General features: G+C 44.6%; 1 long non-coding RNA gene and 1 other non-coding gene across 2 annotated transcripts; one reads left to right on the forward strand and one right to left on the reverse strand.

Annotated features, from left to right (window-relative positions):
- Positions 1-4,009: 4,009 nt before the first annotated feature.
- LOC105484802 (uncharacterized) lies at positions 4,010-13,770 on the reverse strand. Its single transcript, XR_011613036.1, has 3 exons — positions 13,596-13,770; positions 9,377-9,446; positions 4,010-5,854 (listed from the first exon to the last, which is right to left on the reverse strand). It is a non-coding gene; the product is annotated as an uncharacterized lncRNA (long non-coding RNA).
- A 2,725-nt stretch (positions 13,771-16,495) lies between these two features.
- Positions 16,496-16,629, forward strand: LOC112427288 (small Cajal body-specific RNA 20). The gene has a single exon (XR_003018794.1). It is a non-coding gene; the product is annotated as a small Cajal body-specific RNA 20 (non-coding RNA).
- The last annotated feature ends 55,460 nt before the right edge of the window (positions 16,630-72,089 follow it).

The raw sequence follows: 72,089 nt of genomic DNA on the forward strand, positions 1-72,089 counted from the left end.
TGCGGAAGCACTCAACACATCTGCTACAGGCTTGATAAATGTTAGCTGAATTTTAAATTATTCTCTTGTCCTTCCAATTCTGCGGAAATTCTCCTTTTCCTTCTATCCACCCCTACTCTGCTTACAGCAGGCCTTGGGGACCCTCTCCTCTCCAGGATCACCTGCTCCCCACAGAATTAGCATCCTTATACCCCACAAATATTATGGGGAGAATAGTCCCCCATATACTCCCTCAAGAATCTGGGGATGGAGGGGAGGACTGGAGTCCTCCTGGTTCTGCCACTAGTTTGCTGTGTGACCTTGGACAATTTGCTTAACCTCTCTGTGCTTCCGTTTCCATCTCTGTAAAATGATGGCTCTTCATAGCACCCACATCAGAGGGTCTTTGTAGGGATGAAATGAGTTAATGTGATGGGATTACATGTGATGGGATTCGAGCAGTGCCTGGCGTGTAGTTGTCTAGGTTAAACAGCACCTAAGTCTGCGGTGCCCAATAGGTGGAAGGCCTCGGACACAGTGCTAGGGCTGGCCCACCGGCCTCCATCCCTCTACTCAACTGCTTCCTGCTAAATCTCACTCCCTCTCCTGCTCCAGGCCTCAACCTGCTGCTCTGAGGATCAGCTTGGAACGTCTGCTCCGGAAGGAGGACCCTCGGGTTTCTTCACTGCCTGTCAGCAGCCCCTCTGCCTCCTCCCTGCCCCCGCCCCTCTCTGCCAGGGCGCCTCTGCCAACGGCTGGTTATTTATATCCCTGAGCAGCTGCTGACAGACAGCTGGGAGCTGGGAGGCGGCTGACAGGGACGAGCGAGGCAGAGATGACAGGGTTGTGGGCGGCGCTGTCACTCTTAGCAGGACTGCTGGGCAGAGCCCCTTCCCCTTCACCCAGGGAAGTCAGACTCAGACAGGCAGACGGGCCATCTGGGAAGGGGCACCTCAAAGAGCAGGAAGCCAGGGCTGTGAACCCCGGGGACGGGGAGGCAGCTGGGGTTGGAGGCAAGGACTTTGCCCTCGTTGACTTTTTCCAGAAGGGGTAGAAGCAGCTCTGGCTTAATTATCTGGGCACTTGCCCAGGGCATCTGCTGCTCACAAGCTGTATGACCTTGGGTAAGTCACAAACTCTGGGATTTGGGTTCCTCTGAGGAAAGTGAGATGGTTGAATGAGATGCTTGCTGAGTTCTCTTTCAACCACGTTGATGTAGAGGTTACAAACACAAACCCTGGAGTCTTTGCAACCCTGGCTCTGCCACTAGCTTGCTGTGTGACTTTGGACAATTTACTTAACTTCTCTGTGCTTCCATTTCCATCTCTGTAAAATGGTGGTTCTTCATAGCACCCACATCTAAAGGTTTTTGTAGAGATGAAATCAGTTAATGAATACATGTGATGGGCTTCAAGCAGTGTCTGGCCTGTAGTTGTCTAGGTTAAATGGAGCCTAAGTCTATGATTCTTTGCATGTGTCCTCTTGCTCTAAGAAGGTAACCGATTGTAGTAGAAATATTAAGAGTGAAGGATGGGGACCTTTATATGTATATTGCCACAGAAAGGTGGTTTTATGGGCTTATATACCTTGTGTCATCAAATGGGTGAGCTGCAAACTGGGAAATGTTTAGGCTATGCCTATATTTATTCTGAGCCTGAGTCCTGGTCTTCTGACTTCTGCTTCTACCTGTAATCTCTGGGGACTGTTGTTTGCTCAAAACAGCAAAAGGTCAAAAGGTTGTTGTGCTCCTTTTCTGACTCCGTCTGTCTCTATCATTCTCCTTCTCTTTGCCTCTCCTGTCTTCTTGCTAACCCTTTGCTGTCCTTCTATTTTAAAAACTAATACCTGGTCTTGGAAAGAACAGAATCCCATGCATATAATTAAGTCCCTGGGCACAGCTGTGCTTACAGCACCAGCCTGGCCATCAGGGTGGGGTGGGGACTGAACAGAAATCTGGGTGGGAGCGACCTTGAAGCAGGGAGCATGTGATCCACCAGCTCTGAGCCCCACCACACGCTGACAGACGCACTGGGTTTGCAGCCACACCTCAGCTGTGCTGTCTGGGAGCAGTTGAGCTTGGTGTGGATGATGTCCGTTTCTCTCTTTTACTAATCTTGGCCTTTAGGAAAGGAATATCCCCGTAACAGAGGAGCAGAGAGAGGAAGGCAATGGAAGCTAACAGGTTACCATGGAAACCGGCTGAACACAAACTCTTAGTTTCAGCTAATACTTGACTTGCGAGAATACCTCCATAGCCACAACTTAAATGAAACACGCACACACCCCCTTTAAAAGAAGGATAAATGTTGACTCATTCCTCTCTAATCACAGCAATTAGGTTCTAACGTTGGAGTCCAGATGAGAGGTGAGGATGACATGAATCTGCTCTGTTTTGAAGAAGCCTCTTGCAATTCACTGTTTTCTTAGGAACCCAGAGCATTGGTTCCAACATCCTGACCTTGCCCAGAAGTCAAGTAGGGAGGATTATGAGTCCCCACAAGTCCCTTAATTCTTTGCTGTCATGAAGGCCATATAGACCTAAGTTAAGATGTCCGGTTTGAAAGAGTCATTGGCCAATCCCACAACACTGGAGAGAAAAGGAAATGTCGAAAATGGTTGGACATTTATTAAACATTTCCTGATCACTCACTATGTGCCAAGTGCTAGAAATTTAAAATGGTAATAAAAATAAAAAATCTTGTCCCTGTCATCCAGAAGCTCATAGCCCAGGCAGCAGGAGGTATGATACGAATTATCTGTTACTAATAATAAGGGATCTACATTTGCAAATGCTTTTCATATATGCATGAATATTGCATTCAAGGTGACCCCATGATGTCATGCTTTCTTGAGCGGAGAAAGTGAGAATTGGGGCGAGAGAGACAGAGAGAGAGAGAGAGAGAGAGAGAGAGAGAGAGAGAGAACTGATCTAAGACCATGTTTCCTAACACTCCTAGGCCTCCATATTTACACATGCCCCAGCCACAAGGCTGGCAGCTTCTCTCCTACCCTGGGGTTACTGCCTTCCTAACTCACAGGCTACCTCCTTATGAAGGGGGTCAACCTTGCACTGTGAAGCACTACCAGAAGCAACACAGTTGTTGTAAGATGCCCATTGGGAAGGCAGTTGGGGAAGGTGTCTTTCAAATGAGCCCACTGACTGTGCTTATCCTCCACACCCTCTTCCAGCAGTATCTCATTTAAGCAACAAGCAGCCCTCTAAACCCTATTTGGCATGCGAGTTATCTGGCTTCAGAGAGATTACAGGTGTACAAGGTCACACAGCTGGTCTGGGAAAGAGCCTGGATGCCCCCCACATAGGGCTGTGGGTCTTCAGTGCTTTCCCTCACTAGTCCAGACACGCAGATGTGGAATGGAAACATTGGCTTGCCAGGAGGTGTCGGCCTTGAGCCAATTAGCTCTCAGTCTGTAAACCTTCTTTCCCGCCTCCCGACAGCGAGCCCCAATTCCTACATTCTTTTCCCACTTCAAGGTTGGATTTCCGTCTCCTCTCCCCACGTTTGGAAAGTGTCCCTAATCACCAGAGAATCTAATTACCACTCCTTCTAAGTGAGTTCTCGGTCTCTGTTATGCAAATCTGGCTATAATTGTGTCAGGCAGGTTTTGTTGTCAGTTCCTCTTTCCTTTTCCCGCCTCTCCCCCCATCTCCTTTCAAATGGGAGTTGCAGGCTCCCCTCTTTTTATTGTAAAGGCCTCTAAGGTCCCCGGCTCCCTGAACCACAAATCGCCTGAATTACCCACTCGGGATCCCAGGAGCCACAACAGGCCCGCCTCAGGGCAAACAGAAGGAAAAACAAACAGCATTTAGTGGAATTTATTTTATTTCTTTGGAGATGCAAATCAGAAGGTTCCCAGTGAGCTCTGGGAACTTCTGTGTGGGGCGGGAGGAAGTTGGCTCTGTGAACAGCAGCAGAGTGAGGCCGCGGTGCAGCAGGAAGGGCTGAGAGCATTCAATGTGGGCCTAGGGGTGGGAGGAGTGGGAAGCCCCACCAAACCCTAAACCACTGCATTTGTTATTTTGTCTCGTTGAAAGTTTCCAGGCCCCTTCTGAGTGGAGGCTGTTAGGATACTCTGGCCTGTTTTCCTTGCAGCCTTGGCGGCAGAGTGAGTGCTTCCAGGGTTTCTCAGGGAGCCCTACACTTACTCCCTAGCCCTTGGGAAAATTCAGGACTGCCTTCCTTAGCTGCTGTCTCCTCCTGATCCTTAGCAGGCAGAGCAGGAGGTAGGGAGGCTCTGGTTTGAAAAGCAAACCCTTCTGTGCGTTCATTCATTCTGTCTCTCAACAAAACCTTAAATGCCTACTACGATACAGGCAATATTCTAGGTACACGGAATTAGACCTGAGCTTCCGATCTAGTGGATACATAAATAGATATAGCAGAGGAGATGGCAAAGAATGTTAAGAAGACAAACCAGGGCTGGGTGCAGTGGCTCATGCCTGTAATTCCAGCACTTTGGGAGGTCAAGGCGGGCGGATCACCTAAGGTAAGGAGTTCGAGACCAGCATGGCCAACATGGTGAAATCCTGTTTCTACTAAAAATACAAAAATTAGGGCTGAGCGTGGTGGCTCATGCCTGTAATGTCAGCACTTTGGGAGGCCGAGGCGGGCGGATCACCAGGTCAGGAGATTGAGACCATCCTGGCTAACACGTGGAAACCCCGTCTCTACTAAAAATACAAAAAATTAGCCGGGCAAGGTGGCGGGCTCCTGTAGTCGCAGCTACTCCGGAGTCTGAGACAGGAGAATGGCGTGAACCTGGGAGGCGGAGCTTGCAGTGAGCCGAGATTGTGCCACTGCACTCCAGCCTGGGCAACACAGCGAGACTCTGTCTTAAAAAAAAAAAAAGAAAAAAAAAGAAAGAAAAGAAAAAGACAAACCAGGATGAAGGGGATGTCAAGTGATGGAGATGGTGCAGTTTGGCAGAGCTCTCTGATAAAGGGACATTGGAGCAGAGCTCAGTAAAATGTAAGGCTGGAGGTCTAGGCCTGACTCCACCTGGCAAGCTAAGGTTTCTAACCCGGATGTCCTCCTGCTTGTCTGGGACCAGGGGGAAAGTTGAAGAGCTACAAACCTGCTCTCTGGGAAAAGAACTTCCCAGACAGAGGGACCCCAAGAGCACAGGCCCAGCTGAAACTGCCCGAGTGTTCAGGAACAGCCAAGATCTGCATGGCTGGAGTGAGGTGAATCGGGGTGAAGTGGGAGGAGAGATCAGAGCTCATGTAGGCCTTGGGAGTCATCTGCGGGCCTTGGATTTTGCTCTGAGGTCATTGGAGGGTTTTGAACAGAGGAGTGACTTGACCTGACATTTTATAAGGACAATTCTAATTGCTATTTGGCAGACTGTGTGGGGCAAAGCTGGAAACAGGGGACAAAGTTCAGGAGATTTGCAAACACAGTAGTCAGAGGGCCTAGGTGGTAGCAATGAAGGTGGTAAGAAGTCCTCCAAGCCAACAGGTTGCCTGCTGAATTGTATGCATGATATGAGAGAAAGAAAGGATTCAAGAATGATGCTCCAGGTTTAGCCTTAGCAATTCCTGCTGCCATTTACTAAGATAGGAAAGAATGGGGACGGGAGCAGCAGGTTGAGGGAGGGCATCAAACTTCTGCTTTGGAGATGTTAGGTTTGAGGTGCCTGTTAGGTATCCACACGGTGACACCAAGAAGGCGGTTGGAAACTGGAGTCTGGGGTCTGGAAGAAGAGGTCTGGGCTGGAGATGTAAATTTGCATACAGATGGTACTTAAAGTCGGGAGGTTGAGGCAGGAGAATCACTTGAAACCAGAAGGTGGAGGTTGCCGTGAGCCGAGATCACGCCCCTGCACTCCAGCCTGGGCAACAGGAGCAAAACTCCATCTCAAAAAACAAACAAACAAACAAACAAACAAAAGATGATACTTAAAGTAATGAGAATGGATAAGATTACCTGGAGAGTGAGTACTGGTAGAAACAGAGATGGTCTAAGACTGAGCCTTGGCACTTCACTCGCTATCTAGAAGTTCTTTCCGGCAGATCTTGGTATAGGAAAGAAATTCATTTGGGTAAACTGAGGCCTGGGTTTTAAATATGCTAACTCCTCCCTACAAAATTCCCAGCCTTCAGGACCTCAGATCCTTGAGAGGTGAACTGAGGCACCACAAGGCCATTACAGGAAAGGAAGACAGAGTACTATTTCATGTGTGACCTGGACAAGTCACGTATTCCTCCCTAGGCCTCAGTGGTCTTTGTAAAAGGAGTGGTGAACACTTGGTGTCTAACGGACCTTCCAGCTTGCTTGCATGCAATGAGTTTTAACTCCAGAAAGTCTGGTGCACTCAGCAATTGTGACTGGCCTTGACAGATGGTTGGGTTGCTGCCTCATTCCCCTCATCTGGCTCTCGTTGTCTACCATACAAAGTTGATCCTCGCTATTCATGGATTCTGTATTTGCAAATTCTCCTACTACCTATAATTTATAACTCCAAAACCAGTACTTGTGGTCTTTTGCCAGTCATTCGTTGACACGCCCAGAGCTTCAAAAACTTTAGCCCAATGTGCTTGTTCTTAGCTGATGTCAAAACCAGGCTCCATTCTGCCTTCTTGCTCCAGCTCTCACACTGTAAACAAGTGTCCTTTTCATAGTCTATTTAGTGTCATGTTTTTCCCATTTTTCTGCTTTTTATTGGTGATTTTGCTGTTTAAAATGGCCCCCAAGCATAGTGCTGAAGCGCTGTCTAACGTTCCTGAGCAGGAAAAGGCTGGTATAGCCTCACAAAGAAAATACCTGTGTTAGACAAGCTTCATTCAGGCATGAGTTACAGCACGTCTGGTTGGCCATGAGTTCGATGTTAATGAATGAACAATATATAGTAAATAAAGTGTCTTTAAACAGAAACACACACAAAACAAGGCAGTGTATTGATTGGTTGATGAAAATCGTATGACCAGAGGCTCATAGGACCCTAACTCTGTATTTCCCCTTGGAATAATGCTTCAGTATTTGTTAATTCAGTATTTACAGTGATTTATAGAATGTAGCCACTGCAATGTGTGAGAATTGACTGTATTAACTTGTTTTTTCAACCCCAGTATGCACACACGTAAAGTAGTTTCAGAACCGCTAACCCATACCTCTGTGAGGAACAAATTTACTTACTACAGTACAGTACTTGTGTAGAGTTCTTTCTGTTTTTGTTGTGTAACAAAAACCACGTTCAGTACAGTTCTTGTCTTTAGTCTTATAGCATCCATTCAAAACTGTTTTCTGAAGTTACTTCTGTTAGTTATTTTCTTTTCCATCTCTTTCAATGTTAAGTATATGATTTATTTGTATTACGGTTTTATTTCTTAGTTTGTATTCCATTTTGGGTTCCCCTAACATTCGGGTGAATTTTTAAAAATTTCCAAACAGTAAAATTCACTTTTTATGTTATATGGTACAATAGGTCTTGACAAGCATAGAGTTATGAATTTACTACCACAATCATGATAGAGAACAATTCAATTACTCCAAAAATTCCCTTGTCCTGCCTCTCTATAGTCAGCTTCTCTCCCCACCACTAACCCCTGGCAACCACTGATCTACTTTTTGTCCCTATAGTTACGCCTTTTCCAGAATGTCATATAGAAGAAATCATGCAATATTCAACTTTTTGGGTCTGACTTCTGTCACTTAGCAAAACGCATTTAAGATTCCTCCACGTTGTTGTGTCAAGCAGTAGTTGTCCGTTTTCATGACTGAGTAGTATTCCACTCTAGCACTGTTGGAGGCACCACAGTTTGTTTATCTATTTGCCAGTTAAAGAATATTTGGCTTATACCAGTTTTTGGTAATTATGAATAAAACTGCTATAACCATTTAGGTAGTGGGTTTTATGTGAACATGAGTTTCCCTTTTTCTTGAGCAGGTGGGATTGTAGTCATATGGTAGGTGTTTATAAGAAATTGCCAACTTGTTTTCCAAAGGGAGCTGTATCATTGCATTCCCACAAGTAATGAATGAGAGTTCCAGATGCTCCACAACCTCACCAGCACTTGGTATTGTCAGCTGTTTTTATTTATTTGCTATTCTAATAGATTTGTAGTGGTATCTCAATGTAGTTTTAATTGAACATTTCTCTAATGACTATGATGTTAAACATATTTCCACATGCTTATTTTTCATTTCTATATCTCTTTGGAGAAGTGCTTATTCTAATCTTTTGTCCATTTTTTTTTCTAGTGGTGTTTGTTTTCTTATTGTTGAGTTTTGAAGATTCCTTCCCCTCCCTTCCTTCCTTCCTTCCTTCCTTCCTTCCTTCCTTCCTTCCTTCCTTCCTTCCTTCCTTCCTTCTTTCCTTCCTTCCTTCCTTCTTTCCTTCCTTCCTTTCTTCTTTCCTTCCTTCCTTCCTTCTCTCCCTCTTTCTCTCTCTCTTTCTCTCTTCAGAAAGAGTCTCACTCTGTTGTCTAGGCTGGCATGCAGTGGTGATCACGTCTTGTTGCAGCCTTGAATTCTTGGGCTCAAGGGATCCTTCCGCCTTAGCCTCCCAAGTAGCTGAAGCTACAGGTGTGTGCCACTATGCCTGGCTAATTTTTATTTTTGTAGAGATGCGAGGTCTCACTATGTTGTCCAGGCTGGTTTCGAACTCCTGGAGTCAAGGGATTCTCCTGCCTCAGCCTCCCAAAATGCTGGGATTACAGGTGTGGGCCACCACACCTGGCTGAGGTGTCTTTAGATATTTGTAATTATTTAGTGATTTGTAAATATTTTCTCCCCATCTGTGGCATATTTTTTTATTCTCTTAACAGCATCATTTGCAGAACAAATTTTAAATTTTGATAATATCTAATTTATCTTTTTTCTTTTATGAATCATGCTTTTGGTATTTTATCTAAAAACTCCAACTAACTAAGGTCTCAAAGATTTTCTCTTATGCTTTCTTCTAGAAGTTTTTAGTTTTACATTTTACATATGATTCACATGTAAACTGATGCATTTATTTATTTATTTATTTAGAGACAGAGTCTCACTCTGTTGCACATGCTGGAGTGCAGTGGTATGATCTCGGCTCACTGGAACCTCCGCCTCCTGGGTTCAAAAGATTCTTCTGCCTCAGTCTCCCGAGTAGCTAGGATTACAGGTGCACACCACCACCCCACTGGCTAGTTTTCTTGTATTTTTAGTAGAGACGAGGTTTCGCCATGTTGGCCAGGCTGGTCTCAAACTCCTGGGCTCAAATAATCTGCTCACCTCAGCCTCTCAAAGTGCTGGGATTACAGGTGTGAGCCACCACACCTGTATAAACTCATGCATTTAAAATTAACTTTGAATTAATTTTATAATAACTTTGAGAGGTTTGAGAGTCATTTTTTTGCCTATATTTGTCCAACTGTTCCAGCACCATTGTTGAAAAGACTTACCTTTAAGTGGTCTTTTTGCATCAGTTAAGAAAACAGATTGAGTTCCACAAGGAATTGAAATGGTAGAACCCTAAAAAAAGCATATGGAAGGTGAGGGGATCAGAGAGATGGTCCATGTACCAAATAATTCACCAGCTGTGATAATTTATGAAATGAGAGGTGGTCAAGAGGACCTAAATCACCTAGGACATTACAGAAATCAAGGTGAGGCTTTGTACGTACTGCTCACAAGTCATTAAATGAAGAGAGGGTTGTTGAGCCAACCTTAGGCAGATCTTCAGGGGAAGAATGAGCCTCCCTGACATTCCCATGCCCGCGGCAGTGAGGTTCATGACGTCCCAGGGCTCTGGCTCCTTGGAGTGGTGGGGTGAGGTGGATGCTGCAGCCTGGGCTGGAAGCCAGACTGACTCATCAGCCCAGGGTGAGCATCTCGGGGGGATGTTGTTTTGTTTGCTCTCGCAATGAACCCCATTACAATAATAGCACCAAGGTGTCCTGGTGCTTTGACTGTTCTCTCCCTGGGCTCCTAATGGAGATTGACAGGATCTAGAGTCCAGGGTAATTCTATTGTCAGTTTCAGCAGCCTCCTGCACCTCATTAGACAAAAGCAGAGAGAAATGAGAAAAGAAGGAATGTCAGCCTCAGAACAGAGGGGGGCCTGCTAGAGTAAGCAGCTTTCAGGAGATGACAAGGTAGTGAGGAAATTATCTGGGCTTTCCAACTGGCCCCTGTAGGCTCTAGGTGGGAAATTGGGACGTCTGTGTCACAGCTCTGCAGAGCAGAGCCAGCATGAATGGTTCAGTTTCAACAGCAGTCCCTTTTCTTTAAGGGACAGAATGAGGGGAGTGTAAGATGACATCTTTTGTGTTGTCAGCCTTTGTGTTAGAGACTCCTCCTGGTGGTGGGGCCTAGCAGGGCAGGTGTTTCTGGGTGGCTTGGGTTTGAGTGGCAAGTGGATGGTGTCAGGGGTCAAAGCCTTATTACATTTATCTAGACCTTTAGGATTTCACTCAGGATACTGTATCCAATGTATAGGGAGAGAGAATCCTAGGCCTACAGGAAAGCCAGAATCCTTCATTGTCCCACACTATATCTTGTTTCCCAGCCTTGGCCAGAAGCACACAAAGATTTACATAGATAAACACGTAGCATACTTACCTTAGTGTGTTCAGGCTGCTATAGCAAAAATACCTTAGACTGGGTAATTTATAAACAACAGACATGTCTTTCTTATGGTTCCAGAGGCTGGAAAGTCTAAGACGAAGGCACAGGCAGGTTTGATATCAGGTGAGGACCACCCTCTGCTTCCAAGATGACAGCTTCTTGCTCATGTGTTGGAAGCGGCAAGGTTGCTCCTTTCAATCGTTTTTATAAGGGCATCAATCTCATTCAGGAGGGCACAGCCCTCATGACTTAATTACTTCCCCAAAAGCCCCACCCCTTAATACATGACATTGGGTGGTAGGTTCCAACATGGATTTTGGAGGGAAACCAACATTCAGACCATAGCAACACCCAACGCTTATACATACAAGCTCATGTACAAATACACACAACACTAATGCTTCTGTTCATACTTTTTTTGTTGTTTTTTTGTTTTTTGAGACAAGGTCTCACTCTTTCACTTAGGCTGGACTGTGGTGGCTTGATCATGGCTCACTGCAGCCTCAAACCTTGGGCTCAAGCAATCCTCCCACCTCAGCCTCCCAAGTAGCTGGGGGCTATAGGCATATGCCACCACATAGCTAATTTTTAAAAATTTATTTAGAGACAGGGTCTTGCTATGTTGCCCATGGTGGACCCAAACTCTTGGTCTCAAGCGATCCTCCCATCTCAGCCTCCCAAAGTGCTGGGATTATGGGCATGAGCCACTGAACCTGGTCCTCATAGGTAATTTTAAATACACAGATCACTAGACCAGATGTGTGCCAGTTACACATACAAACAACACACACAGGTCCATGCTGAAGGCATTTGGCTACAGAGTTTTTGTGGCTTATGACATCAGCCCCTTTGCTTTCTATTTACATCTTGGATATACACCGCTCACACACACATTCACACCCACCCACCATTCTCACAACGCACAGCACGTACTCAAACACCCAAGCCACAAACCTGTTCACATATACACAGTCTGCAGTCACATTTGCCAAACATACATGCTTCTTCTATTTCCACCACTTGTGAAAGTTCTTGACCAGTTGTGGTCATTCGGATGCCTGCCCATCCTGTGTGCATACACCTATGTATGCCTCTCCCACACACTTGCAACAGGCCAAGCCAGCGTCTGTACAGACTAGCAGAGCAGAGAGTGTTTTCCATCTTTTTCCTGTCATTGACATGCAACACCTGTCCTGTCTTTAGTTTTTTGCACTCTGGCTTCGACTGAATTGAATGCCAGTCTGCCTGGCACAGAGCCCAGTGCAGCAGCCTAGAAGCAATTGTCCTGTGGGCATAAGCCTCCAAGAGCCCAGAATGGGTGCATGCCAACTCTGGAAGCACCATCAAGGAAAGAGGCCTCTGTAGGCGACCTCCCACCCCTCATCAGTGCTCTGGAGGGCCATGGGATGAGTCAGCACATGGCAACCTCTTTTCATCCCTGCCTTTCTTCTCCTCAAAATTCTGGTCATTTGGGTGTTCAAGGCCTTTGCCAAACAGAACGAGTGAGGCTTGAAAGAGATACTAGCTTAGAAAATCCACCATCAGAGTCTGGGCCATTGAATTTTCCATTAGCCTTTGCTTGTGCATTGCTGTAGCCTCATATCTAGAACAAGTCTGAAACAGTAAACCTTAACTGAATAAATACAAGTGTATGTTAGCCTATGAAATAGGACTAAATCTGTTTTGTCTTTCAGGACTATTTATAAATCATAAGGAGCAATGCAAATACCTTATGAGGAATTTTTGCTGTTATTGTGATCAACACCAGGTAGGTAAATCATTTCCTTCCCTACTTCCCACGTTTCTGTCCTTACCTACTCCCAGCACCTTGAACTAGCTGTCACTGAGATAATGATACTAGTTACCATTATCAAGCACCTGTTCTGCTCCAGGTACTATACTAAACACTTTACAAATATCTCATTCTATCCTCACAACATCCTTGTTAAGTAAATATTATTGTCTGTATTTTATAGTCTGGGAATTTGAGGTTTTCAGGGGCTGAGCAGCTTGCCCAAAGTCACACAGCTAATAGACAGCAGAGATAGGATTTGAACTCAGGTCTTTGCTTCTCAAACTCATGTAATCCTCACTCCACCAAGCTTACATTCAGCCATAGAATGCAAATTCTATCCATATATCTTTTGTTTAAGCCTAAACCCCCTTTTCCATCTATGTCCATCTCAATTTTAAACTGTAAACCAGGCTATAAATCACAGGAATCATGTTTATTGAATTCATTTCATAGTGTTCAGCATACTTCCAGGAAGTAAGCTATATGTAGGTTTCCTTTTTTTTTTTTTTTTTTTTTTTAATAATGGTTCCATAAATTTCACATTGTGTCTGAAGCTAAGACACTTAAGTTCTAGCTTTTTTTCTTAGAAAAGAACAAACTAGGCTGGGCGCGGTGGCTCAAGCCTGTAATCCCAGCACTTTGGGAGGCCAAGACAGGCTGATCACGAGGTCAGGAGATCAAGACCATCCTGGCTAACACGGTGAAACCCCATCTCTACTAAAAAATACAAAAAACTAGCCAGGCGAGGTGGTGGGCGCCTGTAGTCCCAGTTACTCGGGAGGCTGAGGCAGGAGAATGGCGTAAACCTGGGAGGCGGAGCTTGCAGTGAGCTGAGATCTGGCCACTGCACTCCAGCCTGGGCAACAGAGCGAGACTCCATCACAAAAATAAAGAAAAGAAAAGAAAAGAAGATAACAAACTATAAAGAGACGCAGTCTGAAGGGAAAACAAACTGTTTTTCACTACAGCATACTTCTGTGACCAGATGCATGAAGGCTTTTCCCCACACACCAAGAAATTCTCCAGCAGACACCAACTGGGTGTCCTATAATTCAGTTCCGTTCTCACACCATCTACTTGCAGTGAGAGTCGGATCCCACAGCTGATGGCTCAGTCCTACAAGACTGCCCCCAGTTCAGGTGCCAGTTGCAAAACTAAGGTTGTGACCTGTGCTTTTGACCAACCAACTATAAGTTGGGGTTTCCATGACTCCCTCCTTGATTTCAATGAATTTGCTAGAGCAGCTCACAGAATACTTACTTTACATTTACCAGTTTCTTTTAAAGGATATGATAAAGGATACAGATGAGCAGCCAGATGGAAGAGATGCATAGGGCAAGGCATGTGGGAAGGGACGCAGAGCTGCCATGTGCCTTCCGGAAGATCCACCCTCCAGGCACCTCCACAGGTTCAGCTGTCTGGAGCCTCCTGAACCAAGTTTTCTTTGTTTTTTATGAAAGCTTTATGACATAGGCCTGACTGATTACATCATCGGCCATAAAGGATCAACGCAACCTTCAGCCCCTCTCTCCTCTCCAGAGGTTCTAATCATACTGTGGTCTTTCTCGTGACCAGCCCCCATTCTGAAGCCATCTTGGGGCTCCCAGCCACCAGTTTCCTCTTAGCATCCAAAAGACACTCTTTTGTCAGAGATTACAAGGGTTTTAGGAGCTGTATGCCAGGACCAGGGACAGAGACCAAATCTGTATTTCTTATTGCATCAGGATAAAACACCTGGGTTTGAATCCAACACCATCACCTATTAGCAATGTAAATTTGCTCTTGTCATATTCTCTTTCTGGACTCAGTTTAAACGTTTGTAAAATGAAGTTCTGGATATGATGACCTCTTGGGTTCCTTCCAAACATGACTTTTCAACAGTCTGCTGTTTTACGTGCTACCAAATGGGAGTGGAGCTCTAAAATCATTTCATGCGCTCACAGAGTGGGCCACTCTCACAATGCCATCTCCTGTCCCCTTGCGTGCACTGTCTCTGGTGGTCTGCTCCTGAGAAAGTACACAAAGTCAGGATGCAAAGTCCTCTCATTGGAGAATGAAGACACCCTTCATTCTGGTGTTGGTTGTGCGGAGCTTCCCAGAGCTGTTGTCAGTCACCTCACCCCAGTGCCAAACACTTGATGTGCTGAATACTCCCACACTCTTAATAAGCTTGTGTTAGGAATAAAACATAGTCCAGGGAGATGATTGAAGGGCTGGGAGAAGAGGGCTGTGGAGGGACGGGACCAGCTGAGGATGTGGGTGGTCAGACTCTCCTAGATTAACAAAGCCTCCAGATGCCTGTTGACAGAAGGGAGGGAGACAGGTTCTCACTGATAGGAAGACAGCAGCAATGCAGGTCCGACTCATGCGTCCATTTCCTGTCATCAGCAGGTGCTTGGTAAGACAGTGTCACTGTTCTGGAAAGAGCTAGCCTGGGAGAAGGAGTCAGGATACTAGACCTGGCTGTGAGGCACTGGATGACTCCGGGCGAATCATTCACCGCCCCCCAACCACCGACCCTCCGGAACCTTGGTGTTCCTGTCTTTATGCAATTAAGTTCTTTGACACCTCATTAATCTGGAGGCGGAACCAAAGAACGCACACCATAGAAATGGCTACATCAAAGCCTTAGTCTCCAAATACATCTCTTCTTGTTCAAAAGCTTCTTGGAACAGAAGCAGACCTGACCCTCCTCCTCTTCTGCACCCCATGATGTCCACCCCCTGCTCTCTGTCATTCTCCACTCTCTACTTGCCTTCTGTCTCCCTTGTGAATCTCTTGTAAATGGAAGTCCTGGTCCCAGCAGCATGCTGGTAAATGTTTAACAAACAGCTTTGAGACTGGGGGGAATGCCTGGTTTGTGGAGCTTGCCTACTGCCAATTGTAAATACTCCTGCCATGACTAATTTCAAGATACCAAATATGACATCACTGAATGCAGAGCCAGGAAAACAGTCACAGTAGCACACTAATGTGTAGCATTTTTACCATACACATGGAACAGGTGTAAATGACCTCAAGAACACTGATAATAAAAGATAGTCAAAGAATTAGGAATTGATAACATTAGAGTATTTATTGTCTTTCCTTTTAATATCATTTATTAAATTATTATAACTTTATGTAATTTACTTTTCAATAATGGTGTGTTTAACAACTGGCTTATTAAATTCCTGAAAAATGCTTGGTCCTCCCCTTTAGCTCTTTCCAGATGAGTCTGTACATCCCCAAATTTGCGGGAGTACATGGCTGAGGCCCTTGCTGTGGGAAGCCTCTCGGGGAAAACAGGAGCATTTATTTCTGCTACCATTTGTCTCCCTTTGTTAACTTTAGTTTCTCTTTCTGTTATATAAGATCTTCCTTCTAGATTCTCCTGCCTTTGTAAGGATGGTATTGAGAGAAATGAAATCAGGGCAGTAGTAACACCTTGCGTCTTATGGAATCTTCCAGTTTACTAAACCCAAATCTCATTACTTCTCACAGCAATTCTGTGAAGTGAGGTATGTGGAGCAGTGAGTTGCAGATGAACTATTTTACACCAGGTTGGCAAACTGTTTCTGTAAACGGGTAGAGGCTGGGTGCCGTAGCTCACACCTGTAATCCCAGCACTTTGGGAGGCTGAAGCAGGAGGATCGCTTGAGCACAGGAGTTTGAGACCAGCCTGGACAACGTGGCGAAACTCCAACTCTACAAAAGATACAAAAATTAGTCAGGCATGGTGGTGCACTTCTGTAGTCCTAGCTACTTGGGAGGCTGAGGTGGGAGGATGGCTTGAGCCCAGGAGGTCGAGGCTGCAGTGAGCCAAGATTGCATCACTGTACCCCGGCTTGGGCAACAGAGTGAGATCCCGTCTCAAAAAAAAGTTAAAATAAAATAAATAAACAAATAAAGGCATACAGACTAAATACTTTAGGCTTTGCAGACCATAAGGTCTCTGTTGCAACTACCTGGTTATTACTGAGTGAGAGCTGCCACAGATAATACGAAAACAAAGGAGTTTGGCCATTTTCCAATAAACTTTATTTATGGACTCTGAAATTTGAATTACATATAATTTTACATCTCACAAAGTGTTATTCTTCTCTTGATTTTTTCCAACCATTGAAAAATATTTTTAAAAAACCCATTAACTCACAGGCCATATAAAAACAAGCCCTAGGCGCCTTTCTCCCTTGGGCTGTGGGTGGGAGGTTGGCGGGGGGCGGTCCCTGTTCTTCTCAGCTAAGGCTGGAGGCCAAGATCAGCCCTTGAGGACTGTCATCAGAACTGCCTTGTTTTCCTGCCTCAGACATGAAAAACAAAAACAAGCCGTAGGCAGAATTTGGCCTATAGGCAACAAAAGAGGAAATTAAGCTTCAAAGAGAACAATGACTTGTTCAAGTTCATCTAGATCGGCAGAGTTGGTCCTGGCATGGTTCCAGGTCCCAACTTTCCACTAAACCCACCTGCCACAAAAGGTGCCCTTCCTGCTCCTCAACACACCTTCTGGGCCCTGCAGGTGAATTCTCCACTGGGGGCCTTCTATAGCCCGCTAAGTGCTTTTGGACCACTTTCTCTTACTGCTCATTTCTGTCTCTTTAAGTGTGGTGAGCCTTCCCATGCATCAAAGTAAAAAGCAAAAGACATTTGGACATGTATAGTCAGGCAATTTGCTCCCCCTCCATTAAAGCAGAAAATAAAGAGCTCACTGTCTTTACGACTGTTGATTTTATGATTCTGTCCTATTTTCTCACAGGTATCCTAAATTTCCACCAAGCAGGGACTGCCTGTTTGTTATTCTGTTTCTTCAAATGTCTAGTCCAGCAATCTTCCTGCAGGACACTTGGGAAAGAATTCAGTGACTAATGATTAAGCTCCCCTCCAGCCTGGCATTGTATAACAAGAAATGGGTGTGACCCACCTGTGTGATTTATTTCCCCTCAATATGTTATTACGAAAAATGCAAAAATTCAGAAGAGTTTAAAGAATTGCACAGTGAACACCCATATGCCCACAATCTAGATTCTATAACTAACATTTTGCTATATTTGCTTTACCCCAAATCTGTTCATCTATCCATCCACGTGTTTTCTTCTGTTGTTGACACATTTCGAAGTTGCAGACATTGGTACGCTTTAACCTCTAAATACTTCAGTATCATATTGTTAATTGGAGTTCAATATTTGTTTATGCTTCTTCTTATTTATTTTTTGACCTGGTGGAAACGTGAAAGACTCTGGAGGCTGCCTCCAGAATATAGATCCCCACCCACTCCACTGACCCCTGAAGACTTTACTTGGGCATTTCTTTCCTTACAGCCTTTCCAAGGCTTTGGCAATCAATGCAAATACCCTTGGTAGAGATCACTCATTAAGTCCACTCAGTGGATGCTGGAATAGCAGCAACAGCCTTCAGTCAGGCCTGGGTTTGAATCCCTTTCCACTCTGTCACTCACAGTTGTGTGCCCTTAGGCAAGTTTTGTTTTTTTTTAAATTTCTCCAAGCCTCTTCGCATGTAAAATGTGGCTAATAATAACTACCTTGTGATAGTAATAGTGAGGACTGCAAATTCAGAACTACCTGTAAATGGTAGCGCGGTAGGATAATAAGCTAGAGATAGTGACCATGTCCATTTTCCTGACTGTGGGCTTGACACAAAAGAATGAGAGCTACTTCCAACTTCACCCCAACTCCATTCAGGGAAGACCGTCCTAGCTGCGTGCTGGACTTAGGCTCTTCTCATGCAGGTGGAGTTAAAGGCTTCTCTGTGCTTCCACTGTAATTTAAAAAGACAAAACAAAACAAAGCCCTCCTTACCGTGCTGAGGAGGATTTGGCTCCACAAGAGAGGGGAGGTAGGTTGCTGCTTGACAGGAACTGGGGAGTGGGTTGAACTGTGGGGCAGAATGTAGGGGAGTGAGTGAAGAGGCGGGATGTGTGGGGGTGAAGACCTGCACTCGATGCCCACACAGCCACCCAGGACACAACAGAGCCTCTTCTGGGGTCTGGGGGATGATGGCCAAGTTAGCATGGAGGGGAATAGATTGTGAACAGCCTGATCTCCTTGAAGGGACCCAATAGGTTCAGACAATGAGCAGAAGCCTTTCTCCAAGCTCTGCAAATTGAGTGACCACCCTGTTAAAGAAAAAAATTGGCCAGGCGCAGTGGCTCACGCCAGCACTTTGGGAGGCCGGGGTGGGTTGATCAGGAGGTCAGGAGATTGAGTCCATCTTGGCTAACACGGTGAAACCCCGTCTCTACTAAAAATACAAAAAATTAGCCGGGTGTGGTGGCTGGCGCCTGTATTCCCAGCTACTCAGGAGGCTGAGGTAGGAGAATGGTTGAACCCGGGAGGTGGAGCTTGCAGTGAACCGAGATTGAGCCACTTCACTCCAGCCTGAGCAACAGAGCGAGACTCCAGCTAAAAAGAAAAGAAAAGAAAAGAAAAGAATTATCCAAACACGTGTTAAAGATGGCAAGGCAGACTTTATTCAAGGGAGGCCATGGCAGTAGGTATAGGGGCCACTGCGAAGGCGTCTTGTGGTAGGGGAGAGAGATTAGGCTCAGTTTCAACTCCAACAAGGGCAAGTGGAGATTTGTAATCAACCAATAGTCAGGGCTGGGGACAGAGGATGGAAAATTACTACGAAGAAACATCAAGGGTAAGAGGTTTCTGGCTAAACTGACTTGACAGGATCATTGCCGAATGAAGGCAGAGGTGATAAAATATTGAGGGTAGTCAGATAACAAGAGTGGGGAAATTTCACTAACCTGACTCAGCAGGATTCTTGCTCAAACTGGATTCTGAAAGGACATGGGGAAGCCCAAGGTCAGACCTCATCAAGCAGAAGACTCAGAGGCACCTGACTAAGGTTTCAGTGCGAAGAGAGAGTCTGTCATTCCAAACACTCAAACCACCTTAGGGAGCATGTTGGAACATCCTACCAGCTGGGTAGGTGGGATCTCAGAGTCATATCTCATTTGGAAAATTAACAATCCATCTCTGCAGCATTCAGTCTTTCTTTTTTCTTCCAAAAACTCTGTGTCTTGACAGGTGTGCCAATGGGCAATTGTCACACAGTGGGAAGGAGGCAAGGACTCTAGACGTTCTTCTACCAGCAGGTTTCAGAGACAGACCTGAGTTCCCAGAGAGGAGACGTGTGGCTCATAGTGCCCACCACCCCTCTGTGGGGAGGAAGAGAGCCCCAGGATGAAGCCAAATGGAGAGGGGAGAGCAAGCCAGGAAACTAGCATCTGGAATCCCTTCACCTTCCAGCCAAGCCAAAGACAGCTTCTCCTGTTCCCACTCCTCTCCCAATCTGCTATTTCCTGTAGCCTGTCTGCTGGAAAGTAAAAAGACAAATGGAGCGTGAAAAAAAATTCTGCAAAAATAATTACAGGTTACAACAAATCAATTGGAAGTGTGTAAATAGCCTCAGGCAGGTAGCCGAGTCAGGGTTCTGCAGCTTAACACCAGCCCTCCCATAGCAGCTCCAGAGTGAGTCCCAGTGACCTGAGACTGCAAAGGAGCCCTGGATGTGATGTCGGAGGATCTGGATGTGAGTCCCAACCCTGTCCTAACCGACTGTGTGAATCTGGGCAAACGCCTCCACTCTTCCTAGCTTCGTTTCATCACCTATAAAGCCAAGATTTTGATTGGTACCTACTCAGTATATCTCATGGGCGGTTGAAAGTCAAAGGAGGTAACAGATGCAAAAGCGCTTTGGAAACTGTATAGTGCCAGACAAATGGAGCATCTTTTTACCTTCTGAGTATCTTTGGAATCCATCCTCCTCTCTCCATCTTTCTCACCAGCTCCAGCCCTGTCTCACCTGGGTGGGCGCAATGGCCCCCTGCTGGCTGGCCTGTATTCACTCTAATTTCTCCAGTCGGCTTGCAGCCAGCACGATCTTCTAAAAGCAGAACAAAGTCTGATCACGTACCTTGGGTTGTCTAATCCCTGAGAACTGGAGGGAAAAGTGGAATTGAGGGCTGAGGGTTAAAGGTAATTTGGATTAAGAGAAAGGGATAGAGCTGCAAAGAGGGGTGGGAACAAGGTTACACCAATTCACCAAGTATTCATGGGGGATGCTGTGCTTGGTATTGTGAGGGGATGTGAGTCTATTATAGTCTCCTGTCCTTGTGTTGCTCAACAATTCTTGGGAAGACAGAGTTTGCAAAGAGAAAACTGTCGTCCCAAAGACCACCAGGCTGGCTAGATGTAGAAGGGAGAGCTTTATTGGCATTACCAGTTTGCAAGCCGGAAAGAGAAAGTCTCCAGTGTGGACTGAAGGTGCTGTCTCTTCAAAGAGGAGGAAGACAAGTTGGGTTTTATGCCTAACAGTGCTGGTATCATACATATTCAGCAGGTTTGGGGGGGAAGCTATACGTATTCATGAAGGGAGATGACACATGCGCAATGGGTAAACAGATATGTTACAGACATCCCGTGTTCACTTTGGGGCAGGGTGTTAGCATTAAAATTTGGCTCTTTACATCAAAAGGTGAACTATAAGACACAAAGACAGTCTGTGCTCAGCTTTTATAAGCTGCCAAAGCTGGCTTAAAGTCTGTAATTGCTTATCAGAAAAGAAGGCCAGCCCTCTGTCCAACCAGAGTTATAGTGGTCTGAGTTTTAAATCAGCCTGCTAGCTCCTGTTGTTAGGGAATTTAGCAATGGCATGGTTTTTCTTATAGTTGTAGGAATTTAGAAATTTGCCATGCCAGCCAGGCCTTGAACCCTCCACCTGTAGGTAACTTTGTTTCCTTAAACTTAGGGTCTGTCTTAGGTGATATAGTGGTGTATATTTTGGCCTCTTGGATCACAAAACAAATAGAGTGAAAGTAAATGCAAAACTGTGTGCTTCTAATTGTAAAATTGTCTGTTGCAGAAGCTCAAGGAAGTTCATGGTGAAGCCCCGATTTGAAACAGGACCTTGAAGAGCAAGGTGACCACAACACGGAGGGAAGGATGGACTTTGGAACAGGGGACCGGCTTGGGCTAAGATGTAGGGGCAGGGGGCACGAGTGTGGGGAATATGTGGTGGAGAGAAGGTGCCAGCATGAGAGGGAGCTGGCTGGACTCTGCTGGATTGCTGGCTGGGTGGTGGAGTCAGGTGAGGCAGGACTTCAAAGTTTAGCCTGAGGCAATGAGATCTAATTTCGGCTAAATGTAGATCATCTGATGAATTATTGATTTGCTTCAATGGACAATTTCATAGCTCAGAAGTGGAAGAAGCAAGGAAGAAATGCACCACCCTGAACTTAACTCTGACCAGCCCCAGGGAATGCTTGTTGGCAATAGAGTGACCAGGGAGGGTCCATAGAGGAAGTGACTGTGTCAGCCTGGAGTGGGTCACAGCAGGTGATGGCACCTTGGATATGGCAGGTGCTAGTGCTAAGCTTGAGGAAAAGGCATTGGAAAAGGCCTGCCTGGGAAAACTGAGAGATCAGTCCCCTGGCCAGAGACTTAGGAATGCCACAGGGTAGTTCCCAGAAAGAAGAAGGAGGCTCTGAAAATGGAAATCTGCCATGCAGTCACAAATCATTTCAAAGAAAGAAAGGCACTCCCTCTTCCTTACTTCCTCTCTCTCTCTCTCTCTCTCTCTCTCTCTCTCTCTCTCTCACACACACACACACACACACACGTTCTCTGCTCCTCATGTCTATCATTAGGCATTCAGGCAGTTAATTCTCCCAGACACATCACTGAGAGTGCCAGGAGTCTTGTAGAGTTGAAAATGGGTGTTGCAAGGCTCATTACAGAATCCCAGAGAAAGAGGATAAGGGATTTCCCCTCCCTCAGCCTCTGAAGGAGTCCCTGCACTTCCATTTCTACCCACCCTGAAGGCCCCGTCCCTCACCCAGCCCACAGCCCCTGGCTCCCCGCCCTCCTCTGACTCTGCTCCAGGTCCATGGTCATGCCCACCCCAACTGGGTCCCATTTCATGTTCCTAATATGAGAAAGATCCTGAACCCCATACCCTTTGGAGTAAAGAGGGTAGAGGGGCAAAGTGGCAGGGAAACAGCCTAGAGAGAATCCCAAACTGACCACACCACCTCCCTTTCCCATCAGCTCTAGGCCAGTGTGGCTCACAAGGAAGCTGGGTGGTGTTTCTCCTCCCCTCCCACCATTGTGAAGTATCTTCTTGCTGCTAGAGTGCAGCACCTGGTACAGAGCGTACATTTCAGTGCTAAGTGAATGAGTGAATGTTCGAAGTGCTTATTGAACACCCATCCTGTGCCAGGCATTATCCAGCACCTGAAACGTCTTAGTAAACCAAAGTCATAAGAATTCCTGCACGAGTCACATCCACATTCTACTGAGGGTGAAGGCCAATGAGCCATGCACACGATAAACCAGTGCGTTAGATTCTATGCTGGGAAGTGTTAAGTGCTTGGGGAAAAAATAGAGCAGACTAAGGGGGATGGGGGAAAGAGGGTGTTGCAACTTTAAATAGGGTGGTCAGAGCAGGTGTCATTGAGGAGGTGACATTTAAGCAAAACCTTGAAGAGATGAAGAAGCGCTGCAGGGAGTGTGAAGAATAGGAGTGAGGACCCTAAGGCGGGAGGAAGCGTGGCAGGTTGGAGACACAGCGTGGAAATGGTGTGACTGGAGCAGGGACATCGAGGGAGCTGGCATCAGAGAGGAGCAGGAGTGAGTGGGCAGGTCAAGCTGACTTCCTCAGAGGTCTTCCTTGACCACACTTGATAAGGCGGCCCCCTCGCCCAGCATTCTCCATCCCGTTACCCGCTTTGTTTTCCTTATTACACCCGCACTGCCATCCGGTGTGTTCTGTTCTGTTCACACTGCCTGCCTCCCTAAGGAACGATGTAAGGTTCGTGAAGGCAGGGACTTTACCCATTTGTTACCTGCTCTATCTAATGTCAGAATGGCTGGTGAGGGTGAAGAGGACAGGATACCTTCCACACCAGAGGCTGATGAGGAGCTGCAGCTCCTCATTCCTTGACTGGAGGAAACCCTTCCTGACACAGGCTGATTATTGTCATCATGAAGGGAAATCTATAGTGGTAAGCCACAGGGCTCTTTCATTGGCCTTGGCTGGTTGAGAGCAGGGGTGAGCTGTACAGGCAGAGTCTTCTGTGAGGGTGGTCCCTGGATCTTCCTCACAGGCAGGCAGATGTTTTGCTTTCATTTGTTCAACAAACATTTGTTGGGCACCTACTATCTGCCATGCACTCAGCTTACCAACTTAGGTTAGGTGGAGAAGGGAGGGACAGTTGGGATAATGCCACCCTAGCCCTATCCAGGTCCCAAGCTTCATTGGGCACATGAGTAGCGTATGCCAGGTGCATGCCAGGCCTTGGGAATGCAAAGATGAACAGCACAGTGCCTGCACTCAATCAAGTTGCTGTCATTATAGTAGTAGATGTGAGAGACATGTAAACAAATGTCTGCAAATCCACTGTGATAGGTATAGTGGCAGTGTATCCAGGTGACAAGGGGAAGGGGCAGAAAATGTCTCAGAGGAGTGATGCTTGAGTTGAACTCAAAGTGGAGTGATATGTCACCTTGTGATCTGGTTTGAAGTACCCCAAACCCTGTTCTTGTTGAGCCTGAAATGAGAAGTTCAATTGTATGGATTAGGTATCAGCCTCTTCCTTTGTGCTGAAAATAATTGGTGTTCCTAAGAAAGTAACTAACGCAGCACACAGTTCTGAGATCGCCTTCTTACATGTGAAGAAACCAGGTGCCATGTGAAGGGGGTTGATAGAGAGAAAGGAGTAAGTGGGGTTCCCTCCTCTCCTAGTTCTCTGTCCCCTCTCCACTTTTAGTGGTCTCTATTTTTAGGTGCCAAGGCTGTCTAGGATTCTCTCTAATCCTAGAGGCAGGAATTGATAAACACATTAGTAAACACATTTACCCTAACAGGCTAATGATCTGGGCTCTTCTCACTGCTATGCTTTCTTCTCTCCTGCATCTCCCGGGGGCAATTAAAAGTTCCATCTCTACAAGCCTGATGAGTCTTCTTGAACCCTCTCCTCACTTCCTGCCTCTGAGCCCAGCCCCTACCTGCCATGTCCTGGCCTTGTAGATAGGACCTGATGAACACAAGATTTCTTGATTTTAGCAGGAATTGGACAAAGGCTCCCATGGCTATGCTGTGGACAAAGTAGAAGAATAAGGCAGAGGATAGTATATCAGATGGAGAACTGATTGGTTTAATAGACAGAAAGAGCATTGGTAATTGTCATCCTGAAGTATCAACAGTATTTTAATCAGTGGCTTGAATAAAGACTAAATGACACAAAGCTTAGAGGAAAAGATAATACAAAGATCAACAAAATCAGATATCTAAAGACTGGATGAGGAGAGACAAATCAGATTATCGGCTGGATGACTCTGGAGACTCTCCCTAGCTAACCCAGCAAAATATTGGCCCTATAGGATGGCTTCAAGAACTCAGGTTGGAGCCAATGCCAATATGCAAACTCCTCACTCGATTTTACTGGGGGACAAGCTATTTCTCATGCTGGCAAGGTTGTAACCAATTGCAAAGCTAAAGATCTATCACTTCCCACATCCATCATTAATATGCAAGCCAATGGAGCACAGTGATCCCTCTCCTGGATCACACAGCACACACATGGCACTCTAAGCCACGTTCATCCCAAGCATGCCTCTTCATGGGATGGCAAGGGTCTGAAAGGACCATATTCATGCTGCCAGCCTGTGCCTGAGTACTCACACTTTGAGTCTGCATTTATCCTTGCCCCCTGCTTTACACATTGGTATAAACAACATTTTAAAAAGCCAAAAGATAAAATGTTATATAGACAAATATGCTGCATTTGTGCTCAAAATATCAGTTATGTAACTATAGGAATGGGAAGACTTGGCTCCATACCTTGAAAAGGAACCATGAGTTTAGTGGATTCAGAATGAGTCAGGAAGTGACCTGGTGGCTTATAAGTGGTCTGTGGCTTCATTAACAGATGCAGCATCCAGATGTCAGGAGAGGACATTGTACTCATCTTGCCAGCCCACCCAACTGGAATCCATGCTTAGTGCAGCCTACTCTAGGCACAGGAAGAGGCAGGGCTGACAGCTGCCACTGATGTATATGCAGAATACGTACAAGACGAGTGGAGCAGCCAAGAGAACCAGACTGTAGCAGGTTAATTGGCTGGGGCTGACAGATTCCAAGTCAAACTGGTCCAAGCTCATGTCTGGGATTCTAAAGCAGAAGGAAGAGTCAAGAGAGAGGGAATGGACCTGGATGACTGCAAGAGGACCAGGTGCAGAAACCGAAACATACCATACTGAGGCAGACAGGAGCAGGTGGTTAGGGGACTAAGGCAATTACTGAGGAGAGAGGCTGATGAAAACTGAAGTAAAGGAAAAACAGGTTGGAGTGCTGCAGCTGAGGAGCCCCTGTGGAAAGCTGGCTGCAGTACCACTGTCTACCTTATTTTAAAAACTATCTCTTCTTTTTTATAAAAAAACCAAGCTAATGCATGAGTATTATTTTTAGTTTTGTTTTTAAAATTAAATCATATTGCCACATCCATAATTTAAAAATTGCAATCCTCTGCCCCAATTTTTTGAATTCTTGCTTTCTAGAACCAACTGCTTTCAACTCTCTTCTGTTTCTTCTGTTTATCCCTCTTTATTTGTAAACAGCAGATTATGCTACTATATTTCTTGTGTTTTTTTTGTTTTTGTTTGTTGTTGTTGTTGTTGTTTGTTTTAGGTTTACTTTTTTGGCTCCCGTATGAAAGATGAGGATTGTGTTCCCTCACACCATGCTTTCCCACTCTCCTGCCACCTATTATATTCACACTATTCCTTCTCCCCATCCTCTCAATATACTATTGTTACCTTATGGGTAAAATCAATGCTCTTTGATTTTGAGCATTGATTTTATGATGTTTATGATGTTATGATCATGGAAATGCAATTCACTGCTGATCTAGGGAATACAATAAAACTACTTTATATTTTACCTGGATTTAATAGTTGCCTCATTGTTTGTTTGCTTGTTTGTTTCTTAGTTTTCCAGGTATCTATCACAAATTCATTCTCAGAATTTCTGAAAGGACAATAAAAGTCATTGCAATATGTGCAAATATTAGGTAGTCTGTTTGTTTCTTTTTTCTTTTTCTACTCGGGGATTTCCTCCTAGTGCATTTTGTCCTTCTGTTACTTGTAACTCTCTAGCTTGCTACACAACTGTCTTTGGGAGCTTCTCTTCACCATTAATCTGGGAATTCCCTTTGCCTCTTTTCTGTGTTAAAACTCCTGTTTTCTGGATTCTGTGTTCACCCCCTGCTTGGTTTATTCACTTCTTTTGGCAGAATACACCTGCAAGTAGCTTATTGTGAAAAAATAAGTGGGAGGTTAATTTTTTGAAATCTTGCATATCTGAAAATGTTTTTATGTATTTTAATAGCTTTTTTGAAATATATTTTGCATACCATAAAATCCGCCCATTTATAGTGTATAATTCAATGGCTTTTAGTATATTCACACAGTTATGCAACCATCACAATTTAATTTTAGAACATTTTTGACATCCCCAAAAGAAATTCTGTACATATTAGCAGTCCTCCATCATTTCTGCTCACTTATTTTCCCTCAACCTACTGCTCCAACCTCAGGTAGTCACTAATCTACCTTCTGACTCTGTGGGTTTGCTGATTCTGAACCTTTCTCATAAGTGGAATCACACAATACATGATCTTTTGTGACTGACTTATTTCAGTTAGCATATTTTTTTCAAGGTTTATCTAAGTTGGAGCATGTACCAGTATTCATTCTTTTTTATTGCTGCATAATATTCTAGTGTATGGACATACCACATTTTGTTTGTCCAGTCATTAGTTGATGAATATTTAGTTTGCTTCCACCTTTTGGCTATTTTGAATAATTCTGCTATGAACATTCATGTACAAGTTTTTGTGTAGACATATATTTTCACTTATCTTGGGTATATATCCAGGAGTAGAATTGCTAGGTTATATTCTAACTCTATGTTTAGCATTTTGAAGAACCGCCAAACTATTTTCCAAAGTGGTTGCACCATTTTACATTCCCAACAGCAATGTATGAGGGTTTCAATTTCTTTACCTCTTTACCAAAACATTTCATTCTCTATCTTTTCTTTTTTTTTTTTTTTTTTTTTGAGACGGAGTCTCGCTTTGCCGCCCAGGCTGGAGTGCAGTGGCCGGATCTCAGCTCACTGCAGGCTCCGCCTCCCGGGTTCACGCAATTCTCCTGCCTCAGCCTCCCCAGTAGCTGGGACTACAGGCGCCCGCCACCTCGCCCGGCTAGTTTTTTTTTGTATTTTTTAGTAGAGACGGGGTTTCACCGTGTCAGCCAGGATGGTCTCGATCTCCTGACCTCGTGATCCGCCCCCCTTGGCCTCCCAAAGTGCTGGGATTACAGGCTTGAGCCACCGCGCCCGGCCTTCTCTATCTTTTCTACTTTAGTGATCCTAGTGAGTATAGAATGATATCTCACTATGGTTTTGATTTGCATTTTCCTAATGCCTAATGAAGCTGAATATCTTTTCATGTATTTACTGGCCATTTGTATATTCTCTTTGGAGAAATGTCCATTCAACTTTTTTGCCAATCTTTAAATTTAGTTACTTGTGTTTTATCATTTAATTGTAAGAGTTCCTTATATATTCTGGATACATATGATTCACAATACTTTCTCATTCTATAAAGTGTCTTTTCACTTTCTTGATAGTCTCCTTTGATGCACAAAAGTTTTAAATTGGATTCCATCCAAATTTTCTATTTTTCTTCTGTTGCTCATGTTAGATGCTATATCTAAGAAACCATTTCATAACCAAAGATCACAAAGATATATTCCTATTTTTTTCTAGAAGATTTATAGTTTTATTTATTTATTTAGAGACAGAGTCTTGCTCTGTTGCCTAGGCTGGAGTGCAATGGCGTGATCTTGGCTCACTGCAACCTCTGCCTCCTGGGTTCAAGTGATTCTCATACCTCAGCCTCCAAAGTAGGGATTACAGGTGTGTGCCACCATGCCTGGCTAATTTTTTTATTTTTAGTAGAGATGGGGTTTCACCATGTTGGCCAGGCTGATCTCGAACTCCTGATCTCAGATGATCTGGCCACCTTGGCTTCTGAAGGTGCTGGGATTACAGGCTGAGCCACTGCGCCTGGCCTGATTTATAGTTTTAGCTCTTATACTTGGGTATGTGATTCATGTTGAGTTATTTTTGTATATGATATGAGATAGAGGTTTAACTTTATTATTTTGCATATGGATATCTAGTTTTCTCTATTTGGTAAAAACAAAAACAACAAAAAAACACTGTTTCCCCCACTGAATTGTCTTAACACTTTTTTGAAAATAAATTAAACATAAATTTAAAGATTTATCTCTGAACTCTCAATTTTATTCATTTGATCTATATGTCAATCCTTATGCCAGTACCACATTGTCTTGATTATTGTAGCTTTATAATAGGTTTTGAATAAGGAGGTATGAGTCCTCCAACTTTGTTGTTCTTTTTTTTTTTTTTTTTTTTTTTTTTTTTTTTTTTTTTTTGAGACGGAGTCTCGCGCTGTTGCCCAGTCTGGAGTGCAGTGGCCGGATCTCAGCTCACTGCAAGCTCCGCCTCCCGGGTTTACGCCATTCTCCTGCCTCAGCCTCCCGAGTAACTGGGATTACAGGCGCCCGCCAACTCACCCGGCTAGTTTTTTGTATTTTTTTAGTAGAGACGGGGTTTCACCGTGTTTGCCAGGATGGTCTCGATCTCCTGACCTCGTGATCCACCCGCCTTGGCCTCCCAAAGTGCTGGGATTACAGGCTTGAGCCACCACGCCCGGCCTTTGTTGTTCTTTTTAAATATTGTTTGAGGTATTCTAGGTCCCTTTTATTTCCATATGAATTTTGGAATCAGCTTGTGAATTTACGAAAAAGGAATCTGGGATTTTGATAGTGATTGCACTGGATCTGTAGATCAGTATGGGGCATATTATCACCTTGACAATGTTAAGTCTTCCAATCCATGAACATGGGATGTCTTTTCATTTATTTAGATATTTAATTTCTTTCAAAAATGTTTTGTTGTTTTCAGTGTACATCTTGCATGTATTTTGTTAAATTTATTTCTAGGCATCTTCTTCCTTTTGCTGTGATAATAAAGGTGATTATTTTGTTGATGTCTTGTGTTTTAGATTTTTATTATCAGGATTTCAAAATATAGTTGATTTTTTGTATATTGATCTTGCATCCTGATGCATTGCTGAACTCATTTATTAGTTCCAATATTTTTTAGTGTATTTTTTAAGATTTTCTATATACAAGATGATGGCATCTGCAAATATAATTTTATCTCTTTTTTTCCAAGATAGATTACTTCAATTTCTTTTTCTTAACCTGTTGACCTGGAAGAACCTCCAGTATAATGTTGAAAAGAAGTGATGAGAGCAGATATCCTTGTTTTGTTCTTGATCTTAGGGAGAAAACATCCAGTTTTGTGACATTAAGTGTGACATTAGCTGTGGTTTTTTTTTCAGAGATGTCCCTTATCATGTTAAAGAACTTCCCTTCTTTTCCTAGATTGTTGAATATTCTAATTATAAAAGGCTGTTGGATTTGTCAAATGCCTTTTCTTTGTCTATTGAGATGATCATACGGTTTTTATCTTTGATTCTATTATTATGATATATTACATTGATCGATTTTAGTATGCTAAATCAACCTTGCATTCCTGATATAAACCTCATTTGGTCACAGTGTATAATCCTTTCATACACTGCTAAAAATTGGCTTACTAGTACTTTGTTAAGTATGTTTGCATTAATAATCATAAGGGATATTGGTTTGTAGTTTTCTTTTTTTTGTGATGTCTTTGGTTTTGGTATCAGGGCAACACTCGTCTCATAGAATGAGTTTGGTAGTGTGATTTACATATTATTACATTTGTTTAATAGTTTAATTTGAAAAGAATTTTCCTTTAGAATACAGGCTGGTGAAGTTTTTCTGTTAAAAAAACAGGTAACATATATTTTAGATTTTGGGGACCACGCATGATCTCTGTAACATATTCTTCTTTGGTTTTGTTTATGTTTTTCTTTCTATAACTCTTAAAAATTGAAAAACCATTCTTAGCTCAGGGGCCATAGAAAATCAATCTGTGGTCTGGATTTGGCTCTCAGGCCACAACTGGCCAACCCCTGCTTTAGAATTATGAAGGCATCGCTCCATTGTCTTCTACTATTTTTCCTCATCCTTTCTATGTAAACTTTGTTGTGGTTTTGTTTTGTTTTCTCTCTGGAACCATTTAGAGTCTTCCATTTTTCTCTGGTTTCTGGAAGTTTCTCAAAGATGTTCTCTGTTGTTTTGTCTTTTTTATTCATGCACTAGAAAATCTGTCAATATGACAACTGTCAACATGGCTATTCATATCCCTTTAGTTCTGGAAAAAAAATTAATTATTATTTCTTTGCTAATGTCTTCCCCCATTTTGCTATTCTCTCCTTCCTGAACTCTTATTACTCAAAATTAATCCTCTAATTTTCTTAACTCTTCTCTGTCTCCTGTCCCCACTCATCCCTGCATCTGTTGTCTTTTTATTCTGAGTCTTGGGAGACTTCCTCAGCTTTATTTTTCAACTCATTTTTAAATTTTGAAATTTCTGCCATATATATATTTAATTCCAAGAACTCCTTCTTATTCTCTGAATGTTTTCTTTTATAGAATCCTATTTTTGTTTCATAGATGCTGCATATTTTCCTACATTCTAAAGATATTAAAAATTGTTAAAATTTCCTTTTGCTTTTTTCATTGCATGTTTTTTTCTTTTTCCTTGTTGCTTTTACTATGGGGAGAGGGGTGATTTGTCCAAATGTTTTCTTACTATTTGCTGATGAAGTGCATGAGGCAAAAAGAAAATCTGAGGACCTCACCATTGTGTCATTCCTCAGGTCCCAAAGTCCCTTGCCAGTTTTCCTGTTACCCTCCACCTTTCAGAGTCTCCTTAGGTTAGTGTCATGTGTAATGTCCAGGATGTTTAGATGTACTGAGCAGAAGGTATAGGGAAAAGCATGTCTATTCCATTGCTCCAGAAGCAGAAGTCGCCAATCCATTGTTTTTCCTATTTCACGAATGAAGTAAAAGACTCATCTATGTGTGCCCCAGATCACAGGATTTGGAGCAGGATGTGGAGTGATTACCATGGAGCTTTTCCTCCTGCCAGAAACCAGGGGGCCCAGAACATGTAAGAACCAGCAGTAGGCGCTCCAGTCATTCATAGGATGTCATGTGCCCCAAATCACACAGCAGGTAAATAGCAGAACTGAATTGTCATCTCACCAGGTATGGCTCATAGACCACCTGCATAAAAATGTTAAGTATGTCTGTTAGAAATGCAGATACCTTGGGCCCTAGCCTAGACCTTCTGCAGAAGGTGATTTTGTGTGTGTGCCCTTTAAGGTTATTAATCACCGCTATAAGGAGAAAGAATTCCATGATCTCTTGGAGCTCCTCAAACTGAGACTCCATGATTCTCTTGAAGCAATCATCCCAATCGCCCTGCATGGGTGACAGCCCGTGCTACTTGTTTAATTTCTGGTAAAACTAGCCTGGCGAGCAAGGCCAGCTCTGGCTTACGGGAACACGCCATGAGCCATGGGGGTCAGAGAGCTTTCTCCATGGGAAGGAAGACTGGGAGGGGGTGCAGCGGGAAACCTAGTCAGAAGCAGCAGACAGTGAAAGACTAATGGGATTAATACTTGGGATTCATTAGCCAAGGATTCTGGAACTTTTCCAGTCCTCTCCAGCAAATGGCCCAAAGTGCCCCCTTAATAGCATTAAGTGAAATTACAAATCAGAGACGGTGGCTGATCAATCTCCTTGGGGCTTCTCTGCAGCTTTTGTGCAGTGGGGGTGGGGACAGTCCTTCAGTGGGGCCACTGCTCCTCTGCCAGCAGCTGCAGCACTTGCTCCACTTGGTCAGTTTCCCTCTTCCCTGGCCTGGAAGAAAGGAGTCAGACACACAGATCTGGATCACCATCAAAGCTTCTTCCTCACCCATCTCACTCCCTCCCATCCCACAGCACAAAAGCCACCTGTCAAAGGGAAGCCAGACAGAAGGAAAATGCTGTGTCCCAGAAATTTCCACGGTCATAAAATTTAGATTGGGTTGGTGTCTTGGACAGAGAAACCATAGTAGAATGGTGGCAGGAAAGACTTTCTTTTTCAAACATAGCCGAGCCTACATGCCTTGCAAATCCTAGAGGCTCAAAGAGAGAAGAGGAGCCTTCATCCACTGGGTACCACTTCTCCTTCCAAGTCCAGGCTCTGGGGCAGGGAACGCCCCACCAATGGAAAGGTTCTGATGGAAAGATTCGGATGGAATCTCCCTACAGAGGTATTGCTGCCTCATCTGATCACCTGCTCACGTTCTCCACCTCCTTAGCCTAATGGATGGGGTTTAGTGATCATCCATCATCCTCTCTCTCCTTCCCAAGACAAGCCTTGATCACTTCGTCACCCACGTCCTTCCTTTCTTCTAGGAAGAAGGATGGAAAATAAATTAGTCAAAGTTCTCCAGAGAAGTAGAACCAATCGGATATGTAGATATATCAGAGGAGATTTATTAAGGGAATTGGCTCACTCGAGAAGTCTCGAGATATGCTATCTGTAAGCTTGGAGAACCAGGAAAGCAGTGATGTAATTCAGTCTGAGTCTGAAAGCCTGAGAACTGGAGCTCCAGTGTCTGAGGGAAAAAGAGGATGGATGATCCAGCTCAAGAAGAGAGTGTAAACTTGCTCTTCCTCTACCTTTTTGTTCCATCTGGGCTCTCAGTGGATCGGATGGTGCCTGCCTACATTGGTGAGGATGATGGTTTTTACTCAGTCCACTGATTCAAATGCTAATCTCTTCTGGAAACACCCTCAGAGACACACCCAGAAATAATGTTTTACCAACTATCTGGGTATCCCTAAGTCTAGTTGACACATAAAATTAGCCATCACAGGAAGACAACCAAGCCAGGTCCTGAAGTGAGAGCAGACGGGTAAGCAGTTTGTATTGTTCTGCAGTGGCTGAGCCCCTGAGGGGACCAGGGCTGCTGTGCCAGATGGGGAGTGCCCAGCTCCAGGATGCTTCTATGTTGGCAGCAATCATTAAATCTGCCTGCCTGAATCTCATTGGCCAGGACTCATTTCCTGCCAGGTACAACGTCATTGCCCCTCACTGAGATCAATCAGCAGCACAGTCAGCAGTAGAGTGGGCCAAAAGCAATTTCTTCATGACATTTACAAAGGGAGGGTGGGATTTAGCATATTGTGCATTTCTCTGGGCTCCCTGAGGGTCCGATGGCATCCAAATCCCAAAGGTGGTGACCACACATGTGAGCATATGCGGGGCCTGCTGAAGCTGCCCACAAACAGATGTGCATGTATGAGGAAGCACGGGTGTTTCCAGGTACCCAACAAATAATCTTATCTCTAATACATCAAAACGGGAAATCAATTCTGGTAATTACCCTATTTTCTTCATTCTAATATACCATTGATTATAAGATGCATCATTGATTTAACAGCTGCCTCAAAAAGAAACTTTACAATAAGCATGAAGGTCTATTTTAAGACACATCCCCATTTCAGAAATGTTAAAACATGTGCAAGGAAGAGAGGAGACGCATATTATAATTAAGAGAAAATGGTAATGGGGAGTCAAACCAATTGCCTGATTGAATTAACCAGTAAATGCAGTTAGTGTGATTCATTGAAGGGTTTTCAGTGTGTTGGTGGGCACCCTGACTCAGTCACCCTGAGATAAATTATTGTGCTCCCCTCTTAGCCAGCTCTCAAGGGTCTCTTCCCAGAGTAACTCCTCGTATTCATTGTCACATCAGGCATCTGATTCTAACTAGGTGACTCTCAGAAGAATTATAGGCAAGAAGATGCCATCCTCTCCTTTCATCTGGCATTGGCTTTTGAACTCAGTTCCTCCCCTCTACTCCCCAAGGATACAGATCTCCTGGGGTATCACCATCATGAGAGGTCCATACCTCTAAGCTCTACTAAAAAGCACTGGGCATTCTCCTCCTACCCATTGTCCAGGTCAGGAGTGAAACCATTATCATTTGCCTCCAGCCTGACTCTCTCACATCTGCCCCAGTGCACTCCAGTATGGAGTCTGTAGCCACACTGTCTGTCCCTATCTCTCCAGTGCTCCGGGATTCCTCTTGTCCCCAGTCTCCTCCAGTGCTGTTCTCCTAACCCTGAGGGCCTTTATGACCTTGATCATCACCCCAAATATTGCTCTGAAGGTGGGCTCTGGACACATATTGGATCCTGTGATGGACCAACAGCTGATAATAGGCCAGCAGGACACCAGAAAGGTCTAAGGCAGGGGTGTCCAATCTTTTGACTTCCCTGGGCCACATTGGAAGAAGAAGAACTGTCTTGGGCTACACAAAAAATACACCAACATTAACAATAGCTGATGAGCTAAAAAAATTGCAAAAAAGCCCCCACAAAACTCATTATGTTTTAGGAAAGTTTACAAATTTGACCTGGGCTGCATTCAAAGCCATCTGGGGTCACATGTGGCCTACAGGCCGTGGGTTTGACAAGCTTAGATTAAGGCTGGGGAAAAAGCACATTTTCAAGAAAATAAAAATCAGAATTTTTTGTTTTTGAGACAGGGTTTCACTGTGTCACCCAGGCTGGAGTGCAGTGACACAATCGTGGCTCACTACAGACTCGACCTCCCTGGACTCAGGTGATCCTCCCACCTCAGCCTCCTGAGCAGTAGGGACCACAGGCGTGCACCATCAGGCCTGGTTAATTTTTGTATTTTTTGTAGAGATGAAGTCTCATTATGTTGCCCAGGCTGGTCTCAAACTCCTGAGCTCAAGCCATGTGCCCACTTCAGCCTCTCAAAATGCTGGGATTACAGGCATGAGCCACTGAGCCTGGCTGAAAATCACAAAATTTTGATCCACACTGTGGATAGGGAGTAACTGGTTAGAAACTGAGTGAACAACAAGGAGGATGGAATGGTCTAGAGATAAATTTAAGAAAGAGAGAGAGAGGCCATATGCAATGGCTCATGACCATAATCCCAGCACTTTGGGATGCTGAAGTGGACAAATCACCTGAGCCCAGGAGTTCGAGACTAGCCTGAGCAACATAAGGAGACCCTGTCTCTACAAAAGCAAAAACAAACAAACAAACAAAAAATTAAAAATAGCCAGGCATGGCGGGGCACGCTTGTGGTCCCAGCTACTCAGGAGGCTGAGGTGGAAGGATTACTTGAGCCTAGGGGGTCGTAGTTACAGTGAGCTGTGATCATGCCACTGCACTCTAGCCTGGGTGACAGATCAAGACCCTGTTTCAAAACAAAAGACAAAAACAAAACAAAACCCAACCAACAAAACAAAAACAAACGAAAAGAGGAGAGAGTCTTTATGATGGTGCTACAGAAGAGCCCTGCTATGAGGAAGATAGGCCACATTTCAGGAGTCCCTTATGGTCTTCTTTAGATTTCTGAATTTTCTATTTTTATCTGGTCTTCCCATCTTCCATTCACTGGTTCTCAGCATGGGTTTAGGGTACTGGCCCTATCTAGGAGTGTTTGGAAATGACTAGGAGAGTTGTGGTTGTCACAAGTGGGGCTCTACTGCCATGTAGAGGGCAGGGCTAGGGATGCTAAGAAGCAGCCTGAAGCTCTTGCAGGTGAAAAAATTGCCTGATCCAAAAAACAAGATACCAGGTTGAGAAACACCAGTCCCTGCACTACCTCACCTAGCCTCTAGGGGTGCTCTTCTGCCCCTGCAGAGCTGGCCTGAGTTTGCCACGACAATGCCATCCCCCGACTCAGCTTGATTTGGAATTTTCAAATGGAAATTTCTGAAGAAACTAAGAGAAGACAGATGGGAAATTATCAAAGAAAGCAACAGAGCATAAAAACAGAGGAGCATCAACAGATTTCTGAGTCTAAGGAAGCTCAAGTCTGTTTAGTCTAGTCATTTTTTTTTTTTTTAACTCACAATTTTCCTGATTGAAACAATTTACTAGGTGCAGAGGCCTCATTTCTTTCCTTACAGCCAGTCATAGCTCAGGCTGGCCATGATGCTGGCCTGGTAGAATGTTGAAGCTTTCTAGAGGCCAGTCTCTGGATCTTTTTCTGAGTGTGACCCAGAAAGACCATGAGCTCAAATCACTCCAGTCTCAAGCTGCTTTGGCCTTCTGGCCTCTCCTCGGTCTTTGACCCCTCACACTAGCCCCACACATCAGGTCTTTCTGAGCAAGGTGTGGCCTTCTCTTTTGCCTTTAGAGTAAGGGTCAAGTAATGCTAGCAGCTGTGATGGAGTTCTCATCAACGCTCATGGTTCCAGACAAGAACAGTTGCTTTTTCACTCACTTACAGCCTAAAACCAATGGTACCAATTGGTGGCAGGTCTCCTCCAAGTGGTAATTCTGGACCCTAGGCTCCTTTCATCTTGTGGCTTCTCCATCTTCATCCTGTGGCTTCTCTGCATGGAGCCTGCAGAAGAGGACAGGGCATGGAGGATTGCCTGCACGTGGTTTTCATGGGCCAAGCCTAGAATTGCCATACATGACTTGTGCTGATATTCTACTGGCAGAAATGGAGACACATGCCCCCAACCCCCAGCAGCAGGAGATGCTGGGAAATGTAACCTAGCTGTGTGTTCAGGGAGATGAAGAATTGGGTTTGACGACCAGTCAGAAGGACATACCTCCACCTCCCCAGGAATGGGCTTGTAGAAGTCCTATTTTCCTTTTTCTCTACAATTTTTTGGCAGGTCTAAAGCAATATCCTGTTTATGAATAAGTGGCTGGTTCCTCAAAAAGTTAAACATAGGATTATCATATAATACTACAATCCTACTCCTAGGCATAATCACAAAAGAATTTAAAACAGGTACTCAAACAAATACATGAACACACATGTTCATAGTAGCACTATTCACCCTAGCCAAATCCTTATCAATGGGATGAATGGATAAACAAACTGTGGTACAGATATACAATGGAATATTGTTCAGCCATAGAAAGGAATGAAGTGTTGATACACACTACAATGTGGGAGATTATGCTAAGTGAAAGAAGCCAGACAAAAAGTCACATGTTGCATGGTTCTATTTGCATAAAATATCCAGAATAGTGAAACCCATACAGATGGAAAGATGATTGGTGGTTGCCCAGGACTGCGGAGTAACTGCTTAATGGAGACCCTTTGGGGATGATGAAAATGTTTTGGAACTGGCTAAAGATGTTCGTTGCACAATGTTGTGACTGTATTAAATGCCACTGAATTGTTCACTGGAAATGGTTAATTTTGTGTTATGCAAATTTTACCTCATTTAAAAAAATGTTTAAATGATTCTAAAAGAAAGAACAAATGGATGAGCTTTTTTGCTTTGATTTTGTTTTTAATGAAGCCTAGTTTTTACGTATTATTTGTTGTTAATTTTTCTGGTCTGCATCACATAAGATGGTTCTTAGCACTTGACCTGCTCCAGCAACTTAACTCCATCCTGTACGCCTTCTAAAGACATTGGAGAAGCAACTAATTTTTCCTTAACTCCATAGACTCTCTCCTTGGGTTTGGTTTCTGGTCATATAAAATGCATTTCTGATACCTAGAATAATTATCTGTTAGAGTGTTCATTTGCTGAGTAATGACGATTGACACACCCGGGGTTTAATTATTTTTAAATTTAGCTCATAGTCTCACTTCCATCCACTTCTGGAGGCTCCTTGGCTTCTTTCCTCTCATTCCTCCCCTCATCTGGTAGCTGCCCCCTTCCCCCATTGTGGGGTACTGCTTAGGAGGTGGGGACCTGTAACATTTTCAAGCCTTCCTCTCACTGGGTTCCAGTCTTTTCTGGGCTCATCAGCCTACTCAAATATCCCCTATAGTACTAAAAATCATTTTAAAAATAAATCATATTCTACTTATGCTTCAAATAAAATAGCACTTAGCATGTTGTTTTGTACTTCTTTTGATATAAGACATTTCATTCTTCTAGACTATAAGCTCTTTGAGGGTAAGAACCATGCCTGAATTATGTCTATATTCTTAGCACTTAACACAGTAGCTGATTATATAGTAGTTGCTCAACAAATATGAATTAAGTGAATGAATAAAATGTAATAGCATACAGATAAGAGAAAGGCTATTTTCTCATATGAGTAAACAACCCAACTGAAGCCATTCTCTTGTAGAGAGAGCAGCTTTTTACCTGAAATCAATGGATTGTTCATTCCTGGAGACCAGCACAAAAGAACTATTATCTAGCGCTGGCATGAATTATAAGGAGGTAGGCTCAAGGAAAGGAACAAACCGTGTTATAATAAATGGGAGTCTGGAACTCAGTCAGCAGCGAAAGGGGGCCAAGGAGGAGAGATCAGAATAGAGAAACCAGTCCCACTCACTGGGGGAGAGTGGGCAGGCCCTGCTATGGACGGTGGGAGACATTCCAGCCAGGGTGTGTACTCTGAGTGTGTGTGGGGGCATAGGTGGCCTATCAAAGGGGAAAAGAGAGGGTCCCAGCGGTGCTTGACCATTGTGTGTGGTTGGGATGGTGAGGTTTCAGGCACCAAGGGAAAGTCAAATGGGCAGGTGGTCAGCATCCATGGGAACTGACAGCAGGCTGGGCCCTTGGCAAGATTTCTGGGATGAATGATAGCATTAAGAACTCTGGGAAGATGAATGAGAGTAAGGCCAGGCCTCAGCCTTGGAGGAACTGGGTTCTTACCAGGTTTCCTAGGCAGATATTCAGGCCCAGGTAGGGGTGTTTGGTGGGAACTTGGACATAAGGCCCTAGAACTAGGTCATGAGGTCAGGGCAGGTCTGGGTGACTGATCTCCTGGACCAGGTAGGGCTCCTTAAACTCGCTATGACTGATGCCTGGATGCATGTGAGATTGAGGCAGGACTGGGCATGCAGATGAGACTCGAGTGCCACTAGTGGGGAAGGAGGGGCTTCCGAGAGGGTGGATTCATTAGAAGCTAATGGCGAAAATCAGACTTAGGTGGTTGCCAACCTGGATTCAATGATCAGGCTGTGTACCTGTAAATTACTCCACAGGATCTAATGTGTACATATTTTAAAGATTTTCTTTCCCCATAGCAAAGTGGATTTACAGTCTGAATGACTGAGCTTATTAATTCTAATAACCTTTTTTAGAATAAAAGTATATAAGAGGATGGGAAGTTAAAGCCTATGTCCTGAGGTCCAAGAAGGAAGAGGAGCCCTCTCTAATCCCTGCAGTGGTAAGAGTGCCTGGGTGTGAGTGCAGAGGGCCTGCTGCTGACCTCAGCCTGGAATTCCAGCTTCCAGTGCCTCCTTTCCCCACCTGTTCAGCAGGCACCCTCCTTCCCTGGGGTCTCCAGACCAGTAACATTCTCTGTTCTCTTACTCAATGGTTTGTTTGATTGATCTACTCTTTCTGGATGTGTTCAACCGAGATCTCAGCAGAACAGCCCCAGGCCAGTATCTGAAAGACCCTCAGTACCTTCTGAGTGGAGGGCTGTCTTGCCAGAGGTCAGGCTGCCCCCGTTCCTGCCTGTTATTTGAGCATGGTACTCTAGTCATCTCAGCAACTCTGTGAGCTACCCAGTGCTTTTTCAATAAATCTCTTTTTCAGATTACATCAGTCTAAGTCAGTCCTGATGTTTGCAATCAGGAACCTGAACAAATATAAAAATTGGTGTCTTAAGGGGTGGCAGGAACAGACCTTGAGAGAAATGAGGGGTGTCGGGGCTTGCTATCTGCCTAGTTGGAGCTGAATGCAGTGAAAACCCAGCCGTGAACTCTAGCAGCCTGTGGCCCAAGTGACGAAAACAGCTCCTAAAGTTACCACCTGCAGTCCCAGATTAAAAAACCCACTTCAGGCAAGGATACGGAGGTCCCATAGCAGATGGTCTTGTTGTCTGCGCCATGTCCCCCTTGTTCTCCTGATTTCAGTGCAGCTGTGATGATCTTGTTCAAGCATGTGCCAGTTTCTCTTTCTGCTTTCCTGCTGCAAGTCTTTCTCCAAAGCCAGGAAAGACCCTTCAGAGGGCAGCAGTGCAGCTAGCCCCCAAGTTGGGGGAAACTTAACATCCTTGAAGGCAAACCTCAACCCAGGTGGGATGGGAGCTGGTGAATAAATGCTCCAATTCTTTTCCTTCCCAGGACAATTCTGAGTTACCTTCTGCAAAGTGTTTCAGAAGACCCCCAGTGGGAATGAGCCCACACATTAAGGAGCTCAGTCATGCTCCCTTTGTTATAATAATTTTCCATCCTTTCCTGTCTCCCTCTCCCTGCTCCCTCATCTGCTTTTTGACAGACAGCCCAGATAAACGACCTGCAGCCAAATCTGTCTCCAGCCTTCTTTCAGGAGAGCCCAAGCTACTGCCTGAAAGTGTGTGAAGAGAAGAGGAGTTAAAGGACTAAGTGGGGGGTGGGAGATGGGGAGTTGGCAGTAGGGTTGCTTCTTCCAGCTCTGGGAAGCTTAAGGAGAAAATGAAAAACTCAAACGCATGAATTTCAGCCCCGGTCGTAGGCAGAAACCCAGGGACTTTCTAACACCTACTGAATGGGGTTCATATTTATTTATTTTTAGAGACGAGGTCTTACTATGATGGCAGAGGCTGTTGTCATCACGCTGGCTGCAGCAGGGAGGCGCAGCTGGGGCTGCGAACTCCATGGAGCCAGTGGGAACCCCGCCCCTTCTGAGCTGGGACAGGAGCTCTCCGGGTGCTGCTGCAGGCGCCCAACACGCAGCTACAGACCCAAGCCTCCTGCTCTATGGAGCAGGCAGGAACCTCACCCTTCTGGGCCGGGCTATAGCCGCCCAAACTGCAGCTGTGAATGGCAGCCTCCCTGTGCCCTTCGGGGAGCGCCGGGAGCAGGCAGGATCTGCCTTCCCTGGTGCGGCTGCCCCGCCCTCCCAGGCTCAGGAGCCGGATGTCCCTGCAGCCGGCACCCTCGGGGACCGAGGAAGAGCCCCTGTCCCTGCAGGTTCTGGGGTGTCTTCTCCTGCTGCCTGGCTCCTCTCCACTCCCGGTGCCTGCTCTGATCTTGGAGCCGGGGGTCAGGGCTGAGCCTGTGGGCCATAAATGGCAGAGGAAGGCAGATTGATTCCGGGGGCGGGGGGGGGGAGGGGGGGAAGGGGGGGGAGGGGGGAAGGGGCGGGTCCCCAATAAGGCCCCACCTTTGGGTCAGGGAGGGCCTGAAGGCTGGGGGCCGGGCTGCCAGTCCTGCCGACTGGAGTGGTGCCTCTTCAGGGCCACCCTTGGACACCCATGGACCACGCACGCACTTCCTCCCCTCTGAGGTCCATAAAAGCCCTGGGCTCAGCCAGAGCAGGGCAGAGGATGGTCAGAAGATGAAAAGGGCAGAGAGACTGGGATGGGCAGAGAGACATATATGGGATCCGATGGCATGGGATGGGATGGCATGGGATGGGATGGGCCAACTGGCAGAGAGGAGTTATCCTCTCTGCTGAGAGCTTCAGAGACCTGCAGAGATATCCAAATGACTTGCCTGCAGAGAGGAGCCACCCACTCCTCTGAGCTGTTCTAACACTAAATAAAACTCTTCGCCTTTTTCAGGCTTCACTTGTCTGTGTACCTCATTCTTCCTGGATGCAGGACAAGAACTTGGACAAAAGTGCTGTGGTCACAGAGGTTTCCAGCCAGAAAAATCAACACCCCAGAGATCCTGTAACAATTATGTTGCTCAGGCTGGTCTCGAACTCCTGGCCTTAAGCATCCTCCCGCCTATCAAGTAGCTGGGATTACAGGCATGCACCACCACACTCAGTTCAGAATGATGTCTTACAGCTCATGGTTGCAGGACTGAGTCAAAACCAGTCCCAAAGTTTGATCCTATAGGTGGTCAAATTATAAATCTAGTTAAAAATCACAGCTTCTCCACATTTCTAATGTGAAAGATAGAAATGATTGATCAGAAAAGAGGGGGACCACAACAGTTGCGACAAGGATATATGGGAAGATTTGACTGGGCTTGTGGTACCTTGAGCTTCTCACTCAAGCTGAATCTGTCTTGCTAAAAGCAGTAGCTCCTCCCCTTCTGTCCAGTGAAGCTTATCCCTGCCTTGCTTGGAAACTTTATATGAACCCACCTTATGGAGCTACCTTGCAAGGGGAGGAGCCACTACCCTTTTTATCTCCATACTGGAAAAAATAATTAGAGACATTCCAGCATGGCGCAGTGGTGGTGGTGGTGGTGAATTACATAGTTAAACTCTGGAGGAGAAAACATACACAACACAAGTGTTGTATGACATTATTAATTTGAATCATCAAAGATCTGGAAAATTCATGTAGGAATAGATTATAAAAAAGATAAAACCAAGGAGAGAACAATAGAGTATTGAAGTACCTAGATTTGAAGATTCAGGGACATTTGCTAGAAATTCTACATTGAATGTTCTAAGTTGCTAGGAGTGGTTTTAATTCTGTTTGGTTAGCTGAAACATAGGCTCCACATTGATTCCCACTAAATAGAGTTGAGAAGCCAGAAATCCCTTGGATGTAGGGAAGAAATGCATAGAACTTAGAAGATAGAAATGGATTTATGTGAAACCCACCTATTCCCTCTGAGAAAACCCAGAAGAGTTTACTTTCCCCATGTTCATCAGGATGTCTAACATGACATGTCTTGCTGTCGGAATTATAGTTAAAGTCAATGCTTAGAATAGCAGATGCTAAGTACATGCATCCTAATTTTTTTTTTTTTTTTTTGAGACAGAGTCTCACTCCATCACCCAGGCTGGAGTGCAGTGGCATCTTGGCTCACAGCAACCTCAGCCTCCTGGGTTCAAACAATTCTTGTGCCTCAGCCTCCCAAGTAGATGGGATTACAGGCACTCACCAACAGACAAGGCTATTTCTTTTTTTTTTAGATGGAGTCTTGCTCTGCCACCCAGGCTGGAGTGCAGTGGTACAATCTTAGCTCGCTGCAACCTCTGCCTGCCAGGTTCAAGCAATTCTTCTCCCTCAGCCTCCCAAGTAGCTGGGACTACAGGTGCACACCACCATGCCCAGCTAATTTTTGTGTGTGTGTGTGTATTTTTTTTTTTAGTAGAGACAGGGTTTCACCATGCTGGCCAGGCTGGTCTTGAACTCCTGGCCTTAAGTGATCCACCTACCTTGGCCTCCCAAAGTGTTGGGATTACTGGTGTGAGCCACTGTGCCTGGCCACACATTTTGAATTTAGAGTCAATAGCCTCTATAAAGGGCACACTGCAGGGTACCACCACCCCCAACCCCCCCATCCCCACAATGTTAGCCTGTAGGGAGTGTAGTGTACACGAGAAGAAGCCATTCCCTCTCTTCATGCCCTTGTGGGAGAGGAAAGGAGAAGGGGTACTTCAAGAGGATCCCTTGTAGAGACAGAAGCAGAGAAGATGGATGTTTCCTGTCCTGGCTGGATGTCTGCTTAGCTGACCTGAGCAAAGGAAAGGAGACATGGAGAAAGATGATGAGGTGAGATGTGTGTGTTGTCGGGGGAAGGGGCAGTAAAGCAGCCTCCTCCCACCACTTGTCATGGTAACAATCCAGGGATTTCCCCATAACTGGGTGGACAAAGCGGATGGGTAAGGGAGCTGGTCTTGAGTGGTCAGTGACATCACACAGGAGGACTGCAGCCCATCAAGGGGTGCTAGCAGCTGGAGCCCAGGGTTGATGACATTAAGTGGGGGCTGAGAGGTGATGGAGAAACAAAGAGAGCCCAAGTTAAATCTCTAGGGTCAGGGAAATGAGCAGTCCAGGGTCCCCACAGGGTCCACCAAGAGCTCACATACAGAGCAGATGCCCAGCATTTGATACCTGCCCAGAAGGGGCTCGAGGACTGACCAGAGAAGCTGCAACAGCAGACCAAAAGAAGACGGCAACCTCACCCAGCGAACAAGGGAGATGTCTGCCTTTTTCCTTCTTGTTCCTCTTCATCTAATTGTTTAACTCCCCAAAACTCCAGGACTGGCAAATAGAGACCTGATTTGAGCTATGATGGAGGATCATGGCTCCTCACTTCTTTCCATCCCTGATTCAGTTCACAGACATGGAGTTTTTAGCAACAGGAAGGCCAGGTACTCTGGAGGGAAGGTGCCACAATAACAGCACAGGAATGCATTGTGAGTCTTCTTCCAGCTCCCCTAAAGGGGTCTGTGGCCATTTACCAGGGTAACTATGTATTGATCAGGGTAACTGAATGACCCAGACCTTTCAAGGATTATTGACACTGGATCTCGTATAACATCAAACCTGGGGACCCAGAACCCTTTATCCATGGGTTAGCATGAGGCTTTTGAAGGCCAGGTGATAAATGGATTTCTACCTGAGTCTGTGTCATGGTAGACCCAGTAGGGCACTTACGCCATCCCATAGTTATTTTCTCAGTTCCTGACTAAACTACTAGAGTAAATAACCTCAACTGGCAGACTCCCCACCCTGGCTTCTGACCCATGAAGTAAGGGCTATTTCCATAGGAAGGACCAAGTAGGAGTCTCTGGAGCCCTTCCACAGCCATGGGGAATAACTGAGATTAATGCACCAATGGCTTCTGCTTTGAGAGGGGCCCAGAGCAAGAAAAGGTTCTGTCGCACGTCCAGGTTGCCATGCAAGTCGCTCTGTCCCATGCCTCTCATGACCCAGCAGATACAGTGATGATCAATGTCTGTGGCAGATCAGGCTTCCATATGGAGCCATTGGAAAGTACCAATGGGAGAATCACAGTGAGGACCCCTGGAGTTTTGGGACAAGGACATCATCTCTTTGCAGTAATTATTCATGTAAGAAACAGCTCTTGACTTTCTACTAGACCTCATAGACTGAACACAGTCCACCTGGTGACCATGCAACCCAAGTGGCTCATCCAGAATTGAGTATGATCTCATCAACAAGCCAAGAAGGGCATGCCAAGAACCACCACATCATCAGGTGGGGACAGTTTACTTGGAACTGGGTCAAGCAGGTCCTGACAGCACGAGCGAGTCACATGTGCTTCACTCTCCCAACACCCATGTTCCTGTTACACTGCCACTCCACGCACATACCTGTAGCTTCATGGGGAGTCTCCTGTGACCTGTTGACTATGCAGGAACAACTGGACCCTGATTTACAGGTGGCTCTGCACAATGTACTGGCATCACAGAGCAGTGGACTGCTGTGGCATTAGACCTGCCCTCAGGACCAGCCTCAAAGGACAGCAGAGAGGCACATCCTTCCAGCAGTACAGTGTGACCACTATTCTCAAAAAAAGACATGGCCCGAGGTAAGCGTCTAATGTGATTCATGAGTAACAGCTAGTGATTGAGCAGATGGCCAGGGACTGGGAGAAATCATGATAGGAGAATTAGGGGCAAGGTGGTTTAGAGAAGGGGTCTGTGGATGAACTCATACCCCCAAATTACAATAACTTACAGTCTTTCTCTCACCTCCAATACATCTCCCACTCTGCCCTCTAAGTGATCTTGCTAGCAGGCTAATCTAATCTTGTCACTCCCCTGACAAGAATTTTAATGGCTCCTCATTGCTTATGGGATAAAATAAAAACCTTTTGAAAACCTGCCCCTTGTCTATCTAGCCAACCTCATCTCTTACCACTTCCTTCCCTAATACTTTGTGCTCCAGGCTGATTCCCAAAAGCATGCCTTTTTTTCTTCAGATTTCTGAACCTTTGGCTATGTTTTTTCCTCTGCCCAGATGGACTCTGCCCTATTTGTCCTCCAGGTCTCAATTCAGAGGTCACCTCCTCCCAGAATTCTTCCCAGATTTGCCCAGGCAGATAGATGCAGGATGGTTACTGTAGTACACCCCAGAGCCAGACTACTTGGGCTTCAATCCTGGCTTGGTTACTTACTAATCTTGTGACCATGGACATATTATATAACTTTACTGTGTCTCAATTTCCTCATCTATAGAGTAGGCAAGGTTGGTGTGAGGATTAATTAGCATATAAATATTATTAGTAATAAAATAATAATTAGGTTTTAAAATAATACAACATAAATATTTAAGTAGGGCCAGGCGGGGTGGCTCACGCCTGTAATCCCAGCACTTTGGGAGTCTGAGGCGGGTGGATCACCTGAGGTCAGGAGTTCGAGACTAGCCTGGCCAACATGATGAAACCCTGTCTCTACTAAAAATACAAAAATTAGCCAGGCATGGTGGCACTCGCCTGTAGTCCCAGGTACTCGGGAGGCTGAGGTAGGAGAATAGCTTCAACCTGGAAGGCAGAGGTTGCAGTCAGCCGAGATCACGGCACTCCAGCCAGGGCAAGACTCCACCTCAAAAATTAAAAAAAAAAAAAACCATATATATATGTATATATGCACGCATACATATATATTTCATCTCAAAATATATATGTATATATAAATATATATACTGCATCTCAAAAAAATATATCTGTATTTATTTTTTTATATATACACAATATATTTTTAAAGTAAATAATACCTAAGCAGAAATATAAAAGCAGAAGTGGGCCTGGCCTAGAATGACTGCACACTGTGTGCCATTGCTGCCAGCGAGTGCTGTTTTCCCTATACAGCCCTCTAATTTTATGCACATGCCCAGGCAGTCAGCATAAGGACACTCTTCCCCCCTTGGTGTCTTTAGTTCCCAGCAAGTGCCTGGCACATAGCAGGCTCTCAATAAGTTCTTACGGGATGAATAAATGATGTCTGGAATCAGAATTAGAGACACAGTCCCACTTGTATCACTTATTAAAAACCTTGGACAAGTTATACACGATTAAAAGCCTCAGTTTCCTCATCGGCAAAAAGACAGCTAAAGCACATATATTACGTTGAAACATGAAAGTGCCATTTTTGCCGGTCAAAACCAACTGAACATCAGCAATTTCATGTGATTCAATGTAATTCTTCCAACTCAGAGCTGATGGGAGGCCCAAATGAGGTAATGGATGTGAGAGTGATTTATGAGCTGTAAAGGGCTGTACAATGTCACTATTGATTATTATCAGATATGTGTGGCAAACTAGAGGTGATGTATTTGAGTAGAAGCATCATTTCATTTAGTTCCGTTTGTATAATAAATAGCAATCTGGAGAGACAAATTTGAATTTTAGATTCACATGACAGTGTCATCGAAGCTGGATTTGAGCTCAGGACTCTTGCAGCAGAAGGGCCATGGGTTTGAGGGGGTCCCCACGCCCGGGGAGGAGCACAGGGATGTCCTGTGGAAAGTCATGGATTGCAAAGAGGCAGTGGCCTGCTTGTCTGCCTGCCTGTTTGCATTTAGCATTCTATGGCTCTTGGAACCCCCTCAGGGATTTTTCCAGCACTCTGCTTCCTGCAAGAGCACACACTATATTTGCTCACACTCCCTCCACCTCTCCCAGACTCCCAAGGTGACACCCTCCCTGGAATTCTTGATGCAGCAGGAGCTCCACAAGTGAATATCAATATGCACAGGTCCACAGGAGCCCACTACTTCTAGACAAACCCCCCCATACTTAGGGATTCTGGTGAAAGAGATCTATTTGCACACTCGGGCTTCTCCCAGAAAATGCCTTCTTGCTGTCCTATTGTTGGCTCAGACGGGTGACTATGTCGGATATGATATGAGGAGAGGGGTTGTGCTTGATGGACTTCTGCGATCCCGGCAGCCAAGCAGAGTCAGTTTCTAGCAGAATCAACACCAAGCTTGTGTCTATATTCAGAGCCCCCTAGTTGCAACCTTTGTTTATGTTTTGCCCTCTGGAATTTCCTATATAAAACTTTCCTACGTAAAAGAGACTTTTGGCCAGGTGCAGTGGCTCATGCCTGTAATTCCCACTTTGGGAGGCCAAGACAGGCAGATCACTTGATCACTTGAGGTCAGGAGTTCGAGACCAGCCTGGCAAACATGGTGAAACCCCATCTCTACTAAAACAAACAAACAAACAAACAAACAAAAAACTAGCTGGGCATGGTGGCATGTGCCTGTAATCCCAGCTACTCCGGAGGCTGAGGCAGGAGAATCACTTGAACCCAGGAGGTGGAGGTTGCAGTGAGCCAAGATCACGCTACTGCACTTCAGCCTGGGTGACAGAGCGAGACTCTCTCTCTCTCAAAATAAATAAATAAATAAATAAATAACTTAAACTTAGTGTGTGTTTTTAAGTCATAGAATCATGCACTGCCAGAGCTGGAAGGGTCCTCAGAGATCACCCCATAATTTATAGCTGAGAAAACTAAGACCAAACCAGAGTTAAGAGGCTTGACTAGAAACTAGGGTTATGGAATCCCAGACTGGTACCCTTGATGCTATACACTGTGTTTTAAAACAATAGCTATCATAATGTGGGTGTATGGCATAAGATAGTTCTGGGTTCGCCTAAATCTGCCCCTTATCAGCTGTGTGATCCTGGGAGAATCACCTGATCTCTCTGAAAGCCTCAGTTTTCTCATCTCTAGAAAACCTCTCAGTGTTGCAGAGAATGAAATCACATGTGAAATGTCCACAATACACAGAGTGCTCATTAAAAGTAAGTTTCATTTCACTGTGGAACAAAAAGCAAACTTAGTGGAAGGATCGAGAAACAAGTAAGAGGATTTGGGGTAACCCTGGTTGGGAGAAAGGGGAGGGGGAGTAATTCTCCAACATACATGATGTCACACCACTTTATCCTGCTTTTGTATAAGACTGACATTTCCCCCCAATTAAATTAAATTCAGGGAACATTTATTGAGCACTTATTATGTGCCAGACCAGGTTAAATTTTATGAGAACAGACTATAAGGCAGTGTTCCCTCCATTCTGGATGGTGACCATCTAGCTTGGAAGACAGATGGGTAAAGAAATAGCTGTGGCCGGGCGCGGTGGCTCAAGCCTGTAATCCCAGCACTTTGGGAGGCCGAGACGGGCGGATCACAAGGTCAGGAGATCGAGACCATCCTGGCTAACTCGGTGAAACTCCGTCTGTACTAGAAAAATAAAAAAAAACTAGCCGGGCGAGGTGGCGGGCGCCTGTAGTCCCAGCTACTCGGGAGGCTGAGGCAGGAGAATGGCGTGAACCCGGGAGGCGGAGCTTGCAGTGAGCTGAGATCTGGCCACTGTACTCCAGCCTGGGCGACAGAGCGAGACTCCATCTCAAAAAAAAAAAAAAAAAGAAAAGAAAAAGAAATAGCTGTGATGTTGTTCTGCGTATGATGTGTGCTAACAGAGGAGTGTACAATGGAAAGGACATTTCAGGCAGAAGGAACAGTTTGAACAAGTGCCTGGAAGCATGAAAATCAATTTAGAGAATGTATCAGGTAGGCATAGTCTTGGCAGCCAACAACAGAAAACTCAACATAGCAGTGGCTTAAGCAAGCTAGAGGTTTATTTCTTTCATACATAAGAGAAGTGCAGAGCTAGGCAGCCCGGGGCTCGTGTGGTAGGTAGTTCCTGAGTCATAAGGAACCCAGGCAATGCAAGATGACTGCTTAGAGCAAGGACTCCAGAGTCACACTGGCCTGAGTTTTAGTTCCTTCTCAGGCCATGAGATTTTGAGGAAGTTACCTTTCCTCTCTGTTTCCTGTAAAATGAGGATAATAAAAGTATCTATCTTTGAGGACTGCTTTGAGGATAGATCTAAGGATTAAGTGATTTAATAAAGGAAATGTGTTTTGAACAGAAGCTGGTGCAAAATGGTGCCATGTATTTTTTAATATTCTGCTTTTCTGCTCCACATCCTTAGCACATGGCTTTCATTCTCAAGGTCATCTCATGGTCCAGAATGGCTGCAGGAGCTCCAGCCATCATATCCCAATTCTGGGCAGCAGAAATAAGAAAGGGAGAGAAGGACCTAGGCTGTTCCCCTCAGCTGAGTCAGCTGAGTCAGTTTCCTTTAAACAGCTTTTCAGAAGTCTCACATTTCACTTCTGTTTAGACATCCCTGCCAGAACTTAATTGCATGGCCTCCTGTTGCATGAAGGCTTGGAATCATGGTCTTTTAGCTAGATTCTCTTAGAAAGAAAGAATGGAGATGGATTTTGATTGGTAATTTGCAGTCACTGCCACAGGAAATAATAGATAAGCTCTAATAGTTGGGCTCCAACATAGGGGTTTAGGGTGAGGTCACAGGAGATGAGGCTCAGACAAAATTGTGACTAGCCTTGTCTGCCATATCAGAGATGCAAGGGATCTCAACCTCAGTAGGAGCTCAGCTTGGAGCTATTTTCTGGCAAGTCATCAGAATACAAGTAGTATTTGGAGCAATGGGGGAGTTGAAGATCCCTTATGTATCACAGGCAGGAGTGAGAAGAGAGATGAGGAAAGAGGTGTATTCAGGTTCTAATATTACAGAGTGCCTGCCTAGGGGCAGGGATTCAATTTCTGGTTGATGAAGGGCAAGTATGTGAAAAAGGTGCCATCCTTTGAAAACCGTGTCCCCACATCTTACAGTACTGCTGCTGATTTTTTTTTCTCTTGCAACAATTGTAAAATCTTTTAACAGATTTTCATCAGTCTTAATATTGACATGCAATATATTACTTTTAAAAATGAAAGGTGCTACTTTTCAGGAATGTTCTCTCTTGCACTTCCTTCACTCCTAATGAAGACAGAAGCTTGGAGAACACCAGCATCTAGAGGAGAGGAAAAAGAGGGGCTAATGCATGTCGTTAGGACTCTGAGCACTCAGCTTACTGGTTACGTTTACTGAAAACACCTGTATTCTGCACACGCGAGTTTGCTAAGCATGGGAGTGGAGTGGGCCAGGTGTGCCCGCGTTTATCCTAGCTGTGGTTGATGGCAGAGTGGTCATCCAGCTGGAGACCCTCTGGAAACGAGGCCTGCATTTGATGCTCTACTTTTATGCTCAGGGTCCCAGGACCCTCCCCATTCTTTGAGAAGTAGCAGTCACTTGCTGACACCACTGGCAGCTTCTCTGCTGAGCCCTTTGTAGGATAAAAGGTCGGGTCAACTTTTCTCCAGGAGCTGAAGTTCTTTGTCCTCAGAGTACTGCTCCTGACCTGGCATCCCCTGCTGCCTTCACCCAGGACAGCAGACAGACTGGCCAGGATGATGCAAGCAGGGTATCCAAGCTACATTTAACTTCAGGGAGATGGAGATACATCAAGGAGATGGAGTGTATTCATTGTCTATTGCCACATATCTATTTACCCCCAAATTGAGTAGTTTAACATAATAATAAAAAAACATACATAATAAAAAAACAATAACCAACACAGTATGTGAGGGTCAGGAATCTAACAGAGGCTTGGCAGGGTGGTTCTGGCTTGAGGTCTCTCAAGAGATTGCATCCAGATGTAGGCTGGGCTGCAGTCATCTGAAGGCTTGACTGGGACCGGAGGAGCCAGTTCCAAGGTGGTTTATTTATACAATGGGTGTATGGGTGTGATGGTGCTGGCTGTTGGCAAGGAGACCCAGTTCCTCTCCTCGTGGACCTCTTCTGAGGATGCTTGAGTGTCCTCATGATATGGCCGCTGGCTTCCCCCAGGGTGAGAGATCCAGGAGAAAGAGATGCAGGCAGAGGCTATCCTTTTTATGATCTAGCCTCAGAAGTCACATGGCTTCACTTCCACCACATTCTATTCTTTAGAGAGAAGTCTGGCTCACATTCAAGGGGGAGGAGAATAGGCTGCACCTTTTAAAGAAAAGTGTATTTTAAAAGTTTGCAGAAAAATTTAAAAACTAATTTAATTTAATTTTTAATTTAAAAAATAATATAGGGATTGGATCTTGGGAAGCCTGAGATGAAGCAGGCCAGGGGTAGAATCAGAAGAGAGACTTACAAACTTCACCCTCAAGCCTCTAGCACTTTAAAGACAATGGTGGAAAATTATGTTGGGTTGGGTTGTCACTGGAGGATCTTGTGATCTAATCCAGAAATTTCCACATGCCAGGTGGCTCTGTTGTTGTCTCAGCAAGGCCTCTATTTAGTTAATGCTAATGCCCCAAAGCCCTCAAATTACAAATTGGTATTGTTGTTAAGGTCTATTGCTTTCTCACTAGAAGGTGGCTTCCTGTGGTATGGAAAGGGAAACTAAAGCCTGGAGAGGTTCAGCAATTTGACTTCTAGTCCTCTAGTGAGGCACAGGCAGTGGTGGGTAGGGTCCTGAGTCAGGCAGTCTAACCACTGACCTCTATACCCCACCTCTTCAAACCACAGCATCTCTCTCCTGATGCTCTGAGAAGCTAGCATTTGTGGGAAACTTCCAATATGCCCACAGTGTGCTGAGTGCTTTTATGTCATTTTATTCTCCTAACTACCTACTACGGTAGGTATGGAATCCCCCATTTTACTGATGAAGAAACTGAGGCACAGGTATAACAGGTTATGCTGTATAAGTAGCCCAAGATTATTCAGGCACTAATGTATAAGGCTGTGATTCTAAGGCAGACTGACTGACTACAAAGCTAGTGTTCTTAATCCCTAGATGCTCCCACCTTCCATCCTGGCTCCTGGAATTACATCTGGCTCCAAAGAACCTGGACATCTCAATTTCCTCCCCAAAAGCTGCCGTTCTCCAAGATGCAGAAGCCAGAGGGGTGACGTTCCTGTTCAGGAAGAAGGGATGTCCAGGCCCACTGCCCCACTCTCTCAGCAGATTCTCATTTTCAGAATCCTGGAAACCAGACCCAGAAATCTGCCTCCCTCTGTTTACCCAGAGTTCCAATGTCACCGACCCCCTCAATTAATGCTAGGGCGCTGGGTCATGCATAGCACGGTCACCTCGGTCTCCAATTCTGGCAGCAGCTGCAGCCAAGGTCAAGAACCATGGGGGCTGGGTTAGCTCTTACTAGTCCCCTAAATGCCACTGCCCACGCTCTCCACTCCCGCCCCTCCCGCTGAGCAGCGGCTGCCAGGGCGGCAGGAAGTCCTTCACCCTGGGCCCGGCGCCCTCCAGCGGTGGACGCAGAGCACCAGGCTCCAAAACTAGGAAGCCAGCTCAGCCTGTAGCTGGGCAGCTGGGGCAGCTTCACACCTAAACCAGCCTCTAAACGGGCGCACCTGGACAAAAACCAGTAATTTAGAAAAGTCTGTGCTTCTAGACATCGCGCACGGCCAGCATTCTCCATGAGAAGGGAGCTAATAGGAGCAACTTTTCCTGTACGCTGGAGACTTAATGAGTCTCTCACCAACCCAAGGCTGACCTGTAATCTGAAATGACCACGAAAGAGGCAATTTCAAGCCTAAAGAAAGGACCCCACTATGTTGACATTTAGGCATGAGTGTGGGTGGCATTGGGGCAGGAGTCCTATGTGCTGCTTAAATCCCACCATAGAGTCAACTGGCAGCGTGGCCTCTCTGTCTGACACAGCTCAGGCTCTCCTGCTCTGAGGGAATTTAGCAGAAGGTCCCTTACCCCACCCAGTTCTGCAGCCCCTCTGAGAAGTCACATAGCTGATGCTCACAGGGGCTGGGGGTGTGCTTCTCCCAGTCCCCACCCCTTCTCCCACCTCTTACATTGCCTGTGGTTCCAGGAGCCAGCTGCGTTTAGTCCGATCTCTGTGCCAGTTGTACTCTTTTGTAATCACGTTTTTAATTAAATACTATATAACTTGATGAAATACAAGCAAAAAGAATTACTTCTTTAAAATTTTTTTATTTTAATTTTTGTGGCTACATAGTAGGTGTATATATTTATGGGGTACGTGAGATATTTCGATACAGGCATGCAATGTGGAATAATCGCATCATGTAAAATGGGGTATCCACCCCCTCACGCATTTATCCTTTATATCACAGGCAAGCCAGTTATACTCCTTTAGTTATTTAAAAAGGTACAAGTAAATTATTATTGACAAGAATTGGGTCTATAAAATTAGTCTGAATACTTTGGAAAGAGCCTCTACAGGCAATTTACCTTTTAAAAAAAGAGTAAAACGTTTTCTATTGAGGTGTGGTTGAGTTGTCTGTAAAAGATTAGTGGGAGTGGCGGCGTGGGAGGGGAATTATAAAAATCCCCAGGACTCTGCATTCAGGTTGCTACACAAGCGTTTTCAAGTTGCTGGGTAGAATAGAAATGAATCTTAGCTGACGTATTATGGGCACAGTTTAAGAAAGAAAGATGAGGGGAAGGAAAGTACATCTATGCTTACAAAAAAGGTCACGGTTTGACAAGAAATTAGCAAATGCCCATTTATAATTTTCAAGGCAATGTTTAAGGTAGGCAATATTTTTGGCATATGGAGGTGGCAGCCTGTGCTTACAGAGCCTAATAAGGGAAGAGGCCACGGCGACCCCAAAGTCTAATTAGAAAATCAATGCATCCAGCCCTAATTGACAACGCTAATCATCTCTTCGAACTAAAGTGTCCTGGCTGCATTAGAATCATTAGAGCCTGTCAGCAAAAGATAAGCGTTTAAGATTTCCGCAAGGAAACAGGGTTTTTTACTCAGTAGACCTGGACTTAATCAATACATCCAATATCATGACCCACGACCTTCCTCCAGTTAACAAATGATTACGCTTGGTAATAGACTTCACACTCTGGACTCCCGATGGCTTTGCCTGCTGTGAGGCTGCCTCCCTCTGGACCTGCATGGCCATCTTGGTGCCTACAACCGAGCAGTGTAATGAGATTGGAAGAAAACTTTACCAGGGAACCTGCTTTTACTGTAATTCTTGACCTCAGCACTCAGACGGGCACCCAATACTTCCTGGCACTTGCACTATGTTTGTTTTATGGGGAAAAGTTTAGCACTATAGGAGATGACTATTTGATACCTTTTTTTCTCACTCCAAGCTTCTCACCTCCGTTCCTTCACTGCTTACTCCCCTGGAACAAGAGAAGCCATCTGACAGCACTCTCTCATCTTTCTCAAACTTTGTCCCTTTCCTCCACTCTTCGCTTTCTCTTGCCTTTCTGTTACAATCAAGAAAGTGCCATGAGGGCACCGACCATGTCTGTGTTATTTTCAATACCTAGCCCAGTGCCTGGCGCATAGAGAGCTCTCAAAATTGATGAATGAACAATTCGGCATCCTCTAATAATATAGCGTGACTTATCAGTTCATTCAGTTGTTTATGATCTTCTGGAGGAGAGGAGGGAAAACCATAGCACGTTGACTTCAGTATCTAAGATAATAAATAAAAATGGACTCACTGCTGTCTTCATCATTTATGGATGCTGTACTCAGCTCGCCTTTCCAGGTTCACTCAAGCTTTATTTCATCTGTCACTGTGTTTGTGTGTGCTTCTCCCACAAGGCTGTGCTCTGTATGTCTGGATCCTCAGCATGTAGCAGTACAATGCTTGACACATACATAGGTGGGGGCTCCATAAAAGAGAGATGAATTGTTGAATGTCCCCAAACCCTACAAGTCACTCTGGATTCCTTCCTTTCCTGCTCCTCTCACATCCAATCCACAAGCAGACCCATTCACTTTTTTATTTCTATGCAGGATCAGCACACTTTTTCTCATAGGCATGTGGAACATGTGGTCTCCATTGCAACTACTCAACCCTACCATTATGGTATGAAAGCAGCCACAGACACCGTATCAATGAATGGATGTGGCTGTGTTCCAATAAAGCTCTGTTTACAAAAACAAGTATGAGGTTCGGCGCAGTGGCTCACACCTGTAGTCGCAGCTACTCGGGAGGCTGAGGCAGGTGGATGGCTTGAACTCAGGAGCTTGAAACCAGCCTGAGCAACAGGTGAAATGCTGTCACTACAAAAAAACCCAAAATATTAGCCAGATGTGGTGGTGTGAACCTGTAGTCCCAGCTACTCAGGAGGCTGAGGCGGGAGAATTACTTGAACCCAGGAGGTTGAGGTTACAGTGAGCCATGATTGTGCGACTGCACTCCAGCCTGGTTGACAGGGTGGGACCTTGTCTCAAACAAACAAAAAACAGGTATGAATGGGATTTGGCCCCATTTGCAGACCCTGCTCTATAGTACTGCTTATCTCAAAACTGTTGTTAGCAAAAGAAAATAATTCTGAAAAAAGAAGTCATCCACAGTGTCTTCCATTCTCTTCCAGAAGTAACAGGGGCAGGGTTATTTAGCCTTAAATGGTCATGGGTATGTGCTTAAATTTAGAGGGGAAATTTTCCTTCACAGATTAAATAAGCGCTTTCCCTGGCCCATGAATAGGTCTCCCATACCCTTCTTCCCTGATGGGCTCATGTATTCTAGACACAAAAGTTGGTGCCCAGCATTGCCACTGATTAACTGGGTGACTTTTTCTAAGTTGTTCAACCATGAAGATTCTGTCTTGTCTCATTTTCAAAGTTGGAGTAATATTGCTACTTTCCTCATTGAGTTGTCACAACAGTTAAGTGTGATCATGCACGTACCTAAAATGCTTATTACCTTGCCTGGCATAGAGCAAGCACTCAATAGCAATTATAGTTGTTGTTATTATTATTATCATACATGTTGATATATATTTCTCCATATATAAACACAGCAGAGCTCTGTAGTTAAAAGCATGGGCCATTGAGCCAGTCCGCCAAGGTTTGAAACCCACCACTTACTGATTGTGTAAACTTGGGGAAATTTCTTACTCAGTCTGCACCTCTGTTTACCTAACTTGTAAGGTTGTTATGAAGATTAAATGAGTGATTATATATAAAGTGCTTTGAAAAGTGCCTGTCAAACAGTAAGCACTGTGAAAGTATTTGCTATCATCACCATCATCATTAACATCAACATCATCAGGACCAGGACAGAGTCCCAGAATCCCCTAACCTTCAGCTGCCTTGTGGTCCAGGCATCATGTTAATTGCTCAGCTCAAGGCGTCCCAGCATAAAGAGTAAGTGGACCCTCTTCCTTGCTTTGACAGCATCTGAGCTCCCATGTCCTCCCATGCAGAGCAGGATTCAAAAGCTTCTTCCATTTTCCTTTCCATCTCTCGCCAATAAAGCATTTTCTCCCTTCCTGCTTGCTTTAAGCCAGTGGGTAGGGTACCCTCTCTCTCCATGCTTCTCTCCTCCCCTCACCCCTTCCCCTGGGGATATTTGCGTCCCTGGTATTTATTTAGCTCCCATAATCAAACTGCTTGTGCTGTGATGATTGGAGTCATACACACTGAGTAAGAATAGAATTCAGTCATTAGCTTCCTTGGAGACCTTACTCACTACTACTGCTCACAGCCTAGCGTAGGGAGGATGGGGGACAAGGGGGTGGGGTTCACCCCTCTTCTGAATTCTTCCAGCGTCTGCTGAAGTACTTTACCCCGCTTGGCATTAAGTACTCAGAAAACTGCCTCGTTTGCCCTTAATACCAGATAGACTCCGCTCCTACTGACTTTTCTTTTCTTTCTTTCTTTTTCTTTTGTTTTTGAGATGGGCTCTCACTCTGTCTGCTAGGCTGGAGTGCAGTGGTGAGATGTCAGTTCACTGCAACCTCTGTATCCCAGGCTCAGGTGATCCTCCCACTTCAGCCTCCTGAGTAGCTGGGATTACAGGCACATGCCACCATGCCTGGCTAATTTTTTTTGTATTTTTGGTACAGATGGAGTTTCACCATGTTGCCCAGGCTGGTCTTGAACTCCTGAGCTCAAGCGATCCCTGCCCTCGGCCTCCCAAAGTGCTGGAATCACAGGTGTGAGCCACTGTGCCTGGCCCCTACTGATTTAGAGTCTCCATTGTGGAATCTGTGATACTCCCACCATTCATGGGGACTGAGCATCTTTTAAAGGTCAATGAATGCTCTTTAATTCTTACAGGTTTCTGGAGACAGATCTCCAAGTGATCAATGTGGCCTGATTAAGGTCAGCATGAGAGCAGTAATTGGACTACTTCAGGCATCAGTGGAAAAAACAAAACAAAATAAACAAAAAATCAGAATATAACACTGGATACATTCTTGTTTTCCATTTTAAAACATTTAATTAGCAAATGGCATGAAAAACTCTTCTTCTTAGAAGGTATGAAATACTCCAGTTAGAGAAGAGTTAAAAGAAATACACCTCCATAGCACAAAATGAATGCTCTGTCATTAACAAAACTGTTACAAATTTCCTTTCTCTGACCATTTGCTTGTTTATCTCTTCTCCCCACCTCTAGGCAGCCTCGGGCTTTTTCGCAGGTCTAATGCAGCTCGTGTGCAGTTTCTGCTTAGATTACTGATGTTAATTATCTCCTCAGCACCTCTGCCTCTTTGTTCAGAGCTCCAATGTTCGGAGGTTGGCCCCATTTCCAACTTGCCCCAAGTAGCTCTGAACTTCTTTCTAAAAGAGGTACTCCTGCCAGTGTCTTCCCTCGGCTTTTTCGCCCTTGCCCACTCAGGTTCCTTCCTTTCAATGAGAGAAATCTTCATTTTATCATCTGACTTCTGAGGGAATCAGGCCTTTCTTCCTTCTGAATAGCCATCAAACAAAACGGAACATGAATTAAATGAGCCTCTTCCCACTCGAAGAGGGAGCTGTGTGCAGTAAGAGCAAGAGCTGAGGCTTCTGGTTAACAAGGTGCATGGAACAAATAGAAAATAACTTTACTTCCCCAGCCCCGACCCCTTCCAAACACATGGGATTGCTGGATAAAATAGGACTAAAGAGAATTTGAAGACACAGCCAAACTCAAGATTAAGAGAGAGAAGTCCCCAGTGCTTGAGTAAGAGAGAAAACTCAAAGTCAGGGTAGTCAGAGGTTGCCAAATCCAAAATGACTCATGGAATGATCAGATCAACTGGGGCTAGATTTCCGATACCTGACTGGGGAGCGGAGTCTTGGCTGCAGGCCCCATGTGGTAGAGTTGAATGGTCATAAAGGTAAAGATCATGAGAGCTGGTGTACCCATGAAACAAGAATAAGAAAAACCCCACAGGCCATCTTGGAAATTGATGAGGAAAGTTTGATGTTCACTGTGGCCGTGGGTATACAATGGGTCTAGTCCATTCTTGTATAGCTATAAAGAAGTACCTGAGACTGGGTAAGTCACAAAGAAAAGAGATTTAATTGGCTCACAGTTCTGCATGCTGTGCAGGTAGCATGGCTGGGGAGGCCTCAGGAAACTTTCAATCATGGCAGAAAGGCAAAGGGAAGCAGGCATGTCTTCAAATGGACGGAGCAGGAGAGACAGAGAATGGAAAGCTGCTACACACTTCTAAACAACCAGATCTCGTGAGAACTCACTCACAGCAAATCTGCCCCTGTGATCCAATCACCTCCCACCAGGCCCCTCCTCCAACACTGGGGATTACAATTTGACATGAGACTGGGGTGGCGACACAAATCAAAACCGTATCAGGTAATGATAGCCATTATGAATAAATTGGCATCCTGAACCAAGTGATGGGCTTGAGTTCTAAGTTCCTACTACTCACATGGGCAGGAACCTCAGCTGAGAAATCAAAATTTAAACCAGCCAGAAGCAGTTGAACCTTGTGGGGACTTGCAGATGCCTTGTGAGAAGTGAACACTTTTGGACACTTCCAAGCCCAGGGCACACAGGAATTCCATAGAAGGTAATCTCCACTGAACAGCTACTCACCATCAAATATTATAATTACAGAAGAAAACAAACCACCAGAAGGAATTGTCAGCAGATACATCAAATCCAAGAATTTATACCCCAATATCTGGACGTAATAAAACCATTTGAAAGAAATTTTAATAAGTACTGTTAAAATGTTAAACTATTAAGGAAGAAAGAAGCACTAAGATGATATGAATAAGACCATGCAACAAAATATGTAATTGTCAAAAAGAACATACAAAAATTCTGGAAGTAAAAATCCAATAGTGAAAACCTAAAAATTCAATGGAAAGACAAATAGCAGCCTTTTCAAGGCCAAAGAGAAAATGAGCTAAGTTTTTAAAAGACTAGATGTGAGATAATAACCTAAAGTTAAGTTAGGTTAGTTAGGTCAGGAAGACATGGTATGGGAGAATGATGGCCCTGTTGGAAGTCTTCAAACCCATTTTCAGGTCCAATAAACCCCTGGGTCTCATCCTAGTCACTCCTCCTACTTCCTGGTTCACTAGGAATGAACTTCCTCATACACACTGATTTATGCATTCACTCTTTCAATGTATTCTTGCTGAGTATCTACTATATGTCAAGCACTCAAAAAGCTCACATGGTTTTCAACAGCACTAGACATAAGAATCACACTGAATACCTTGCTAAAAAGAATGCCAATTCCCCCAAAGATTCAGATTCAGTGGTAGAGTCCAGGAACACACATTTTTAAATTAGCATGCCAGGTTATTCTGACATGAGCGATTCTTGATTCATACTTTGAGACACACTGGCCTAGTTCTTCCACAGACTCAGAGTGGCTCACCATTTATTCCCTAGGCCACCAAAGCCTTCATTCTGCTCAGGCTTTCTGTGGAGACTGCAGAGCTGAGAGAGAAGGTGTGGAGTCTGGTGGCCTCATTCTCAGGAATGTGGGCCTCCTTCCTTTCCCACCTTCCTCCTCAGAGGAAATCACAGCTCTGGGTGTAGGTGTGTTTGCAATGAATGGGCCCTAAGACTTTCTACAGGGCCATCAGCCATATGCTCTTTCTTTGAGACAGTTTGGCTGCTTTACTAATGGACTTGGATGTTCTTGTTCCCCCTGCTCAGATATAATATCTCCAGCTATGAGTTCTGATGTCCTGCCTTCACTATCCTCAGAGGAGATCAGCAATTCTGCTTGGTTTTGTTGGACTAGAGAGAGAGGTTGAAGCTGGACTTTCTAAGCACAAGAAAGCCCACTGGACCACATGTACACATGTGTGACAGGTTTAACCTGTTTGCAGAGACACTGATGCCAGGCAGGCAAGCCCCAAAGTGGGGCTTAGTCCGTGAGAGTTCTTGGTTTTGCCCAGAAAAGAATTAAAGGGCCAGCTGGTAGTGGAAGAAAATAGCTTTATTGAAGAGGTGTTACAACTCTGTGATTACTCCTGCAGAGTGGAACTACCCTGTAGGAAGTGTACAGAGGGTAGCTCAGGGCTGTTTTGCAGTCCATTCTTCTTCCTGGGCTTTGTCAGTTGCTTGGGAAACCAAATTCTTTCTCTCCTTCTCATGTTTTGTTCTTCCTAAATTTCTTGCCCACTCATCTATGCCTACCTGGTCCTTAGCTTTTTATAGATGTGGCTCACAACAGATTAGTTTCTCTTTAGAAAGACAGAATTTTCAATCCGTTGGCTGTTCTATTTTAAGAAGCCTTAGAAATCATCTAAAAGAACTGACTACCCTGCCTCAATCTTCTCCTCTCCATTTTACAGATGTGAAAATTGACGTGCACAGAAAAAAAGTGACTGCTTGTGTTTATTCAGTTCACAATCAAACATTAGTGTATCCCTCATCCTCAATATCAGTTAAACCCAAGGCAAAAATGTGTAAGATAACATAACAGATGCAAATAACAGGCAAGTATTTGAAGAGAAGGAGACCTCAGAAATCTGCAGATAAATTATCCACTGAATCTCTAATAGTGATTTGGTTGTCGTTAGTCTCCTGTTTCTAAAAAGCACAAAATGTCTTTCTTTTCACATGATCTCATTTATTTCCAGAGTAGTCTTGGAATTCAAGAGGGTCACAGGTAATTCTTCCCTTCTGCATGCGTGGGAAATCAGCTGAGCCCCAGAAAATTCATTTGATCTGCCTGTGGTTGTATTGCCAGGGCTTTGAACCCAGGTCTCTGACTATCAGGTCCTTGTCCTTTGCGTCCCTGGTTATTCCACTTTGACAGCCCAGAAAGACAGTTGCCTTCCCTTTGGGGAAGAAGCAGGCTGCAAAAAACACATCCCATTGGCCAGTGTCCTTCTCCCAATGTGGAGGTATCTCTGACTTTGTTCTCATGGCTGACTTTGTCTCCTGATTTTGTTCCTTTGATTATAGAGACCTGGCCAAGAATGTCAGGGTGATGGCAGGAGATTACCACTGTGAGAGGAGAATGGTAGTTGCACCATGTAGCCCGGGGCTCTGGACCATGGGGCAGGGATATGTCACTTCTAGTTCTACACACAGGAGTCTAAGGGAAATCCCTTGTCTTCTGTCCACTCTTTCTGCAGCCCAGCTTTCCCCTTGCAATGTGACCACTATACTGAGTTTTTTCTTCCTCTGTTTTTTTCTTTCTCAAGATCCATGAAAACAATCTGTCTTCTTCCTATTTTCTAGGCCTAAGAAAATACCCCAGAACAAAAGCCAAATAAATGGAGAGCAGCAATTCAAGGGATTTGTGCTCTAGTCAGCTGCCACTCAGATGTCAGGAAAGTCACTTAGACCCTGTGCGCCTCAGTTGTTCTGAATGTTCAGTGGGAAAAGCAAAACACGCGTTTGCCATTTCAAAGGCTGATGTGAGACTGAAATGCGAGCATAAGTAGGAAAGAGGCGTGAAAACATGAGCACAATATAAACACAAGCATCAGTGGTTCACGGCCATTGTCATGACAACAATCAATTCTCTGCTCCTAGAAAATTTCTGCTAACCAGAATTCCTTCAGGGCTACTCTTTCATCAGGCAAATGATTTTGAATCAAGCTGATATTGGGAATTTATCTTTTGATAAAGTAACTTCTGTCCTGTGCAGTTCCTTCAGCTCCATCACCTTCCCTGTCTTTATCTACATTATCACCTTGGGACTTGGTCTTCTGGAAATAATCACCTTGAGGGCTTTTAAGATCCCTGCTCATCAAAGAAAGCATCAACCATGCTCACTAGGCTGTGCTTATGGTGGGAAGAAAGCAGAGTCAGATGTTTCAGAGAGATACGTAACGAGAGTTTGTGGAATAAAACTTAGTTACTTAGAAAGCTCAATTTACCAGAACAATTCATTTCATGAACATTCCAGTTAGTTGTGCTGCATTGTTACCTCCAAAGGTTTTCCAATAAATGTTTGTTGAATTGAATGGAACTCCACAAACCTTGTCTTCTCACTCACTGGGTCTGGAGAAGAATGAAGAATGGAGCCCTGCCAGGGCTCTCCAGCCTGTGCTTCTCCCATTGGCAAGGTCTCAGTAGACAGCACTCTAGAGCCACCTCCCATGAGGCCCTGAAACAGCCAGTAATCCCAAGGTATAACAGCATCCCAGTGTCCTATTGGCAACTAGAACCAGTCACCTAGCCAGATAGGGGAAGCCCTTACTGAACCCTATTGGTTCAGTGACAAGAGGAGCCCAAATGGCCGGAGGAAGTGTCAACTTCCAATTTAATGAAAACATGGCTGTGTATATGAAATGGTTTGGATTTGTGTCCCTGCTCAAATCTCATATTGAACTATAATCCCCAGTGTTGGAAGTGGAGCCTGGTGGGAGGTGATTGAATCGTGAGGGTGGATTTCACCCTTAGATGCTGATCTCCTGCTAGAGTTCTCATGGGATCTGGTTGTTTTAAAAGTGTGTGTCATGTCCCCACTCCCCTCCCATTCTCTCATTCTCCTGCTCCGGCCATGTAAGATGTGCCTGCTTCCCCTTCCCCTTCTGCCATGATTGTAAGTTTCCTGAGGCCTCCCTAGAAGTTGTTATGCTTCCTATGAAGCCTGCAGAACCGTGAGCCAACTAAACCTCTTTTCTTTATAAATTACCCAGTCCCAGGTATGTCTTTATAGCAGTGCGACAAAAGACTAATATAGTATGTATCCTTGTGGAAGCATTCCTCCCTTAGGAACTGGGACCTCCAAACCTGCCAAGAGCAGGAGAATGTGCCCATAAAGGAAAAATGCAATAAGTGTATGATTAGGTGTCATTGTGAGAGGCGTCACTCCTGCCTCTTCCACTTGGGTTTCAGACCCTTATATTTTGGCTTTGAGGAAAATGGTACCATCTTTTGGTCACAGGTTTAAAGCATATGTGGTATCCTATAGGATGACAGCCCAATCTCTCAGAGTATTGTCACCCAGCTCAGGTCATAAGTGAGCCTCTACTGATCATTTTCCTTGTCTATCAGACCAGCTGCCTCCAGATGATGGGTACCTGGCAAAATCTGAATTCTATGGGCATGAACCTATTACTGTTCTATTTTTGTATTAAAATGAGTCCCTTTGTCAGAGGCAATGTTGCGTAAGATACCATAATGATGAGATTCTGTAGGTCCCCTGATGATAGTGTTGGCAGAAGAGTTTTGAACAAAGAAGGTAAATCTATATACAGAATGTGTATCTATTCCCATGAAGACAAAGCCCTGCCCGTCCAAGGTGGAAGGAATTCAATAAAGTGAGGTGATAGGCTGGTTCCCACAGGGATTGTGTGTGAGCAGAGCTCAGTGTTTTGCTGTGCTACTGGCAAGCTGGGGACTCAACAGTGGTGATTGACAGGGAAGCCCTGTGAAGGGAAGTGAGTGACCATTTCTGAACAATGGCCACTATATACATGGACCGTGGAGCAAGCAGCAAAGTGGCTGGGGAAAGAAGTCCACCACAGCTACAAGGACTGTCATCTTACCTAACTTGTTTTTGGAAGCTTCCTCTGCAGTGAGTGCTCTCAGCTCAGCTTTTCCCAGGGTCATAAATATCTTCACCACCTTCACCTATTCCGAGAGTTTTGTCCACATACTTTTTCCTGGATCTCTTTGTCACAGCAATCTCCAACTCTTACTCTTTCCAAGCCCCTGACCAGCCAAACTAACCTGTTAGCCACTGCCCATGAGACTAGATAGATTTCTACTTCAATCCACCTTTCCTTCCAAGCAAATCAGATATTTTGCCCAAGTTTCTGCCACTGGGAAAGTTTTCTTTATCACTGCCTTTTAGGGCCATCCCTGAGTAAGGTTATAAAGCATCAGCCATTCACTTCTGGCTGGTGCCAGGATACAAACAGACATCTATGAAGCAGGCCTACAATTTTTCCTTCTTCTGTTAACTGGTCAGAGAGAATTTCCCATGTGGCCATTTACGTGGGTTGAGGAAAAGATGGTGAAACAGTGGAAGTGGATGCAATGGGAGTCTCAGTCAATGTATCCTGTGCCTCCCAGACCAACTCAGGCCTGGTTTCACATAGATAAACCCTATTTAACAATGGAATGCTGCTGCACACAGCTAATTTTATGATTTAGTGAATGAGATAACACTGAATTCATAAAGAACAGCTCGGGTCACATAGTCACTGGGTATCATTTAGTCAAATGTGTGGGATCACTTGGTATTCTTTAGTCAAAGTATCTGAACACTTTGGTACTATTGGATCTGCTGGGTCATAAGACCTAAGTGGTAGAGCAACTTGTACATTGTCCTCAATTGCTCTGGGACCAGCCCTAAAATGGCAACCTCATGGATTACTGAGTAAATGGGCCGGACCAGAAGACCCACATGTTTCTTTCAAAAGTCAGAGAGATCTACCAAACATTGGGCCTTTTTCTTTGTGATGCACAGTATAAAGTGGAAGAATTTAACTTTAACTTTGGAAGGGCTATCTCAAGGTCATCTAGACCACTGAATCCCTAGGAATTTCATTCATGTGTCAGCGTCAGCCTTCTACATGTTGTGGGGTTTCTCTTCCTCCCTCTGTCATGCCTATATCTCACAAAGCCTTCAAAGGTTCTTAGAGCATCCTGGCTCACCCACTGCAATTGACATAATGCCATCAATATATTGGAACAACATGAAGTACCGTGAAGTATAAAGACTACTCTGGATTATATTAGGATAGAAAGTTCAAAGTTGCATAACCCTGAAGATCATGAGTATATACTGTATAGACTGCTTCTGATTGTTCTTGCTAATTAAGATGGAGGGAAAAAATCATTTTCCAAGTCAATAGCTATATACCAGGTGCCATTGCTCTAGTAAAGGTACAACCAGAACAGGAGCTGTAGTCAGCAACAGTGACCTAAACGAGCTCAGACAATCCATAGTAATTATCCACAACCCATATGATGTTTCCCCTAACCAAGTAGGTATTAAACAGGGATATGGATATGATTGGAGACACCATCCCTTCTTTTTTTTTTTTTTTGACAGAGTCTTCCTCTGTCACTCAGACAGGAGTGCAGTGGTGGCATCTTGGCTCACCACAACCTTCACCTTCCCAGTTCAAGGAATTCTCATGCCTCAGCCTCCTGAATAGCTGGGATTACAGGCGTGTGCCACCATGCCAGATAATTGTTGTATTTTTACCAACATGGTTTCACCATGTTGGCCAGGCTGGTCTCAAACTCCTGACCTCAAGTGACCTGCTTGCTTTAGCCTCCCAAAGTGCTGGGATTACAAGCGTGAGCCACTGCACCCAGCCCATCCCTTCATCTTTCAAGGTTTTGATGGTGACTCTAATCTGCAAATACCCTCAGGAATGTGGCATTGCTTTTAGTTTATTATTTTGGCGGGTGGGAAGCTATATAATGTCAGCTTCCTAGAGGCTTCCTTTTGGCCTTTCTCACCTTAATACTTTTCATTCCATGGCACAGGGAACCAGTGTGGGATTCTCTCAGTTGCCATTTATGTCTATTCCAGTTACACCTTCAGGAACTGGAGAAATAACCACAGGCTCAGTCTCTGGGCTTGCTAGAGTCGTTGTAAGACAGCTCAAGCCAAGATTTCATTTATCACCAGACCCTTGCAAGTCCCCACTCTGGCTGATGGACCACAGTGTTTTTTAGGATCTCTAGAGATTAGCATCACTCCAGAGTTAGTATCCAGTAACCTCGGCAAGGCCTGCACATTTTCCTTCTCTGGTGCCCAGTCACCCTAGCAAATGACCTGTCAGGTATCTCTGGGGAAGGCGTGGAGGAAATTTACAGAGTCCCCTGTGGTCATATTTCAGGGCTCTTTCTTAAAGAGACCTGACCTCTCTCTTAGTCAAAGGATTCTAAGCTTGTGAACCACCTTATCTTTGTGAACTAGGTGAAAAGTTTTTGGCTTTAAGCTGCCTGAATCAGGTTTCTGTACACCATAACTATAATTTTCCCAATTATATGGTTCTAAGCTATCTAATATGGTAGCTGCTAGTCACATGTGGTCATTGAGCACTTGAAATGTGGCTAGCCCCAAATGAGATGTGCTTACATGGAAAATACACATTGGATTTCAAAGACCTAGTACAAATAAATAATATAAAACATCTCATTACCAGTGTTTCACATTGGCCAGGCATGGCTTATGCCTGTAATCCCAGCACTTTGGGAGGCCAAGGTGGGAGGATCGCTTGAGCCCAGGAGTTAGAAATCAGTCTGGGCAACACAGGGATACCCTGTCTCAGCAAATCATTTAAAATCAGCCAGGGCTGGGTGTGGTGGCTCATGCCTGTGATCCCAGGACTTTGGGAGGCTGAGGCAGGTGAATCACTTGAGGTCAGGAGTTCAAGACTACCCTGGCCAACATGGTGAAACCGCATCTCTACTAAAAATACAAAAGTTAGCCAGGCATGGTGGCACATGCCTGTAATTCCAGTACTCAAGAGGCTGAGGCACGGGAATCACTTGCACCTAGGAGGCAGAGGTTGCAGAGAGCCAAGATTGTGCCACTGCACTCCAGCCTGGGTGACAGAGTGAGACTGTGTCTCAAAATAAATAAATAAATAAATAAATAAATAAATAGCTGGGTGTGGTGGTGCACACCTGTAGTCCCAGCTACTTGGGAGGCTGAGGTGGGAGGATCACTTGAGCCTGGGAGGTTGAGGCTGCAGTGAGCCATGATCGTACCATAGCATGCATGATTTGTCTGGGTGGTAGATAAAGACCCCATCTATAAATAATAATAACAAGTGTTTTATATTGATTACATGTTGAAATGATAACTCTTTAGATATGAGTTAAAATACATTATTAAAATTATTATCATCTCCTTTTTAAACTTTTTTAATGTGTCTACTAGAAAATGAAAATATGCAAATGTGGCTCACATTACATTTCTTTTGGACTATGCTGATAAAGATCAATTTGCTACTACCTATGATCAGTGAGCTGCAACCATAAATCCATGTGGGACAAACAGTCTGATTACTGTTCTATCCTTCTGTCTTATTGGAGTAATTGGGCCCACCTTGTCTCTGATAGGCAATCACTGTTTCCGATTGTCACTGTGAGTTCCTATTACTACAGTTAGTATTACAGACTGTAATGTAATGACAACATCTCACTGTCATCCCTGGTCTATAGAAGCTACCACAGAATTTTCAAAGATGCTGGTGTTCTTACTGATGAATTTTTAGATGCTTTTGTAAGAGAAGTGTCCTCTGTGCCTTAGGGGAGGGATTCAGCAGATTATATAATATATAATAGATACATTTCAATTTCCCACCTCACCAAACTTCGGATTCTTTGATTCTTTCTACAATATGCTTGGGAAGTTCTGGCATACTCAGCCTCACTAGATGTAGGGTATTGTTATATCAAAGATGGAATTACTTAACCAGGCAAACTATCAGAGCCATTCCCAGATGCTTAAGCCACATCTTGAATCCCAGGTGAATTCACCTATATTGCCAAATTTGATCCAATCCAACTAGATTTCATCCTGCTTGGTCTACTACTCTTGGAATTTATTCCCAAACATGTTCACCAGGTTTCTGCTAATACAACAAAAAGACATTGTAATTTTTTTGGAGTATAACTATCTCCTTCTGGAGAAGATCTTTCATTTATTTCCTGTAGGCCATAAGATTTCTCCTGGGCCTGGAGGCAATGAGATAAGATGGGGCTAGGTCTTGAGGACAATAGACAGCCTCTTGCGAGGCAACTATCGTATGTGAAATAGAAAAGTCTATGCAAGGGACTACTTTCTCTAGTAAGGGTAATTCAGGGGCACTTAAGGAGCCAATTATCTCAGTTTGTTTGCTTGTTTGTTTGTGACAGAGTCTCACTCTGTCACCCAGGCTGGAGTGCCGTGGTGAGATCTCTGCTCACTGCAACCTCTGCCTCGCAGGTTCAAGCAATTCTCGTACCTCACCCTCCCAAGTAGCTGGGATCACAGGTGCGTGCTACCGTGCTCGGCTAATTTTTGTATTTTTAGTAGAGACTGGGTTTCACCATGTTGGCCAGGCTGGTCTCGAACACCTGGCTTCAAGCTATCCACCCAACTAGGCCTCCCAAAGTGATGGAGTTACAGGTTTGAGCCACTGCTCCCGGCCAGTAATTTCAGTTTCATTTGTGTCATTCCAAGTGTCTTCTTCCAATCTCAGGGTCCAATTCTAGCATAGACTAATGTTAGATAAGGTTGTACATTTAAGAGGCATTACAAATCTTCAACCATCACAATTATATCTTAGGCCTGACCCACAGCTTTGTTTTCCCTAAGGCTTCATGAGATAAGGAATTCTTACAAGGTATCAGTAGAAACTTTCTGGTTCTATACCCATGTCTTGAGTTGCAAGTTCAAGGTTCAAAGTTTCTCTCTCTCTCTCTCTCTCTGTCTCTCTCTCTCGTAAACTCTCCAGCACAGTCAGAACTAGCCAGCCCATCCTGTAATTACTGTAATCACCACTGACTGTTGCCATAACAGTGGTCACATAAAACTGCACCTTCCACTAGCTCTCCATCCTACATCACCATCAGTAATAATATGAGTCATCTTAATGCTACTTCATGCCATACCATGTCCCATTTCCCTCCACCATAAGGCCATTTATGCCTTCATTAGGTAAGTGAGAAACCTGGTTCCCAAATCTCATTTTCAAGGTTGTTCCTAGGACCACTTCAGTTACCAACTATTACATTAGTCAGGGTCTCAGCAGGAAGCAGCATCTACACCAGATGGTTTAGATAAAGATATCTTAATGAAGAGCTATTACAGAGGCATGAGCAAGGTTAAGGGGGCAAATGTGGGATGTTAAGGAACTAATGGCTTAGCAACTGTGTGAAGCCATCACTACTTCAAGGGCTGACAGTAGAAGCAAATAATGTCACCAAAGGAAGAAGTCAGAGGTAGAGTCACAGAGGAAGGGACACAGAGCAGGAGTTGCAGTCCATGGAGGGCCACAGCCACTGCCAGAAATGTAATACACATGCAGGGAAGAAATACTGCAACCTCACTGCCAAAGACAATCGGAAGTCAGAAGACAAAGGAGCCTAAGCAATGCAATCCAGAAAAAGGGTGAGTATCCTGGGCCTCAAGCAGCAAAAAGAAGGACTGAGAATGCATTTCAGGTAGGAGGGCAAAAGGAGAATAACCAGCTCTCCAGGTATGGCACTATACATGAAGCATCTCCCTTAATCCTTCTAACCTAATATTAATAAGTCATGAACTATTATTATCCCCATTTTATAGATGAAGACATATGCTCAGAGAATAGCTCGCTCAAGATTATACAAATAGTCAATGGTGGGGCTGCAGCTTGACCTGGTCAATTTGAACTTGAGTTTTTGTATCATGCTCAATGAGATGAGTTAGGCTAGAGTAAAGGGTTCAACTAGAGGAGAAGTGGAGACGTTTGGGGCCAAAGCATGGAAGACTTGAAAGCTGGTCTAAGGAATTCTTTAGCTTTCTCTCCAAGTTGTAGGCAAGTACCACATCTGTTCCTGCAGTGCTTAATCAAGCCCTGCAGGAATTAGGAAATTTATTCACCTTTGCTGCTGCTTCTTAGTAACCTGGGCCAGACAGTCAGCCTTGAAGAACCTGCCTCATCCTCCTGAGTGTGGAAGATGTTGGCTGTTTGTGCTCCCTGTTATCCATATCCTTTTATGGAGTAAGTATGCTATCAAATTATTCTGGTGGAGCCTCCACCATTCCTCTTGGGTCATGAGTTTTGGGTTGAGGTCCTAAGCAAGTCAGCATATTGCATTTTCCTCCGAGACAATGATTGGCCCAAAGATGGATCCAAGCTCCTCAGGAGGCTGAGGCAGGAGGACTAGCTGAGCCCAGGAATTCAAGACGAGCCTAGAGAAAATAGCAAGACCCTGTCTCTATAAATAAATAAATAAATAAGATAGATGGACATAAGACCCAAGTAAGGCCAAAAGGAGCCAAGAAAAGTCAATTCCTAGAACTTCATCAGAGGAATAATCATCTGAAAAGAATTTGGGGTATGACTTTTACTGCCAGATTTCTACAGACGAAGCCAAGACTGAAGCCAACACAGAAGAAAGGCAAACTGAGACATGACCCACATCACATCCCTATGACAGGCTTGAGCCCTCATCCAGCCATAGCCACAGCCTGGCAGATCCCTGGACTTTTTGTTACATAAGTCAATTCACTTTTTTTTTTTTTTTTTTTTTTTTGCTTAAGACAGTTTTTTGCCTTTTGTAATCACAAGGCAAATGTGGCAAGGTGAGGAGCTGGCCCCACCTTCCCCAGAAAGTGCTCCAATATTTCCCTTTATCCCACAGATTCTAGAAGCCTGAGGAATGAGTCCCAAGATGGAAGAAACCTATGTGATGGCAGAGGGTAAGACGCCCGAGAGAAGAGGAATATATCCCCTGGGATGAGAGACAAGATAAATGCTTGAATCAACACACTCCTCCACAGAGGTATATTTAGTAAACTTTTTATCTCATAGGGCTTGAAAGATCAAGATTGCTTTTTAAAAAATAATAAAAAGAAGCAGCCACTGTGGTTTCTTTTGACACCAGCCCAATTTCGTGCCTGTCACAATACTTCCAAATAACATGTGTAAGACTTCGCTGGGCTATCTCTTTTTCCCTGAAACCCAAAGCAAAAACCAAGAGCAAAAGTCTGCAGTTCCAGCTGCATCATAATGTCTGGTCAGAGGCTTCCTGAGATCTCTAAGGTTCCTGGGTGGTTTATAGGACCTGATGTTTTCCCTGCCACTGCAAAATGGCTTTGCACAAATAAAATGTGGGCTAACAGTATGAACTCACACTGACAGCCTAAACTCCCAGATTCATAATTTAGTGCCCTTGGAGAACCTCCAAAATCTACCTGGTCCATGTTTGCACCTAGAAAATATAGAGGCCATCAAAATCTTCCTCATGGAAGACAGAGCCATTGGGCTACTGAACTTACATTTCACTGTGGCCCTCAAAGACTTCCTGCTCCACCCCACTT

Source organism: Macaca nemestrina, chromosome 1, assembly GCF_043159975.1.
Source record: "Macaca nemestrina isolate mMacNem1 chromosome 1, mMacNem.hap1, whole genome shotgun sequence".
Taxonomy (NCBI): domain Eukaryota; kingdom Metazoa; phylum Chordata; class Mammalia; order Primates; family Cercopithecidae; genus Macaca; species Macaca nemestrina.